Raw genomic sequence first — 65,838 nt, forward strand, 5'->3', positions numbered from 1 at the left:
CAGCCACCATCAGGGCTGGGCCGCCAGGGCCCCGTCCGGACGGCTCCCTTCATGCCATCTGCTCCAGACCTTCTCCCTGCACTGTGCTAGGACCCATGTATGAGAATGGAAGAATGAAGCTCATGGTGGTGAGGTGTTATTTTTGTTCTTACGGGGCAGGGGTACGGGAGGAGGGGCGCAGAAGGGAGGCAGGTGAACAAATGCAGGCATGGAACTCTGAAGACACTCCATGGAGAGTGAACTCTACACAGCGTGGCAGGAACAGGACGGGGAAATGGGCAAAGGAAGGAGTAAAATCTCCACCAGAGAAACAGACGCATTGCCCGAATCATAAAACACCTTGATAATAAGTACTAATACGTATGTGGAGTGCTATGTGAAGATCTCTGGCCCTCTGGGCGCCTCCCGGGGTGAGTGCTGGGCCCGCAGAAGCAGGCGGACAGCGCGGCCCTGTCCCCAGATGTGCGGGAGGGCTGGGTCCCAGGCCACACTGTGCCACCTCTGCCGGAAGCCGGTAATCCTAGCTACTCAGGAGGCTGAGATCTGAGGACTGTGGTTTGAAGCCAACCAGAGCAGGAAAGTCTGAGAGACTCTCGTCTCCAACGAACCAGCAAGTGGAGGTGAGGCTCAAGCGGCAGAGCGCCCGCGTTGAGTGAAAAAGCCAAGCAACAGCCTCAGCCCTGAGTTCAAGGCTCAAGGCCACTAGTGGGTACATGCGTGTGCGCACATGCACAGCTACACACACCAGAATTCAAAATAACCTGCTGGACACATCACGGCCCATACCCTAAGAACATGGGAGGACCTGAGAGTCAGAAGCACGTGTTTCCTACTATAAGGCTGTGTCTTGTGGCCCCTGGCCATTGGGACTGGACAGCAAGTCCCAGAGCATCCCAGGAGGACAGCGCGTGAGCCCGTGGACGTCAGTGGGAGGACAGCGCGTGAACCCGTGGACGTCCGTCAGCATCTCCCGCTGTCAGGGGCCGGGGAGGTGGCCCGGGCGCAGCCCTCGGGGCACATCTGGGGCCGGGCCACTCTGTTTGCCGGCTTCCACGGGGGCCCGGCGCACGCTCCCGGGGGGTGTCGGGGTCTGAAGAGCCTCTCGTAGCACTCAGTGAGCAGCTCGGTGAACAGGTGCAGGCTCCAGGGCGCTCAGGGAGGCGGCCCCGCGCCGGCCAGACCAAGTCCAGCCCGAACACGCAGGCCAGGTCCCAGCTGCTCATCTTGTTAAAGATGCTTTCCCGGGACACCTGCAGAGACACAGGGGCCTGGAGGTCACGCATGGGCCGCACGCGTGCAGTCAAGGGCGGTGGTGGGCCAGAGTCCGACCCCACACGGGGAGGGGAGGGCCTAAGCTCTGGGGAGAAAACTGGACTGGGGGCCTCTCCCCACGCGGGGCCTCAGTTTCCTCAGCTGTAAAAGGAAGGGACTGGCTGCGATGCTCTGGGGGAGTCCCAGGTGTGGCCCTGATTTGTCCCCTGGGGTTTCTGAGTCTCTCTCTCTCTCTCTCTCTCTCTCTCTCTCTCTCTCTCTCTCTCTCTCTCTCTCTCTCCCCCCCTCCCCCCCCCCCATCTCCCCTTCTACTTTGGCACTGAAGCAGGAGCCGGGCGGCCACGTGAGGCCTGGCTTGGCCAGCGGGGGGCGAGCGCAGGACGCACTGCCACAGGCTCCCCTCGAAGAATGGGGGAGAACAGGGCTCCTCGTTCTTCCAGCCGATGCTTCCGGAGAGCTCAGGACTCCCCACCGGCCCAGCCTCTGTCCTGCTTCCTAAGCGGGAGGGCGGGGCAGCACCAAGAGCAGAGACGGCAGGCGAGTCCCTGGATGTGACAGCCCGACTGGCGGGGGGGGGGGGGGGGAGGGGGGGGGGGGGGGGGGGGGAAGGGGGGGGGGAGGGGGGGCGGGCGGGGCAGGGCAGGCTGGGGGCGGGCGGGGCGGGCTGCGGGCGGGCTGGGGCGGGGCGGGCTGCGGGCGGGCTGGGGCGGGGCGGGCTGCGGGCGGGCTGGGGCGGGGCGGGCTGCGGGCAGGCTGCGTGCGGGCTGGGCGGCTGGGGGCGGGCTGGGCGGGCTGGGGGCGGGCGGGGCGGGCTGCGTGCGGGCTGGGCGGGCTGGGGGCGGGCGGGGCGGGCTGCGTGCGGGCTGGGCGGGCTGCGGGCGGGCGGGGCGGGCTGCGGGGTGGGCGGGGCGGGCTGCGTGCGGGGCTGGGCACTGGGGGCAGGCGGGGCAGGGCGGGCTGGGGGCAGGCTGCGTGCGGGCTGGGCGCTGGGGGCAGGTGGGGCAGGGCGGGCGGGGCGGGCTGCGGGCCGGCTGCGTGCGGGCTGGGCGGGCTGGGGGCGGGCGGGGCGGGCTGGGGGCAGGCTGCAAGCGGGCTGGGCGCTGGGGGCAGGCGGGGCAGGGCGGGCTGGGGGCAGGCTGCGTGCGGGCTGGGCGCTGGGGGCAGGTGGGGCAGGGCGGGCGGGGCGGGCTGCGGGCCGGCTGCGGGCGGGCTGGGCGCTGGGGGCGGGCGGGGCGGGCTGGGGGCGGGCGGGGCGGGCTGCGGGCCGGCTGCGGGGCGGGCGGGGCAGGCTGCGGGTGGGCGGGGCGGGCTGGGGGCGGGCGGGGCGGGCTGCGGGCAGGCTGCGTGCGGGCTGGGCGCTGGGGGCAGGCGGGGCAGGGCGGGCTGGGGGCAGGCGGGGCGGGCTGAGGGCAGGCGGGGGCGGGCGTGTGTGGGGGGGGATCCTGGACCCCCAGGCCCCTCACCTCATGCAGGAAGCCCACGAGGTAGTGGAGGATGGCATAGTTGTGCTTGGGGAGGTCCTGCAGGATCTCACGACAGCGGCTTACGCGCTGGCTGCTCTCCACGCCTGCGGGCACAGGGCCGGGCTGAGAGGAAGCGCCTGGGTCACAGCCAGGTGCTCAGACACCCCCCCTCCCCGAGGCCGCAGGACCCAGGCGCCCCAGGACCCGCCACCCCAAACGTACTGGTGATGCCCAGGATCTGCTCATAGGCCTGGAAGGTGAGCAGGCGCGGGCAGCTCGCGCAGGAACGTCTTCAGGATCCGGCTTCCCTGCAGGCGGCTCCAGCTCAGTCCGGGTAGGAGCACTGCAGTGGGGGCTCGTGGTGGGGCCGCCTGCCCTCCCTGGAAGAGGTGCTGGTTCCCAGCCTGTCCTGCCCCCTCTAGATGCGTGGGTAGTAGACTCACTGCTGCGGGGCCAGACACTGCCTGGTAAGCACGATTGTGTGTGTGTGTGTGTGTGTGTGTGTGTGTGTGTGCCAGTCCTAGGCTTTGAACTCAGGACTCAGGGCCTGGGATCTCTACCACTGGAACCACAGCCCCTCTTCCGGCTTTTTGGTGGTTAACAGGCAAGAAGGATCTTCCAGACTTTCCTGGCTGGGTGGCTTTGAACTGTGATCCTCAGATCTCAGCCTCCTGAGATTATGGGTGTGAGCCATCTGTGCCCTGGTTGGCGTGGCTTTGGGGTGTCCTTGGCGCGCTGCCATTCTCCCATGGGAGGGGCTGAGCGTGGGGGCCTGGTGAAGGCCCACAGCGTTCTGGAAAACCACACGCCTACCAGGTGTGACTGGCAAAACGGCCCTGTGCAGCTGTCTTACCCTGGAGGGCTGGAGTCTGGGCTGAGGCCCCCAGCACTTGGGGGCTCTCAGGCAGCGCCCCACCTTGAGCTTCTGGTGCTAAGGAGGGGCTGAGGGCTGCGGCAGGGAGGGGCCGTGGGCGGGGCCTGGGTGGTGGCAGGGAGGGGCCGTGGGCGGGGCCTGGGTGGTGGCAGGGTGGGCATGGGCGGGGCCTGGGTGGTGGCAGGGTAGGTGTGGGCGGGGCCTGGGTAGTGGCAGGGTAGGTGTGGGCGGGGTCTGGGTGGTGGCAGGGTGGGCGTGGGCGGGGCCTGGGTGGTGGCAGGGTGGGTGTGGGCGGGGTCTGGGTGGTGGCAGGGTGGGTGTGGGCGGGGCCTGGGTGATGGGCAAGGTGGATGGGCGGGGTTTGGGTGGTGGCAGGGTGGGTGTGGGCGGGGCCTGGGTGGTGGGCAAGGTGGATGGGCGGGGTCTGGGTGGTGGCAGGGTGGATGGGCGGGGCCTGGGTGATGGGCAAGGTGGATGGGCGGGGCCTGGGTGGTGGCAGGGTGGGTGTGGGCGGGGTCTGGGTGGTGGCAGGGCGGGTGTGGGCGGGGCCTGGGTGGGGGCAGGGTGGGTGTGGGCGGGGCCTGTGATGGCAGGGCGGGGCTGTGGGCGGGGCCTGGGCCTCACCTTGATCTTACAGCCTCTGCACTTGGCGGATGGTCTGGGCGCTGGCCGACCTCCGGAACAGGCCTTCCCTGCGCAGCCCTGTATGGGGAAGAGACATGGGCCATCCCAAAGGTTCCAGCAAGCACGCCGGGCTTCCCGAAGTTTCTGTGGCTCCTGTGCCTGAATGGATAGCTCTGAAGCCTGGCTCTGGCTCTCCCCACTTTGTTCTTCCTCCTCCACGTGCCTGGCACCTGGCGGTCCCCAAACAGGTGACTTCCCGTGAGGCCTAGGGCTGAAATACCCAGCGGGGGGGGGGGGGTGCCATGAGCTCAGCTGAGCAGGGAAACGCTTTGCAGTGGCGGCCACCCACTGCAGGAGCTCAGCCGGTCCCGGCACGGGGTGACGGGTCGGGGACCAGGAAGCCAGAGGCCCAGGAGCCCGCCTGCGCGCGCCCGGAGGACAGCAAGTGCTCGCGCCGCCCTGGACCCGCGCAGCCCGGGGCGGACAGGCGCAGGCCGAGGAGCCCGGCCGAGCCCCTCGTGGTCACGCCCAGCGGCTCCTCCACCCCGTCCTCCGGGCGCGCGGCGGAGCAGGCCCTGACCCCAGCACCGCAGGGATGAGTTCGCCGCCATTCTCTCTGAGGCTGGCGCTCCGGGCCTCCGGGAGGACGTGGGGAGGGTGAGGCTGGGCCTGGGGGCTCCGCCGTCCCCCGCGGGTGCGCCGGCACTGTGGGGCGCTGGCCTGCGCTCCAGCCCGAGGGGTGCGGGAGGGCAGAGGAAGGAAGGCGGGGGGGGGGGGGGGGGGAGGGGGGGCAGCTGTGCTCCCCTCCCCCTCCAGGCCACGCCCCACCACGTCCAGCCCCCCCCCCCCCAGCCAGGCAGCCCAGTCCGGCAGGGCAGGGCAGGGCAGGGCAGGGCAGGGCAGGGCAGGGCAGGCAGGGCAGGGCAGGGCAGGCATGCATGGCAGGGCAGGGCAGGGCAGGCATGCATGGCAGGGCAGGCATGCATGGCAGGGCAGGGCAGGGCAGGGCAGGGCAGGGCAGGGCAGGCAGGGCAGGGCAGCGCAGGGCAGAGTGGAGCAGGGCAGGGCTGGCAGATACGAGCAGGGCAGGACAGGGCAGGGCGCCTCAACCCCGCACGGGGCGCCCGCCCTCAGCTGTGCCACAGGAAAGTGCCGGGGTGCAGGGCCAGCCTCCTGCTGCCCCCCGAGCGCGGTGCCCGTCACCCGTGATCAAGGCAGATATCCGGGGCTGGGAAGGTGGCTCAGTGGTAGAGCGCTGGCCTTGCATGCATGAGGCCCTGGGTTCGATTCCTCAGCACCACATAAGCAAAAAGAAAAAAGCTGGAAGTGACGCTGTGGCTCAAGTGGTAGAGGGCTAGCCTTGAGCTGAAGAGCTGAGGGACAGCGCCCAGGCCCACGTCCGGACCCCCCAAAAAACAAATAAGTAAAAGGCAGATATGCAAGGGAACCTGAACCCGAACCCAGAGCCCCGCCTCCCCGGAGCGAGCCCCGCCTCCCCGGAGCCCCGCCTCCCCGGAGCACCGCCTCCCCAGAGCCCCGCCTCCTCGGAGCCCCGCCTCCTCGGAGCCACGCCTCCCCAGAGCCCCGTCTCCTCGGAGCCACGCCTCCCCAGAGCCCCGCCTCCCCGGAGCAAGCCCCGCCTCCTCGGAGCCCCGCCTCCCCGGAGCCCCGCCTCCCCGAGCCCCGCCTCTCCCAGAGCCCCGCCTCCCCCGGTCCTATTTGCACGCATGCGGCATTTTTCTTTCTTTTGTGCCAGTTCCAGAGCTGGAACTCAGGGCCTCACACTTGCTAGTTTTGCTCGAGGCTAGCCCTCTACCACGTGAGCCGTAGCTCACCTCTGGCTCCAGGACCCTCACAGTTCAGTGCTTTACCTACGACTCCCCACCTGCGCTCCTCCCGACCTGCGCTCCGCTGTGAGGACTGCGGCACGCATGCGTGAACGGCCGCCCGCAGCACCCCGGCCTCGGGGTTCCCCCTCCCGCCCCCATCGGCTCCAGCCCGACCGTGGCGCGTGTTCTGCTGTGTGCTTTTGAACTTAAATCAGCAAATTAACATTCGTGAATAGGATTTGGTTATGAATGTTAATGACTTTCATTCATTCGTAGTCCAAACAACGCACTCATGTGGCGCTTTATTTAACACGTTGACTGCCATCTTGTTACAGTTACTGGCAATGAGATCGCATACAATATTAATGTACGGGGCAATCGCACGCAAAGTGCCTTCGAAGCCACGGGCCAGCGTCCCCTCCGCTCCCTGGAGAGGAGGAGGCGTTCCTGTGCTCCTGTGGGTGAGGCTGGGTCTGAGGGCCGCACCACGTAGGTGCTCTGCCACTGACACCCCCAGAGCACTTTGCTGCATTCATGAGCTGATTTTGTTTAAGTGTCTCTGCTGAGTCGTGAACTTAGGTTCTTATTCTTTGGATTGGCTTTTATTGCTCAAGGTTGGCACTCTACCACTTAAGCCATGCCTCCACTTCCAACTTTTTGCTGGTTAGTTTGACATAAGAATCTCCTGGATCTGTGGCGCTGTAGCTCAAGTGGTAGAGCGCTCGCCTTGAGTTGAAGAGCTGAGGGACAACACCCAGGCCCAGAGTTCAAGCCCCACGACCGACAAAAAAAAAAAAAAAAGAATCTCCTGGATTTGTCTGCCTCCTGAGTAGCTAGGATTACAGTTGTGAACTACCAACGCCAGGCTGGTTGTTTTTTTAAAATTGTTGTTGTTGGTCATGGGGCTTGAACTTGGGGCCTAGGCACTATCCCTGAGCACCTGAGCTACAGCACCACTTCCTGTTTTCTGGTGGTTATGTGGAGGTAAGGGTCTCATGGACTTTCCTGCTTGGGCTGGCTTTGAACCATGATCCTCAGATCTCAGCCAGCTGAGTGGCTCCAGGCTGCTTTTTTTTTTTTTTGGCCAGTCCTGGGTCTTGAACTCAGTGCCTGGGCATTCTCCCTCAGCTTCTTTTGCTCAAGGCTCGCACTCTACCACTTGAGCCATGGTGCCACTTCCAGCTGTTTCTGTGTATGTGGTGCTGAGGAATCGAACCCAGGGCTTCATGCATGCAAGGCAAGCATTCTACCGCTAAGCCACCTTCCCAGCCCCCAGGCTGCATTTTTAAAATCCATTAGATGAGAATTAGGCAGAAGGCTATGGTGGACACAAGGCAGGCCGGGCTGAGCCTCCAGACCGAGGGACTGAGGTGTGGAGCCCACCTCGCCCAGGTTCCCTGAACATTACAGCCACCAGAGCAGCCCTGGCCCCGCAGAACAAACCACGGCGCCTGGCTGTGGGCACAGAGGCCTCGAGACTGCAGGAAAAACCATCCCCAGAGGCCACAGTGTCCTCAGGCCCAGCGCCCCCGGCGCCCCCTAGAGGGGCCGTGGTCACTGCAGGTGTCTGCCCTGTCAGGTGTCAATCATTCACCAGTAATGCTGGGTGATGCTTGGGAAAGGGTGGGCTGTAGCATGAAGACAGGAAAAGAATGGGGGGAAAAACAGTCGGCTTGGTAGTCAGTTTGTGCTCCTAATACATCTGGGGGCAAACTTTCTTTTTGGTCAGTTGTGGGGCCTAAACTCAGCCTGGGCACTGTCCCTGAGCTCTTCAGCTCAAGGCTAGCACTCTACCACTTGAGCCACAGCGCCACTTCCGGCTTTTTCTGCTTATGTGGTGCTGAGGAATTGAACCCAGGAACTCATGCATGCGAGGCAAGCGCTCTACCACTGAGCCACCGTCCCAGACCCCTGGGGACAACCTTTCTACTTCACATTTAATATTTTCTTCATCCCAGCTTCTAAGGTGTTGGTGGAAGTATCAGTTTAAGGCCAGCCCAAGCAAAAATGTCAGCACCCTCACATCTGAAACAAACCAGGCACACTCAGGAGGCAGAAAGTAAGTTCTCAGGCAAAAACTCAAGACTCTATCTGAAAAATACCAAAAGCAAAAAGGCCGGAGACCTGGGTCAGGTGGTAGAGTACCTGCCTTACAAATACGAGGCTCTGAGTTCAAACCCAGTATCACCATCAGAAAACAACAAACAAGATCCCAAAAGATCGAATGAAAAAAAACCAAAACAAGATTATGAGATCACGTGAGAAATGAGGCAGCACACAGAAGCAGAAGAGAGAGGGCTGAGCCCGAGGTCCCGGGGCTGCTACTAGTACGGCGGCCGGGTGGGTCGGGGAATGCTCATGCGCGTGCTGCCCAGGCCCCTGGAGAGGACCGCAGACCCCGGCATCTGGCCCTCCCTTGGTGGGTCAGCTGATGGCCTGGCCCGGCCTGGAGGCCGAGGTGCGGGCTGCTGCGCGAGCCGGGAGGCTGGGGTGCCGTGGTCTGCAGGGTCCAGGGATGGACATGGAGGTGGCCCTCAGCCCCAGGGGTGGCCGGCCGGGGCGGGAGGACGGTGCAGCGTCCTGGCTCACTTACTACCGCAGGCTGACCCCGAACTGCTGCGTGGGCAGCGGTGGCCTGGGGGGCGGCGTCCTGGCGGGCGGGGTCCGGAGGCCCCTGTGCAGGGCCTGAAGCTTCTCATCGTACCTGCAGGTGCGGCCGAGGCCGGTCAGCCCCGCACAGCCCTCGGGCAGCCGGGGCGGCCGCCTGGGCTCCCTGGGGTCCCCCGTCCTCCCTCCCTCCCAGCACTAACTAGGAGGTGTTGGGCTGTCTCTCCCGGCTAGGGAGAGGCGCCAAGCAGAGGTGGAGGGGCCTGAGAAGGAGAAGCCGCCCTCTGCCCCTCCGCCAGTCCACAGCGCAACGCTTGCTGCTCCAATCCCAACACCAAGGTTTGGCCGGATCTATTGTCCCAGGTCCCAAACCGGGATGCAGCCGGGATCGGGTCTTCAAACCTCAGAGCTACCCCTGGCCAGGGCCTCAAGACCAGCCTGGGGCCTGGGGAACATCCAGCCCTGGCCCCAGCCCAGGGGGCCCCAGGGCTGGGTCTGTGGGCCACTATGGGCAGCACCGGCCACCAGGGCCACAGTCGGGAGCTCCAGAGCCCCGAGGCACCTGCGTGCCCCATGGGCCCCAAAGACCAGAGCTGGCTGCCTACTCTCTGGAGACCTCTCTGTCCTCAGCCTCTCTGTCCTCAGTCTGCCGTGCAGCGGTCCTGGGGTCACCTGGTCCCCGGCTTCAGCCCGGATGCGACGCGCCGATTCTCTTTCAAGGGAACACGGGGCAGGAGGCACCAGAGCACCCAGAGCACGGTGCAACGCGCTCGGCTCCCTCCGTGCACGCCGGGAAACCCGCAAACCTCCTGCTCAAAAGCAGCCGCAGCAAGCAGCGGGCCGCGGGCGTGGCCAGCAGAGCCGCCGGCGCCGGCCCTGCCTCCCCCGTCCCACCTTCTAAGGAGCCCACACCTGGCGGGGCGCACATGTGCCGCTTCACCGTGAAGGGGCAGGGCTCGGGGAGGTCAGGCGGGGCGGGGCGGGACTCCCCGCAGGACTTCCGGGGGAACCGGCAGCTGGTCGCACTGGAGCTGCTCCCGGAGCTCGCTCAAGGGCTGAGATAGGCGACTTTCCCCCCAAATTTGTGACTGAGAAAGGAGAAGCAGGGTACGGCAGTTAGGCAGAATGTGGGGGGCAGGGAGGGGGGCGGGCAGCAGGTCTGCCAGAGACGCCCACTGTTCCTATTAGGAAACCGTAAACATCACAGACTTGAGGCACGAGGCACAACCCCTGCTTCCCTTCAGGATCTGTGAGGCCTCACCCCCCCAGGCTCATCTGCATAAAAACACCTGCCTCCAATAGCACCCTCCCTGACAGGCTCATCTGCATAAAAGCATCTCCATGATTTGCATAGAGGCCTCAGACTGGGGGGGGGGGGGGGCGGTCCAGCAAGCCAGAGCCCGTCCTGGCACAACTCTTCCAGAAAGTGCTGGGATCAGGAGACCAGGTGGTGGAAGCAGCCTCCGCAGGGCGGCGGCTGTGTGTGTGGGGGGGTACGTGGGGGCCCTGCATCTGCCTATCTCCAGTGGTGAAGACTAAACAGGACCCCCTGGAGACCCTGCTGCAGTCAGAGAAGCCCCGGCCACGTCCAGTTCCTGCACCCTCTCCTTGGACCACTTCCCTCAGGGCCTTGGACCCTCCAAACAGGGAGCCCCCCCCCCCCCGGCCGGGCAGGAAGACAACACAAGCCTTTGAACAAATCAGTTCCCATGCCTTCCCCATATCCCCGTTATTAGTGAGGCTCAGTTTCGTCCTTTGCAAATTCACTCCCTTTTATTTAATTTTTTTCCAACAGTATTATTTCCCTAGTGAGTATATTTAATATGTGCCGGTCTGAGCGCAGGCAAAGAACTGCACGGTTACCATAGAAGCAATGTGAGGTACTGAGCAAAAATCAAACCTATTTTGTTACTGTGACAGCAATTTGTAAGTCTGGAGGCATTTGGGTATTTGTATATTTTCAATGTTTTAGGGGGCGGGGGAGAGGGAGAGGGAGAGAATTCTGCATGCACTGGCTCCCCCTTGTGGACAAGGGAGAATCCATCAGCCCTGGGTGCCCAGCACCAGCAAAGTGGCTTTTTCCAGGATTCTGCCAGGCGCTGAAAGCTGGGGCTGCAGAAAAGCCCCCGAATCACCCCGCGCCTGAGGCCAGAGGCCAGGTCCTTCCCGGGCCCCTGCTGTGACCCCCTGGGCAACACCGTGCAGGACCCCACCCAGGGGTGCTCGAAGGCACAGCCCCACACGGGAGGAGGGCTGCAAAGGCTCAGGAGTGGCCTACCAGCAGAGGGACAGACTTGCTCCTGCTTCTTCCCCAGAACTCCTCCCCAAACAAGGTCTGAGCTCATAATCAACCAGAGCCAACCACCCTGAGCCCTACTTTTTGCCGTGTGACCTGAGGAGCTCAGATCTTCAGTTCAAGGCACGCGCTCTACCATTTGAGCCACAGCGCCCATTTCCAGTTTTCTGGTGGTTAATTGGAGATAAGGGTCTCACAGACTTTCCCTGGCTGGCTTTGAACTGTGATCCTCAGATCTCAGCTGCCCAAGTAGCTAGGATGACAGGCTTGAGCAGCCGGTGTCTGGATCTCCATGACTCTTTCTCATCCTGTAGAGGCCAGTGGGCAGACCTGGCATGAGGAGCCCTTGGAGGCTGGTCCTGGGATCACAAACCTCCACTTCCGCATGGCTGATCTCAGGGTCTCATGTGCACCTGTGTGCGCACACCTGCAAATCCAAGTCCTGGGGGCATGAACTCAGGGCCTGGGTGCCATCCTTTAGCTTTTTCTGCTCAGGGCTGATGCTCTATTACTTGAGCCACACCTGCATTTTGGCTTTTTGCTTTTTTAAAGTGGAGTCTCATGGAATTTTCCTGCTCAGGCTGGTTTCAAACCAGGCCCCCCGAGTGGGCAAGGTGGGGGACAGGCTCTCCTGATCCCCGCGACGGAAGCTGGACAGGGAGGCACGCCATGGGACCCCTATGCACCTGGGGTCCCCCTGGGCAGCACGCACCTGATGAGCGGTCTGAAGATGCCCCAGAGCACCTTGATGAAGCTGGTGGGGTGCAGCACGTACAGCGCCTTCAGGTTCTTCTTGTACCTGAGGAAGAGGCAGAGAGGCGGTCCGGCCCGCGGGGCTCAGACACCCCGGCCGGCATCCCCCACCTGCATTGCAGGAGTGGCCAGCTATGGACGCGGAATAGAAAACAGAACACAGAACGGTTCACACTCAAGAGAAAACCCTAGGATCTTCCCCAACCCCTGCCCCTGGCACCCACATAGCCCCAGGGTACCTGGCTGAGAACAACGCCCACCATAGCCTTCTAAAACCCCTACGCCAGGGACACAGAGGGCACTGTGTGGCTGCGTGGCTTGTAGCAGCAAAATGTAGTAAGACCCTAAACGCCAGGCCGGGGGTGTCAGGGTACCCCAGGGCGGGAGAGGCTTCTTCGTGCCCTTCCCTCCATCCGGTCTGACTTCCCAGCCCCCGCTCTCCTCCAGGGTTGACAGGGAAGTAGGCACCCCCTGGGGCGGGACAGGGGTCACGTGGCATGCTGAGACTCCACAGAGCCGTGTTCTGTGCAGGGGACTTGTGTCCTTCAGGGAGCCCCCACCAAGAGGGCCCCCGCATGGCCAGTATGGGCCAGCCAGCACGTGCTACGGCCAGCTTCTACCCTCCACCGGTACCCACTGTCAAATTCCAGGACCCAATTGACAAAGCTGTGGATACTGGCTGGAAGAAACAGCCATTCTTAAATAAGAAGTACTCCCAACTTATAATTATATCCTACTAAACACAAAAATTATACACATTCACACTTATCTTCTCACAGTGGCCACACCTGCCTACCATATCTATATGGTGGACATGTGTATAAAGATGGTCACGGCCAGGGCTGGCAGCTCACGCCTGTAATCCCAGCTATTCAGGAGGCTGAGATCTGAGGATCAAGGTTGGAAGCCACCCCAGGCAGAGAAAATCCATGAGACTCTTATCTTCAGTGAAGTAGAAGTGAGGTAGAAATGTGGCTCAAGTGTCAGAGTACCAGCCCTGACTGGAGAGAGCAAGGCCCTGAGTTCAAGCCCCACTTCGCCCTGGGCTGGGTCGGTGGCGTCCCCTTGGTGGCACTGCCAGCCGTCCGTCCCTGCCTGCTTGGACCAGCGCCCCCCCCCCCCCCCCCCCGCGCCGGGCAGGGGCCGAGGAGCCCGGGGCGGAGCCGGGCAGGGGCCGAGGAGCCCGGGGCGGAGCCGGGCAGGGGCCGAGGAGCCCGGGGCGGAGCCGGGCAGGGGCCGAGGAGCCCGGGGCGGAGCCGGGCAGGGGCCGAGGAGCCCGGGGCGGAGCCGGGCAGGGGCCGAGGAGCCCGGGGCGGAGCCGGGCAGGGGCCGAGGAGCCCGGGGCGGAGCCGGGCAGGGGCCGAGGAGCCCGGGGCGGAGCCGGGCAGGCGGCGGGTGAGTGGCACCGCGCGGGGCCCGGTGTGAACGCGCCCATCCTCTGCAGGAGGGGCTGAGGAGGGCGGAGGGCGGCCTGCGGCCCCCCCACAGTCCCCCAGCGCCGAGGACTCACCAGCGGGCAGCGCCCCGTCCTGGCAGGTCCCCGCGCCTCCCCCTGCCGGCTCTGCCTCAAGGCCCGGAGGACGGCAGCCGCAGCGGGGTCCGAGGCTTGCGAGCCCGCGGCGCCCCGTCCTCGACCGCGGCGTCCTCGACCGCAGCCCGCGGCGCCCTCCCGCGGGCCCGCCCCCACGAGTCGGGCCACCCACTTCCGGTCGGACTCCGGGTCGGCGCCCTCCCGCGGGCCCGCCCCCAGGAGTCGGGCCACCCACTTCCGGTCGGACTCCCGGTCGGCGCCCTGCAGCCGGCGCAGGGACGGCTTGTTCTGGCTGCTGAGGCCGTGGTGGAAGCAGACGGTCGTGTAGTCGTGCTCCACGTACCGGTCCAGCTGCTGCGAGGGTGGCGGCCGGCGGCAGCTGAAGGTGACCACGCGTCTCCCCAGCTGCTCGTCCCCTGTGCGAGGGCGGACAAGCAGACACAGGCCTGAGCCTCTGGGAGCGGCCTACGGCGCCCAATCATGATGGAGGGGCGTGGCCTACGGCAACCAATCACGACGAAAGGGCATGGCCTATGGTGCCCAGTCACAGCGGAGGGGGCGTGGACTATGGCACCCAATCACTGTGGAGAGGGCATGGCCTATAGCACCCAATCGTGGCAGACAGGTCATGGCCCACGGTGCCCAATCACAGCATAGGAACATGTCCTATGGTGCCCAATCGTGGTGGAGAGGGGCGTGGCCTATGGCACCCAATCACAGCATAGGAACATGGCACATGGCGCCCAATCCCAGTGGAGAGGGGCGTGGCCTATGCCGCCCGATTGCAGCAGGGGGGGGCAATGCCAAGGCGGTCTTTTTTGGTTTGGTCGGTTGTGGGGCTTGAACTCAGGGCCTGGGCGCTGTCCCTGTGCAAACGATTGAGCCGCGGTTTTCTGATGGTTAATGGACATAAGAGTCTCACAGGGACTTTTCTGCCCGAGCTGGTTTTGAACCACGATCCTCAGATCGCGACTCCTGAGGAGCTGGGATTACAGGTGTGCGCCACCGGCACTGGGTACGGTGAGCTTTGTTTTGCCCAGCATCTCTCTATGAGCCCAGCTCTGGCCTGGGGGAGCTGACAGTGACAGGTGGGCGCAGGGGCCTCCACACGGCCACACAGGTGACACACAGAGGACCCTGGTTCTCTTGGGGGTTGAGGGAAGGGTTTGTTGGTCTTACAAAGTCTTGAAAAACGTTCATCGTGGCCCACTGAATTACAACCATCCCTAGCCTGGGTGGGATGGGATGCCAGGGTTTGCTCTGCTTTGTCCTGGGGCCTGGTCCTGACTGCCCACGCCACCCCCATCCCCTGGGATGCCAAGGCCCCCTGCCCTGATGGGAAACCTATCTGCCACCTGCAGGATGCCATGTCTGGCCATGTCATAGAATGGGTGGCTCGGGCTCAGCGCAGGGTCCTGACCAGCCATGGGCGCCGCGAAGGGCCACCCACCGGCGTGGTGCTGCCTCGTCTCCCCGCAGCCCTACAGCAGACACAGAATTCCAGGTCAGGTGTATTCACAAGGCAGGACAGGAAAGAGAGAGGAGGAACCTTCTCAGGCCCTTCCCCAAGACTGTCTCCCAGCTGGTCCAGTGGCTCACGCCTGGAATCCTAGCTATGCAGGAGGCTGAGATCTGATGATCAAGGGTTTGAAGCCAGCTAGGTAGGAAAGTCCATGAGACTCTTATCTCCAATTAACCACTAAAAAAGCAGGAAGTGACGTTGTGGCTCAAGTGGTAGAGCACCAACCTTGAGCTAAAAAGCTCAGGGATAGCACCCAGGCCCTGAGTTCAAGTCCTAGAATAGGCACAGAAAGAGAAAAGGAGGGGGGGGGAAAGGGGAGACAGAGAAAGAAAAGGAAAGAGAGAGAAAGAAAAGAAAGAGAGAGAGGAAGGGAGGGAGGAAGGGAGGGAGGGAGGGAGGGAGGAAGAAAGAAAGGAAGGAAGGAAGGAAGGAAGGAAGGAAGGGAAAGAAGTTCATAAAGCCGTCAAAGCTGGATGGAGGGACAAAGGGTGAACAGATGCAGCTGTGGACTGTAGCCGTGGACTCGGCTGCAGAGATGTCACTTCTCCTCAAGCCTCTACGTAGACACAAACACAGAAGCCCTAGTGTGCTTTCCCAGAGAAATTAGTAAACGGACTCCAAAATGTGAAATGTATTGGGAACTAAGGAAGAACCAGAAGAGCCACGCCTGTACCACACAGACTTTCCTGCCCGGATCTCAGCCTCCTGAGCAGCGAGGATGACAGGCGTCAGGCAGGGCTGGCCGCGCCGTGCCGGCTGCGGTTGTGGCTGCGTGGGATGGGAGAGTGCACACGCCGTCCCACGGCCACGCGCTCAGTTTCCAACAAGGGTTTTGGGCAAAGATCGTGGGTGGATGCCAGGACGGGGGGCGGGTGTTGGGGCTGACCCCACCTGGGATTACACCCACACTAGTGACAGCCACGCCGGAGGCCCCTGCCTCGGTTGGACCAACTCAGCAGAGTGACCGTGGGACAGGTGGACATTCAAGTGAGAACACTGAGAGTGATCTTGCTCCAAAAGGTTAACGTGGCTCTCAGCCTCCAGTGCTAATCCTGAGTCGTTAGGAAATAAGGACAGACCATGAGTTGAGAGAACCAAAGCACTGGGAACAAGCCGCCCTGCAGGACAGTGGGCCTGGATGGAAGGCTGATGGCATTCAAAAAGAAAAAGGTAAGGGAGGCCAGGCATGGTGGCACATGCTTATAATCCTAGCTATTCAGAAGACGGAGATAAGGTAGCTCTCTGATGCTAGCCCAGACAGAACGATAAAGAGACCCCATCTCAATTGGTGAGTTGCGGGTGGTGGCCATGTCTATGGTCCCAGCTACTCAGGAAGCTTAGGTCAGAGAACTGAGGTCCATTTCCAGCCCAGGCTGGAAATTTTCAGACCCAGTCTGAAAAATAACTAAAGCAAAAAGGGCCAGGGCGTGGCTGAAGTAGTGGAGCCCCTGGGTTCAAACCCCAGTACTGCTGTAAATAAGGAAGCAAATGGAAAGTGACCCAAGAGGGGCAGGTGTGGATTGCACAGCTGTAATCCTGGCACTCGGAGGTCCAGGCAGGAGGGTCATGAATTCAGGGCCAGCTGGGACTACACAGGGACACTCTAACCCTCAAAAAATAAAAAATGAGGCTGGGCACCGGTGGCTCACGCCTGTCATCCTAGCTACTCGGGAGGCTGAGATCTGAGATCGAGGTTCAAAGCCAGCCCGGGCAGGAAAGTCTGTGAGACTCTTATCTCCAATTGACCACCAGAAAACCGCAAGTGGTGCTGTAGCTCAAGTGGTAGAGCACTCGCCTTGAGCTGAAGAGCTCGGGAACAGCACCCAGGCCCAGAGCTCAAGCCCCACGACCAACAACAACAGCAACAACAACAATACTAATACATAAAACATGAAAAGAGGGGCTGGGAAGGTGGCTCAGTGGTAGAGCGCTTGCCTTGCATGCCTGAAGTCTGGGTTCGATTCCTCAGCACCACATAAGCAAAAAGAAAAAAAGCCGGAAGTGGTGCTGTGGCTCAAGTGGTAGAGCGCTAGCCTTGAGCTGAAGAGCTGAGGGACAGCGCCCAGGCCCAGAGTTCAGGCCCCATGACCGGACCCCCCCCCCAAAAAAAAGATGAAAAGAAACCACAGGCTGGCGGGTCGAGGCTCACTGGTCTTGGCACTGAGGCCAGCCAGGACTAGCTGGCAGGCGCCCCCTGCAGGGCAGCAGCGGGAATGCCTGGGCAGTGTCCACACACACACACTCACACAGTACACACTCACACACGCACGTACACACTCACACACGCACGTACACACTCACACACACACACACATACACACTCACACATACACACACTCTCATGCACACACGTACACACACTCATACACACTCACATACACACACATATACATACACACACATGCGCAGCTCACACACCCACACACACTCTCACACACCCTCGCACACTCACACCCACACTCACCCACACTCACACGTACACTCACACACACACCTATGTACACACGTACTCACACACACTCACACATGTACACACACATGCACAGCTCACACACACACACACACTCACACTCGCACACACTCACACATTCACTCACACTCTCACACACTCGCACACACTCGCACAACACATTCACACACACTTTCTTGCACATACACACACACTCACACTCTCACACACACACTCGCACACACTCACACTCACCTCACATACACGTACACACGCACTCACACACATGTACACACATGCACCTCACACACATTCACACACACACACCTCACATACACGTACACACGTACACACACACACACATGCGCAGCTCACACTCATACACACGCACTCACACACGTACACACGCTCGCACAGCTCACACTCACTCTCACACACTCACACACATACACACACTCACACTCACGCCTACGTACACACACACATGTACACGCACACGCACAGCTTACACATTCACACACACTCACACTCTCATACTCGCACACACTCACACATTCACACTCACACGTACACACATACACACTCACACACTCACACACATACACTCACACACATACACTCACATACACACACACATGTACACGCATGCGCAGCTCACACTCACACACTCACACACACACTCGCAATACACACACTCTCACATTCACACTCACTCTCACACACACACGTATACACTCACACACTCACTCACAGCTCACACGTACACACACTCACACTCACACATGTACATTCGCACACACAGCTCACACACACGCACACACACACACACTCGCACATACACAGTCGCACAACACACACACATTCACACTCACTTTCTTGCACATACATACTCTCACACTCACACTCACACACGTATACACACACTCTCACACTCACACACACTCACACTCACACACACCTCACATACGCGTACACACACATGTACACACACACAGCTCACACATTCACACACACTCTCACACTCACACACCTCACACGTACATACGTACACACACACACTCACACACTCTTACACTCACACACACTCACACACATACACACGCACACGCAGCTCACACTCACAAACTAACACATTGTCCCACACACGTACACACATGCACAGCTCACACACTCACTCGCACACACAATCGCGTGCGCACACACACGTACACACATGCACAGCTCACACTCTCACTCGCACACACACATGTACACACACGTGCAGCTCACACTCACACACACACTCACACACGTACACATGCATGCACAGCTCACACACTGGCACACACTCTCACACATGTACACACGCATGCTCAGCTCACACACGCACACACTCACTCTCACACACGTATACATGCACGCGCAGCTCACTCACACACACACTCTCATACACACGTACACACGCACGCGCAGCTCACACAAGCCACTTGTGGAGCCACAGGCAGTCCCACCACAGCCGCCCAGCCCGCAGCCGGGTTTCCTGGGCCACCTGACACGGGCGGGGAGGGGCAGGCGCACCACCATCCTGGTGCAAATTCAGGGTCACATTCGCCCTCCCGGCAGTGTAGGCAGGTGCCAGGGCCCCGGGGCACAGGCCTGCTGCTACCCTAGCCGGCAGAGCTGTCCCTGAGCTTGTTTGCTCAAGGCTGGCACTGCGCCACTTCTGGTTTTCTGGTGGTTCTTTGAAGAAGTCACAGACTTTGCTGCCCCGGCTGGCTCTGAACCTCAATCCTCAGATCGCAGCCTCCCATGCGGCTAGGATGACAGGCGTGGGCCAGCGGCCCCTGGCTAAGATCGTACCGCGGTGCCTCGTGACAGTCCGCCCTGCACAGCCACGCTCTTGGTGCCAGCGCTCAGGGCTCTCAGCCGGCGCGACGGCTCTCTGCTCACCATCCTCGGCCTCCCTCAGCAGCTCCATGTCACAGGGACAGAAGCAGCCACCCGAGGTGAGAAGAACTCTACACATCACTCAACACTCCCCCGCATCCTCCCTCTCTCCACCACGGTATGCAAATCATCCAACTGTTCTACTTACAATTCACAGCAAAATGGTCTGTTGGCGGTTCTCCTAATGCCCCCACTACAGCGAACACGGCTCCCCCTGCATGCACATGAGCTCAGAACCGCATCTGCGGAGTGGTGGGGAGTGGGGAGGGCACACAGCGGGCCGCCGAGGCTCTGGCTCGGAGCTGGGCGCCTGGCAAAGGGCTGGGGGGGGCAGGGGGTCTGCCATGCGGCCCCTCCTTGCCAGGCCCGGGAGGAAGGGGTGCTGCCTGGCCACGCCCACCCAGGCACCAGTGCTGACCCCCGGATGTGGCATTCAGGGAGGGGCGGGACCCCAGGGCGCTGGCCTGGGCCTTCGCTGCCACCTCCATTCTGCAGGTCACCTTCCAGGTGAGGGACCAGGAGCCCCAGAGCCTGGCTGAGGATCCAGGAGAGGAAAGTGCAGATCCTGAGCAGTCCTGGGAGGACTGCGCCCCACCCCATCAGCCCCTGTCCACAAGCCCCAGGAGCCCCTGGCTCCTTGCTGACAGCATGTTGGTGTGCCTAGCTGCCTAGAGACCAGATGAAGACTGAGGACTCAGGACAGGCCCGGAGGCTCAGGCTGTGAGCCTGGCTGCACAGGAGGAGCACCATTCAGCCAGCCGGGGGCCGCAAGTCCAGGAGACTCCACCAGCAAAAGCCAGAAGTAGTGCTGCGGCTCAAGTGGTAGAGGGCCAGCCTGAGTGGAAAAGCCTGGCAAGAGCCTGCAGCCCTGAGCTCCAGCCCCAGTCCCAGTGCACACGCGCGAGTGCTCAAGCTCTCCCTCTCGCTCTCTCTCGCTCTGTCTGTCTGTCTGTTTCTCTCTCTCTCTCGCTCTGTCTGTCTGTCTCTCTGTCTGTCTGCCTCTCTCTCTCTCGCTCTGTCTGTCTCTCGCTCTGTCTCTCTTTCTCTCACTCTGTCTCTCTCGCTCTGTCTGTCTGTCTCTCTGTCTGTCTGCCTCTCTCTCTCTCTCGCTCTGTCTCTCACTCTGTCTCTGTCTCTCTCGCTCTGTCTGTCTGTCTGTCTCTCTCTCTCTTGCTCTGTCTGTCTCTCGCTCTGTCTCTCTGTCTCTCTCACTCTGTCTGTCTGTCTGCCTCTCTCTCTCACTCTGTCTCTGTCTCTCTCGCTCTGTCTGTCTCTCTCTCTCTCACTCTGTCTCTCTCGCTCTGTCTGTCTGTCTGTCTCTCTCTCTCTTGCTCTGTCTCTGTCTCTCTCGCTCTGTCTGTCTGCCTCTCTCACTCTGTCTCTGTCTCTCTCGCTCTGTCTGTCTGTCTGTCTCTCTCTCTCTCCCTCTGTCTGTCTCTCTCTGTCTCTCTCTCTTGCTCTGTCTCTCTCTCTCTCACTCTGTCTCTGTCTCTCTCGCTCTGTCTGTCTGTCTGCCTCTCTCTCTCACTCTGTCTCTGTCTCTTTCGCTCTGTCTGTCTGTCTCTCTCTCTCTCTCCCTCTGTCTGTCTGTCTCTCTCTCTTGCTCTGTCTCTCTCGCTCTGTCTCTCACTCTGTCTCTGTCTCTCTCGCTCTGTCTGTCTGTCTGTCTCTCTCTCTCTTGCTCTGTCTCTGTCTCTCTCGCTCTGTCTGTCTGCCTCTCTCACTCTGTCTCTGTCTCTCTCGCTCTGTCTGTCTGTCTGTCTCTCTCTCTCTCACTCTGTCTCTGTCTCTCTCGCTCTGTCTGTCTGTCTGTCTCTCTCTCTCTTGCTCTGTCTGTCTCTTGCTCTGTCTGTCTGTCTGTCTGTCTCTCGCTCTGTCTCTCTCTCTCGCTCTCCCGGTTGCTGCCCTGCCTCTGCCACTGGGCACACAGAGCTCTGTGACCCCCCCAGTATCCTGTGGCCCTGTCCAAGGGCTCCCAGGGACCCAGGCAGGCTGCACCTCTAAACCCTTTGCACAGAGCAAAGCCCCCACCTCCCAGGGCTGGTGCCAGGAGCGCTCCTGTAGCGCTCTCTCCCAAGGTCCTTTTTGAGATCAAGTCTGAGCCATTTCCTTGGCCACAGGACGGGGCTCATGCAGCCCACAAAACACCAGAAGTCACTCCACTTCCAAGAAACATGACCCTCTTCTCCCCTGACTCCCAAGGACTGCCCCCTCCGTGTCTGAGGACGAGGCCTACACGGCCTGTCCAGACCCTGGCCGTGCCATGCCTGCCCTCCACTCCTTCCCATGGCACGGGCCAATAGAGGAACGGGCGTTTGTTCCATTGGGAGCTACCTCCTCACCACCGGGGCTGTGCGGCCTGGCAGCTGAGCTGTGGTGACTTGGGTCTGATCTGGGCTCAGATCGCCCCTGGTGAGGGATGTGAGGAGGAGCTGGGGTTGCGGTGGTGAGTGAGAGCAGGTGGGACACAGGACAGAGCTTGGGCCCATCTGCCCCGCGGCAGGGCACCAGCCCCCCGGCTCTGGCTCTGCCCCCTGTGGGGGCCCGCGGCAGGGCACCAGCCCCCCCCGGGCTCTGGCTCTGCCCCCTGTGGGGGCCCCGCGGCAGGGCACCAGCCCCCCGGCTCTGGCTCTGCCCCCTGTGGGGGCACTGGGGGGCTGGGGGCTGGCCCTCCACACCCTGGGGACGTCAAGGCCCCATGAGGGGCCCTGCCACTCCGCAGCCGCGCCCCACACCTCTGGGACAGCTGGCCAGAGGCGGCCGGGTCCAGCCCAGGCTCCAGCCTCAGCCCACTGACTGCTTCAACGGCACCTTCATAAGCAGAGGGGAGTTGCTTTTTGTTTTGCTTTTCAGAGTCTCACTGAGGGGCGGGACAGGGGAGGGAGGAGGAGGGAGGCCAGGGACGGGCAGCTGGACGGGCGCCGGTGCTGGCCAAGCCTGACCGCAGGGACCCAAGGTCTACCCAGGCCCCCTCCCCTTGAGAATCTGGAATTCTCCATGCCTTAGAAAAACTGGAATACACAGAAGCCACCACAGCACCTTGGAGCTGGGAGGAGGGGCCTGGGGAGGGTGCTGGGCTGGACCCAGGGCTCCGGAGCCCCCAGCGAGGACAGCACCCCGCACCCTCCCGGGCCCCAGCTTCCCCAGCTGCTGTGTGCTTTATGAGCGGGTGGGGGGGCGGGAGGGGGAGGGAGGGGGGAGGGGGAGGGAGGGGGAGGGGGGAGGGGGGAGGGGGAGGGAGGGAGGGAGGGGGAGGGAGGGGGAGGGGGGAGGGGGGGGAGGGGGGAGGGAGGGAGGGAGAGAGGGGGGAGGGGGGGAGGGGGGGAGGGGGAGGGAGAGAGGGGGGAGGGAAGGAGGGAGGGGGCGCGCGGAGCAGTTCTGGAACCCCAGCCGTCACCAGGCCCGAGCAGCCCGTCCAGCCCGACCCCCTCCCTGCGGGCAGCGGAGGCCCGCCCCAGAGGACACCAGGCACGGGGTGTGCAAAGGTCCCGAGCTGCAGCCAGCGGGGCGGGGGCGGGGGCGGGGGCGGGGGCGGGGCGCGGAAGGCAGGGCGGGCGGGGCGGGGGCGGGGCGGGGCGGGGCGCGGAAGGCAGGGCGGGGCGGGGCGGGGCGGGCGGGGCGGGGCGGGGCGCGGAAGGCAGGGCGGGGCGGGGCGGGGCGGGCGGGGCGGGGCGGGGCAGTCAGGGCTGGGAGGAGCAGGGCGGGCGGGGCGGGGCGGGCGGGGCGGGGCGGGCGGGGCGGGGCGGGCGGGGCGGGGCAGTCAGGGCTGGGAGGAGCAGGGCGGGCGGGGCGGGGCGGGCGGGGCGGGGCGGGCGGGGCGGGGCGGGCGGGGCGGGGCGGGCGGGGCGGGGCAGTCAGGGCTGGGAGGAGCAGGGCGGGCGGGGCCGGGCGGGCGGGGCGGGGCAGTCAGGGCTGGGAGGAGCAGGGCGGGCGGGGCGGGGCGGGGCGGGGCGGGCGGGGCGGGGCGGGGCGGGGCGGGGCGGGCGGGGCGGGGCGGGGCGGGGCGGGGCGGGGCGGGCGGGGCGCGGAAGGCAGGGCGGGCGGGGCGGGGCCGGGCGGGCGGGGCGGGGCAGTCAGGGCTGGGAGGAGCAGGGCGGGCGGGGCGGGGCCGGGCGGGCGGGGCCGGGCGGGCGGGGCGGGGCCGGGCGGGGCGGGGCGGTCAGGGCTGGGAGGAGCAGGGCGGGCGGGGCGGGGCAGTCAGGGCTGGGAGGAGCAGGGCGGGGCGGGGCCGGGCGGGCGGGGCGGGGCCGGGCGGGCGGGGCCGGGCGGGCGGGGCGGGGCCGGGCGGGGCGGGGCAGTCAGGGCTGGGAGGAGCAGGGCGGGCGGGGCGGGGCAGTCAGGGCTGGGAGGAGCAGGGCGGGGCGGGGCCGGGCGGGCGGGGCGGGGCCGGGCGGGCGGGGCCGGGCGGGCGGGGCGGGGCGGTCAGGGCTGGGAGGAGCAGGGCGGGCGGGCGGGGCGGGGCGGGGCGCCGAGCGCCCGGGCCGGCGGGCTCGGGTCCCCGGGACTCGGCGCCCTGCGCTGGCCACCCCCAGCCCGGCCCGTGCTGCCCGGTCGGCCTCGGTTATCCCGTCTGCGAAGCGGGTGCGACGCCACCGCGACCCGCGCGGGCTCGGGGTGTGTAGCCTGGGGGCGCTGCGCACGCCGCCGACCGGCCGGCCCCGCACCCCGGGGCGCGGCGGGGAGACGCGGGGACGCACCCGGGCGTACTCACCTGGCCCCGCCCTGGAGGACCACGCGCACCGCACAAGCCACGCCCCTCGCGATGCCCGCCCGCGACCGAGGCCACGCCCCTCGCGGTGCCCGCCCGCGACCGAGGCCACGCCCCTCGCGGTGCCCGCCCGCGACCGAGGCCACGCCCCTCGCGGTGCCCGCCCGCGACCGAGGCCACGCCCCTCGCGGTGCCCGCCCGCGACCGAGGCCACGCCCCTCGCGGTGCCCGCCCGCGACCGAGGCCACGCCCCGCGCGGTGCCCGCCCGCGACCGAGGCCACGCCCCGCGCGGTGCCCGCCCGCGACCGAGGCCACGCCCCTCGCAGGCGCGGCCCTGCGGCGCGCGTTCCCTCCTGGACAGCGGGTCCGGGTCGCGGCCTCCGGGGCCGGCGTCGCTGGGCGGGAAGCGCGCGGCGTGCGAGCTCGCGCCCTGTCCACTCCCGGGTCCCCCACTCTCCTAGACGACCGGTTTCCCATTCTAGGGGCGCGATTGCGCTCAGCGGGCAAGACCCTTAGGAGAGTCGCGTGCCCTGCGCGCCCCCGGGCCGGGCCGCGGGTCCCCGCGGATCCCCGTAGGCAGCGACACCCCGACCCGGGCCCAGGGCCCCGCGCACCCGCGCCGCCTCTCCCTGGCCCCAGACCGGCCGGGCCTGTGACCCGCGGCCCGGATCCCTCCGGTCCCCATTCGGATCCACTTCCGCCGATCACCTTCGCGATGGGGCCCGCGCCGGACACCTCCCCCTCCCCCGCCGCCTCCCCCTCCCCCGCCCCCCTCCCCCCGCCCCCTCCCCCCCTCCGCACCTGGGGCTGGAGGCCTCGGGGCGCCCGGTGTGGCCCCTCCCAAAGACGCCGGCCTCTCTTTCTTGGCTTTCTCACTCGAAGTCAGCGTCGAGCCGCGGCTCCACTTTGGGCTTTTTGGTGGTTAACTGGCGTTAAGAGTCGCACAGCCTCTCCTGCCCGGGCTGGCTTTGAACCGAGATCCTCCGATCTCAGCCTCCTGAGTAGCTGGGCTGACAGCTGTGAGCTGTGAGCTGTGAGCACCTGGCTTGATTTGTGTTTTAAAGGTTGACTTTGCACACAAGAAAATCAGCTCCCAGCCCATCTACAGCTGGCAACGTATTTTCATGGAATTACAAAATGGGGGTGGTGGTGGAGGTTTGGCTCAGGTGATAGGGGCCAGTCAGTGAGCGAAGGTGTCCCAGTTTCAGAGAAAAAAGAAGAAATAGGAGGGGAGCTGGGAGTGTAGCCCAGTGCTACAACAAGCACTCGTCCTGGCCCAGGCTGGCTCTGGGGTCAGCCGTCAGCAGTATCACCAAACAACAACAACAACAAAGAACCTTGTCAGTGTTACTTTCTTTTTGTGTTTTGTCAAAATCTCATGCGAATTTTCCAGCCCTAACTCGGTGAGATGAAATGCGTAGAATAAAGCAATGCTACTGTGTTTGCCACTCACAATAAAAGGAAAAAGCCAGTGAAAGAGAAGGCCGACCAAGCCGGCCTCTCGCAGTTCCTTCTTCGAGTCTCCTCGGAGTTAATCACTCCTCCAGCCCTGAGTCACTTCCTTTTATTGTGTAAGGAAGCTCCGGAGCTGGGGGGGGGGGGAAGGGAGGGAGGGAGGGGTCCTGAGTCTGGGACTCCGGAGCAGCCAGTGCACCCAGGCGGGCTGAGCCCCGGGCGGGGCCCGGCAGGGGCCCGAGCCAGCTGGTCATCCCGCACCCCCCGGGGGCCCGGCAGGGGGCCTGAGCCAGCTGGTCATCCCGCACCCCCAGCCAGCTGGTCATCCCACACCCCCCGGGGGCCCGAGCCAGCTGGTCATCCCGCACCCCCCGGGGGCCCGAGCCAGCTGGTCATCCCGCACCCCCCGGGGGCCCGAGCCAGCTGGTCATCCCGCACCCCCCGGGGGCCCGGCAGGGGGCCTGAGCCAGCTGGTCATCCCGCACCCCCGGGGCCGGGGCCCGCATTGCCGCTGTGCAGCCCGCACAAGGGTGCTGGGCAGCTCACCGCATGCCGCCTATGGGGGAAACCTGCGCCCCCCACCGTGTTCCGGGGTCCTTAGGCCCCATTTGATTGTAGCCGAGCAGGGGGCTCGCCCGCCTGCCGATCTCGAAGGCCTCAAGGGTTGGTCCGGGTCCCCCGACAAGCCCTGGTGCCTTGTTAAGGCCGCCCATCAATCAGTTTACCCAGCCTCCTTTGGTGCCCAGCATGGGACAGCGACAGCCCCCACCGTGATGGACCAGGGCGGGAGGCGTGCGGAGGCCAGGCAGGATTTGGGAGCTGCGGTGAGCCCGGCCCGGTGAGACCCAAGGCCCCAGGGATGGAGCCTCATGTGAGGGCGGAGCTTCCTGTGGGGTGTGGGGCCTCCTGTGGGGCGGAGCCTCCTGTTGGGTGGAGCTTCCTGTGGGGTGTGGGGCCTCCTGTGGGGCGGAGCTTCCTGTGGGGTGGAGCTTCTTGCGGGGCGGAGCTTCCCTGTGGGGCGGAGCCTCCTGTGGGGGCGGAGCTTCGTGTGGGGCGGAGCCTCCCTGTGGGGTGGAGCTTCTTGTGGGGCGGAACCTCCTGTGGGGCGGAGCTTCCCGGTGGGGCAGAGCCTCCCTGTGGGGCGGAGCCTCCTGTGGGGTGGAGCTTCTTGTGGGGCGGAGCCTCCTGTGGGGTGGAGCTTCTTGTGGGGCGGAGCCTCCTGTGGGGTGGAGCTTCTTGTGGGGCGGAGCTTCGTGTGGGGCGGAGCCTCCTGTGGCGCGGAGCTTCCCTGTGGGGCGGAGCCTTCATGTGGTGGTGCACCTTTGCGGGCTGGGCCCTCCTGCGGGTGGCCGTGCTGTGAGGCCTCCCTGTGTGCGGGGGCTGCAGTAGCTGCTTTCCCCTGTGAAGGGTGCTCTAGGCCATCGTCCCTGTTGGAGCAGGAACGCCCTTCCCAGCAACTCCAGCCCCCCCAGGGGTGTGTGGCTGGCAAGTACGTGTCCCCTGGCCCTCCACCTTCTGCCTTAGGGACCCCGCCCACACAGGCTGAGCCCCACAGGGGACACTGACACGCCAGCACCAGCAGTTCTTGGACACCCTCTTCGCGGCTGGGGGGGGGTGCCGTTCCCAGCCCTGCGATCACGTCGTCAACCGGGAGCCAAGGCGCCGTCCCTCAGGGCGCTGTCCCCTCGGGGCAGAGCTGACCGCCCGTCTATCTGTGCGGAGACGACCCCAGGTGCCACAGCCACACAGCCCTGTGCCACACGGCCGCAGGGCACCATGCCGGGTCCCCAGAGGGTGACAAAGCACACTGGCGGTCCTGGCCGTGCCCGTGAGGGGCAGGTGCGAGGTAGATATCCCAGGCCAATCTTCTCCTGCCTCTGGACCTGGGAAGGCGTGTGTGTGTGTGTGGGGCCAGGCCGAGGGCTGCTGCTGCAGTAACACACATCTTCCTCCAGGACAGGTCTCTGTGCGCTGTCTGCCCTCCACCTGGACTGTGGGTCAGTCCCTACATGGAGGAACAGGTGGCCCACAAGAGTCTCCTGGAACTCAGTGCTCCAGCCGGCCCCTGCTGCTCACTAGAGAAGAGTGAGTACCTCCCTGCCTCCCCTCCGGCCTGGACCACAGGGCACAGCACCTGGAACTTGGGCCCCTCCGGAGGAGCTGGCCCGGCCCTGGCAGACTTAATCTGCCAATGTCTCCACTTGACCGTGGTCACTCTTGGAACTCAGGGGCTAGGGTCTCCTGCCAGATTGCTGTCCCTTTCACAGAAGAGCCCCCATGGGGGTTGGGAATGGCTCACCCCCTCCCCTGGGATGCAGTCAAGGAGAATGGCGTCCACTGCGTGCACATGCATACACACTCAGGATATCATTACCAGGTTTTCCAAATCCCTCCCCTCCCCAGAGAGAATGCCCGGGCGGGGGGGTGGGGGGCGGGGGCTCGTGAGGCCCATGACCACGCTCCTCTGCATTTGGGATGATCTCGCTGCCTGGGGCAGGAGTGGGTCCTCCACCTGTGAGCCCCCGACTCCACGTGCTGCACCTGGAGACGAAGCCTGGTGGAATAAATTAGGGAAAGATGGGGCCAGGTGGGGGGCTGTGTCACAGGATTGGGGTCTTAGACCCCTTTCCTCTTCACCGTGTGGCTGACTACAGGACCTGACAGGGGGGCACCTCCAGCCTCCAGGTCACAGAAGGCGGGCCTGTTGTCCCCTCTAGTCCACGCCGCACCCCAGGGCCACCGCACTCACAGGCCCAGGCTGGGTGCTGAGACCCGAGGACCTGCTCTGCAGCCCCCCTCCAGGACCGTGTGGGCAGGAGTGTGCACACAGGGCTGTCTGAATGTACAATTGTGTGTGTGAGAGAGAGCGAGCAGTGTAGCTGAGCCGCCCAGACCTCACCCTGTGGCCTGTCATAGCTGAGCCAGGACAGGACCTCGAACCTCCCAGCAACGGGACAGGGCGTACAGTAAGGCTGCCAGGGTCCAGAAACCTTGCAGGAGTCAAGAGCAGGCCTGGCAGTGCCCGAGCCCCAGCGGGGGTGGGCTTCCGCTGTCTGCCAGGCGACAGGGCAGCGGCGGGTCAGGCAGGAGATAATGGAGGGAGGCGCGCTGTGTGTGTGCCGTGTCCACTGCCTGCGGGAACGCAGCCTGCCACACCAGGCCACCAGCCAGGCTGGCCTCTGTCCCAGGGCAGGGGGCTCGTGAGGCCCATGACCATGCCGGGCAGCAGTGTGGACCAGGGCACAAAGGCAGCCTTGCTGTCCTCCACGTCAGTCTCTTGGCCCGGCCAGCACTTGCCTGGCAGCCGGAGGCTGGGTGTGGAGCCTCTACAGTGCCCGGCCAGCCAAGACCAGGAGGCCATGGGCCCGGGAGGAGGGGCTGCAGGAAAGCTGGCGGTCACACGTGTGGCAGGTGGGAGGGAGGGAGCAGAGGCTGGGTGCTGGGACTCCCCCTCCCCCACCGGGCCCAGGCTCAGCTCAGCCAGTGTGGCTCCCAGGGGACTCGGGGCCCTCCTACTCAGAGCATTCTCCTGGCCGATGGAGAGGAGGTGGGCATCTGAGACCTGGTGGCTCATGTACCTTGTGCTTCTGGCTTCCATTGATCCACCTCCCCCTACCTCCCCCAGCTTCGGTCTGTCCCAGTACTTGGATTGTAATCCACACCCCCCTCATCCTCAGACTTTCCCTGGATGCTTTCCGGGCCTTTCTATCAGGATGGGACAGAGAAACCGGGCCAGAAAGCAAGCGGTGCTGCGATAATGGGCAGGTGGTGCTGGGGGTGTGCCCCACCAAGAGGGGGGCCTCAGATAAGTTTTGTGAGGGCCAAGATGTCAAGGATCCAGGGGCAGATGAGTTTTATTCTACCTTCCCTGCCCCCAAGTCCAGGCTGCCCAGGCCTGGCTGTGGCGAGAACCCTGTCCCTTTGGGTGGAGCCCAGCCGGTGCGGTGGAACCCACCAGATTCACATTTCCCGGGGTGGGTGTGGACGCTGAGGGCTGGGGCAGGTGGGTGAAGGGCAGGATCCCTGTCCAATCCCACAGCCCAAATGCAGGCAAGTGGGCGGGTCTTCCAGCAGCCTAGAGAATATAGTGATGGAGGAGTGACCGGGGTTGGGGCTGGCAAGGGTCCACTGGAGTAAAAAAGTCTTGCACACTCACATGCACACCACACGCGCGTACACACACACACGGTGGGTAAAAACGCCCGGGCAGCCTCACACCACGCTCTGCCGGTCACCAGCCCCCTCCAAATCAGAAGTCCCAGAGCTTCCTCCCCGGCCAAAGTCAATGAAAATCCCTTCGGAATCCGAGTCTACCGACTCTAGGATCCTGTCCACCAGAGTCTCGGGGCTGGAGGTGGGTGGGGAGCCGCGGGCCAGGGCCAGCTCGGGCGGCTGGGCGGGGGGGGTAGAGTCTGCTGGGGCAGGGCCCCTTGTGGGGCGTCGGGGAGGACCGGAAGGGCCCCGTGGGGCCCAGGCCGGGCGCGTCGCCGAAGCCCTGGGGCTCGGGGCAGGACGTCATCTCGGAGACGGAGTGCCTGCGGATGCTGCTGCCGCTGCCGCCCGCTGCCGCCGGGCCCTCCACCTCGTGCTCAGCCACGGGGTTCAGCAGCGGGGTGTTGTAGCTCTTGGAGCGCACGACCGGGTTCTTGGCCAGCGCGTCCCCGGAGCGGGAGCGGCGCACCAGGCGCTTCTCTGCAGGGAGAGCTGTGGTCACGCAGGAGCCACGCGGCCGGCCACTGGCTCCCGGGATGGGCCGCTGCTGGGCTCCAGGCCGCATTGTGCGTTACACAACGCCACGCGCCTCCATCGCCCCCCCCAGCTCTAAGCTCAGGACCAGGCCGCTGCAGGAGGCCCGCTGCCCGCTGCCCCCGCCTGGGGAGTAGCCGGCCCCACCTCCCATCCTGTTTCAGGCTCCCACCGGGGACCTTGCAGTTGCCAGCGGTGACCACTAGGTGTCAGGGCCGGGTCCCACGGCCCAGCTGAGGCAGTCCGTGGGGCTGCAGGATGGGGCCTCCCCACAGCTCTGGCAGGACGGGTGTGCTGCACGGCCCCCCATCCCACGCGGGACCACCCCTACCCAGAACGCAGGAGTGGGCGAAGGCGTCCCCGCTGCAGTAGAGGCCGTAGGTGCCCAGGTAGGGTGACACCACCTTCTGAATGAGCGTCTCCAGCCGCAGGTAGTCCTCGGTCACGCCCCGGGACTCGTGCACCCCCTGCAAGGCAGGCCGGGGGAGGGTCACAGCCTTGTCCAGCCAGGCTGTCTGGTCCCTTCCCCCCACACCCACAGTGACCTCCCGGCCCTCCACCGACCCTCCCGGGTCAGGATGCTCCAACGGGATCCCGTGGCCAGAGAAGGAGGGCCTCCACCCTGGAGTGTGGTGCCCCGGGCTCTCGGGTAGTCCCTGGGGAGATGCCCCCTGATCTCACCCAGGGGGGTCTGCACCCCAGAGAGGTGCAGACAGGGAGGCTGAGCGGGCCAGCCATCGACCCTCACTCCGGCTCTCCTTCCCACAGGCTGCCTTCTGGGCTGGGGGCCGCCCCACGCCTCCCTCCAGGAGGTGTAAACTCCTGGTTTATTTGAGCCCGGGCCTGAGGGTGAGGCTGCCAGGATCACCCGCGTTTGCTGTCCTGGCAGAGAGCTGGTCTGCTTTGTGTGCCGCCCCTGGCAGGGCTTGGAGTTAAGCCTCAGCATGTGGTTTTTTTTTTTCTGTTGTTGTCGGTCGTGGGGCTTGAACTCTGGGCCTGGGTGCTGTCCCTGAGCTCTTCAGCTCAAGGCAAGCACTCTACCACTTGAGCCACAGTGCCACTTCCGGTTTCTGGTGGTTCACTGGAGATAACAGTGTCACGGACTTTCCTGCCTGGCTGGCTCTGAACTGTGATCCTCAGATCTCAGCCTCCTGAGTAGTTAGGATGACAGGTGTGAGCCACTGGTGCGGGCCAGCATGTTTTCTGAGCATCTGTGTGGGGTGCAGATGTGGGCTGGGCTAACTCACCTCCAGGGCGGGGCAGTGGCCAGGCCTCTCAGGAAAGGAGACCCACCCCCAAGCGGGCACGGGAAGGGCCAGGGCAGGGAGGCTGCGTGTCTCCCCAGGGATGAGCAGCCGCGTGACTCAGGAGATGCTGCTGAGCCCGGCCTGGGCACAGGGCTGCGGGGCTCCACACGGCCCTCCAGGAGTCCCATGCAGGCCCCCTGGTGGGTGGTCCGGGCCCTGACAAGGCAGCCTGCTGCCTCGGCCCCACTGTCTTAGGAGACTGCAGGAACAGCGTGGCTTCCATTGGCACTCCCCAGCTCCTGGCCTGGTCTGCCCTGCCCTGTCTGTCCTCTGCGGTCCCCTAACCCTGGCCCCGGGCCTTGCTGCGGGGCCTGGGCCTCGTCCCACCTGCGCACCTGCAGCACGAGCAGCATCTGCACGATGGCGGGCGGCACGCGGGCGCGGGCGCGGGCCAAGGCATCCTCCAGCCGCACGCTGAGGGCGATGGCGTCCCGGAAGTGCAGCAGGGCCAGCTGACGCACTGCAGGCTCCTTGCCCTGCAGACACAGGAGCCGGCGTGGCTCATCGCCTCCTGCCCCAGTCCTGCTCACAAGGCCCCCAGAGCTCCCCAGACGACCTGTCCAAGCAGAGCCCCCCATTTCCTGTGCAGGGAAAGGCCTCCTGCCCCTTGGGGGGGCTTTGCCGGGTCTCACAGGTGGGGGCCAGGCTCAGGGGGCCTTGAAGGCCGCGCGGGTCGGGCAGGGCGGCCTCACAGCTCCCAGCCCTGGGCTCCAGCCCCTCCCCGGCACGCACCTGCACAGGGTAGAAGATGGCCTGCAGAGTGGGCAGCACGTCGCTGAAGAAGAAGTCCCAGGTCTCTGCCAGTGAGTCCAGCAGCTTCTGTCCTGTGGGCACAAAGTGGCCATGGCCCACCCGGGACAGACACCCGCAGAGCTCACCCCGGGACAGGACAGACACCCGCAGAGCTCACCCCGGGACAGACACCCGCAGAGCTCACCCCGGGACAGACACCTGCAGAGCTCACCCCGGGACAGGACAGACACCCGCAGAGCTCACCCGGGGACAGGACAGACACCCGCAGAGCTCACCCCGGGACAGACACCCGCAGTGCTCACCCTGGGACAGACACCCGCAGAGCTCACCCTGGGACAGGACAGACACCCGCAGAGCTCACCCGGGACAGACACCCGCAGAGCTCACCCTGGGACAGGACAGACACCCGCAGAGCTCACCCCGGGACAGACACCCGCAGAGCTCACCCTGGGACAGGACAGACACCCACAGAGCTCACCCCGGGACAGACACCCGCAGAGCTCACCCTGGGACAGGACAGACACCCGCAGAGCTCACCCGGGGACAGGACAGACACCCGCAGAGCTCACCTCGGGACAGGACAGACACCTGCAGAGCTCACCCTGGGCCAGGACAGACACCCGCAGAGCTCACCAGGGACAGACACCCGCAGAGCTCACCCCGGGACAGACACCCGCCGAGCTCACCCCGGGACAGACACCCGCAGAGCTCACCCCGGGACAGACACCCGCCGAGCTCACCCCGGGACAGACACCCGCAGAGCTCACCCCGGGACAGACACCCGCAGAGCTCACCCTGGGACAGACACCCGCAGAGCTCACCCTGGGACAGGACAGGCACCCGCAGAGCTCACCCTGGGACAGGACAGACACCCGCAGAGCTGACCCTGGGACAGGACAGACACCCGCAGAGCTCACCCGGGATAGGAGTCGAGCGCGCTGCCTCCAGCACCGGCAGCTCTGCCGCCAGGCTCCCCACTGCCACATGGGGGGGGGGTGGCGACAGGCCCTGGCTGGCTGCGTGAGACCAGCAGTACAGGGTATCTTTTGGTGCCAGTCCTGAGGCTTGAACTCAGGGCCTCAAGGTCTCAGTGACCCCGTTCCCTAAGGCTAGCACTTTACCACTTCTGGCTTTTTTGCGAGTTAACTGGGGCTGTCTTGTGGACTTTCCTGTCTAGGCTGGCTTTGAACCTCAATCCTTAGGTCTCAGCCTGCTAAGAGGTTGGGGTGACAGCCAGCCGCCAGGTCCTGTTCCACGCAAGAGCTCAGCTGGGGGGTGGTCAGACCCTCCCAGCCTCCCTGCCCAGTAAACACACCTTGTACGTCTGTCCAATGCTTGCAAAGGAACTACTTTATGCCAGCCCGACGCTGGGCACGGGAGGACGGGGGAGGGGGAGTTCGGAGGCCGGGACCACCCCTCCACGCTCCCTGCAGGAGGCTGGGAGCCCTCACCACAGCCGTGCCCGAGCCCGGGTGTGCATGGGATCAGCAGAAGGGCTTCCCGGAGGAGGGGGTGGCTGGGCTGGGGTGGCAGCGCGGGGCCCATGGCTGCGCGGAAATCCCCAAAGCAGCCCCGTGGAAAGTGGCGCGGGATGAGCCGTGGACCTGGCGCATGAGGGCCTGTGTGTGTCCTGGCCTCTGCTGCTGTGGCCTGGATCTGAAGGAGAAGAGGCCGCGGCTGGCCAACCTGACAGCACGCGCAGCCTCCAGGTTCCCATGGAAACCGTGAGGGCCCTGGCTCAGCCTTCCCCCAGAGGGGCCGGCCTGGGAGGTCGTCCGTGTGGGCGTCCGGCAGGGCCGGCTCCAGCCTCCCGGGTGGCCCACGCCCGGCTCTGGGCCTGGGAGGTTGTCTGTGTGGCTGTCCGGCAGGGCTGGCTCCAGCCTCCTGAGTGGCCCACGCCCGGCTCTGGGCCTGGGAGGTCGTCCTTGTGGCCGTCCAGCAGGGCCGGCTCCAGCCTCCTGGGTGGCCCACACCCGGCTCTGGGCCGCACACACAGCCCCTTCAGCTCCTGGGCGCTGGCCAGGTGGGGCTCCGCGGGCGCGGGCCTCTCTAGCCCTCAGGGCGGAGGGGCTGTGGGAAGCAGACGTGGTCACACAGAGCCAGGCCTTGGCCAGGGCCACGTGCCCAGAGGCCCGAAGAGCAGCCCAGCCGGCCGGGCTCTGCTCCGGGGGACATGCGGTCCTCCTGGCTGGGGGCCTCGGGCTCCGGCTGGGCAAGGAGGCCTGTGGCAGACGGCAGCACCACGCTGGCCCTTCCTGGGGCGCAGTGGTCCAGTCCCAGGGCACCGGCAAAGGCCGCGCGGGGAGGTGGTGGCAGAGCCCGGAGTGTCCAGCAGGGGAACGGGGTGGGGGTTGTGGTCACGTGGCCCACACCAGGTTCAGGCTCCCGGGTCCAGCCAAGGCAGAGCAGGGCCCGAGTGCAGACCACGCCGCCCTGTGAGCTGGGGCTGTTGCCGAGAGCCTCACCAGGGAGGGTGGGCGCCCTGCACCTGAGCGGCTTTGACAGCCAGCCAGCGCCAATGCAGGCACGGGCCCAGACGGCCTCCACCTTGCTGCCCTGGCCCCTGGCGACCCCGGGACCGGGCAGGGCGGCCAACGCTGCAAGCACACACCCTGCTGTCCCCTGCCAGGGGACACCGCAGCTGCCCACCCGCCCGCCCGTCCCGCCAGACTGCCGCTGTCCCCTGGGGCTGAGCCTGCCCTCCCCCTTCCTGGACCAAGCCCCCTGCCCTGAGGCGAGCACCCACGTGGAGTCTGCCCAACCTCCAGAGCCAGGACGGCTGCGGCCAGCCGGGAAGGCCAGGGCTGTCCAGGGCGGGCCCAGTGCTGTGGGCAGGCCTTCGCCTGGCCACACAAAGCCCCTGTTCTCCGGCCTGGCTCCCGTGGGCCCCACAGGAATGTGCCAGCCCAGCATGAGGAGGCTCCTCAGGTGCGGGGTGTACCGCCGGCTCCGGGGTCACCTTCCCCAGATCCGGGCCCCTGCCCGCTGTCCGGTCCCCTCGCACCCCTCACGCTCCCGCCGGGGCCGGCCCCATCTGACGGGCTCAGCCTCCCCAGGCGGGGAGGCCTGGGAGAGGGTCGGCAGTGCCGGGGAGCAGAGCACCCACCATTCCTCGCCAGCCTCACGGAGCCGGGCCAGGCGAGCAGAGGGAGAAGACACAGGCACACCCGGTGCCCAGAGACCAAGGTCACTCAGCCCACGCCCAGGCCGGCCCACGGGGCGGCTGCGCCGAGGAGGACCGGTGTCCAGAGTCATCATGTCCCTCACGAGGAGCGGCTGGCACTAGGGGTCTGCGGGCGCAGGGACCTGGCAGGCCAAGGCCGTCTGTCTACCTGTGGGGCCTCGGAGCCTGGGGCAGGCCAGGCTGTGAGCCCCGGATCAGACGCGGTTTGCGCCCTGCTGCTGCCCCAGGAGACAGGGACCCCCCAGGCCTGGCGTGCAGATAATTCTGTCCTGGGACCCTTCCCAGGCTTGCTGGACCACGCAGGGCCCACCGCCGTGTCCAGCCTCACCTCAGGCCCAGAGCCACAGCCAGTGCCAAGACCACGCACAAAACCTCTCAAACTGTGGCCAGAAGGAATTGTTTTTTTTGGTGTGCCAGCACTGGGCTTGCACTCCGGACCTGGGCGCTGCTCTTTCCCTTTTCGTTCAAGGCTGGCCTCTACCACTTTAGCCACTGCTCACTTTCAGATTTTTGGTGGTTAATTGAAAAGAGTTTCATAGGTTTTTCTTCTCTGGCTGCCTTTGAACCACAATCTTTAGATCTCAGCTTCCTGAGTAGCCAGGTTTACAGGTGTAAACCGGCACCTGGCAAAGTTGTTTTTATCAGATGTTGGTGATCAAAAGCTAACACAGGGCTGGGAAGGTGGCTTATTGGGAGAGTGCTTGCCTAGCGCGCAGGAAGCTCTGGGTTCGATTTCTCAGTACCACATACACAGAAAAAGCTGGAAACGGCACTGTGGCTCAAGTGGTAGAGTGCTACCCTTGAGCAAAAGAAGCTCAGGGACAGTGCCCAGGATCTAAGTTCAAGCCCCAGGACCAGGAAAAAAGAAAAAAGTAAAAGCTAACACACGGGAACGGTGGCGAGGTGAGGCAGAGCACTGCTGGGCTCCGGGCCGGTCACTGTCCCCCCATCCCCAAGTAGAGCGGCCAGGCTCGGCCCCCACGCAGCCCCAGCCCACACTCACCCTCGTAGAAGCGGATCTTGTCTCGTAGGATCACCATGCCTTTCGTCAGCAGCTGGTTCTGGAAAGATCAAGAGGTGTCACCCCTGTCCTGAAGACACTACAGTGTCCCCTGGCCCACAAGAACTCAAGAGCCCACCAGCAATGCTGAGTGTCCGGGCTCACGCCTGTCATCCCAGCTACTCAGGAGGCTGAGATCTGAGGATCCTGGTTTGACGCCAGCCCCGGCAGAAACGTCTGTGAGACTCTTCTCCATTAACCAGGAAGAGCCAAAAGTAGAACTGTGAAAAGGCTGAGGAACAGTGCCAGGCCCTGAGTTCAAGCCCAGCCCCAGCACAAAGAGGGAAGTCCACAAGCAAGCAGCTGAGATCCGGAGGGGCCAGCGACTCGCAGAGGAGCGAGCCACGCTGGACACGCCGGGCCCGGCTCAGCCCACAGCGACTTGCAGAGGAGCGAGCCACGCAGGAGACGCCGGGCCCACAGCGACTCGCAGAGGAGCGAGCCACGCAGGAGACGCCGGGCCCACAGCGACTCGCAGAGGAGCGAGCCACGCAGGACACGCCGGGCCCACAGCGACTCGCAGAGGAGCGAGCCATGCAGGAGACGCCGGGCCCACAGCGACTCGCAGAGGAGCGAGCCACGCTGGACACGCCGGGCCCGGCTCAGCCCACAGCCCACACCCGGCCCCGCTCACGTCCCGTCAGGAGGCAGAGGGGGCCGCCGAGTCCTTCGAGGGCCGGGCAGGGCAGGCAGTGCCACGTACACCGCGGCCCAGAAAGGACCCGGGCCAGAGGCGCTGTCCTGTCACGCCAGCACGCGGGACTGAGGGCGGCAGCTTGACAGATGAGACCACACGACCTCGCGTCCTCCCATGGAGGCGGAGGAGAAGCGCGGCACGAGGGCCACACCTGGCTGAACCCAGTGACAGGAGAGGTGCAGGGCGGGCAGGTGATCCTGAGCCAGCGAGAGGCCCAAGGAGGCGGGGAACGAGGGGAGGGGAGGAGAGGGGAGGGCTGAGCCGGGAACGAGGGGAGGGGAGGGGAGGGGAGGGGAGGGCTGAGTCAGGAACAGGGGAGGGGAGGGGAGGGCTGAGCTGGGAACGAGGGGAGGGGAGGGGAGGGGAGGGCTGAGGCGGGGAACGAGGGGAGGGGAGGGGAGGGGAGGGCTGAGGCGGGAACAGGGGAGGGGAGGGGAGGGCTGAGCCGGGAACGAGGGGAGGGGAGGGCTGAGGCGGGAACAGGGGAGGGGAGGGGAGGGCTGAGGCGGGAACGAGGGGAGGGGAGGGGAGGGGAGGGCTGAGCCAGGAACAGGGGAGGGGAGGGGAGGGCTGAGCTGGGAACGAGGGGAGGGGAGGGCTGAGGCGGGAACAGGGGAGGGGAGGGGAGGGCTGAGGCGGGAACGAGGGGAGGGGAGGGGAGGGGAGGGCTGAGCCGGGAACGAGGGGAGGGGAGGGGAGGGGAGGGCTGAGCCGGGAACGAGGGGAGGGGAGGGCTGAGGCGGGAACAGGGGAGGGGAGGGGAGGGCTGAGCCGGGGAACGAGGGGAGGGGAGGGGAGGGGAGGGCTGAGCCGGGAACGAGGGGGAGGGGAGGGGAGGGCTGAGCCGGGAACGAGGGGAGGGGAGGGGAGGGCTGAGCCGGGAACGAGGGGAGGGGAGGGGAGGGGAGGGCTGAGCCGGGGAACGAGGGGAGGGGAGGGGAGGGGAGGGCTGAGCCGGGAACAAGGGGAGGGGAGGGGAGGGCTGAGCCAGGAACAGGGGAGGGGAGGGGAGGGCTGAGCCGGGAACGAGGGGAGGGGAGGGGAGGGCTGAGCTGGGAACGAGGGGAGGGGAGGGCTGAGCCGGGAACGAGGGGAGGGGAGGGGAGGGCTGAGGCGGGAACAGGGGAGGGGAGGGGAGGGCTGAGGCGGGAACAGGGGAGGGGAGGGGAGGGCTGAGCCAGGAACAGGGGAGGGGAGGGGAGGGGAGGGCTGAGCCAGGAACGAGGGGAGGGGAGGGGAGGGGAGGGCTGAGCTGGGAACGAGGGGAGGGGAGGGGAGGGGAGGGGAGGGCTGAGCCGGGAACGAGGGGAGGGAAGGGGAGGGGAAGGGAGGGGAGGGGTGCTAAGGGCACACGGTTTGTCTGAAATGGAAAATACTGGCGAAACTCTGCACCCACACCCTAACCACCACTCATACGTCTGAGAGGGTTCCTGATGCAGTCTCACCAGCCAGGCTGTTACGCATCCCAAGCTCGCCAGCGCCGTGGCTCACGCCTGTCATCCCAGCTACTCAGGAGGCTGAGACATGAGGATGGCGGTTCAAAGCCAGCCTGGGCAGGAACGTCCATGAGACTCTTATCTCTAATAAACTACTCAGAAAAAGCTGGAAGTGGCGATGTGGCTCAAGTGGCAGAGTGCTAGCCTTGAGCACAAGAGGCTCAGGGACAGCACCCGGGGCCTGAGTTCAAGCCCAGGACTGGCAAAAAAAAATCCCAAGCTGGGTGTAATGTATCTGTAGATATCTGTAGCTACTTGTATGCAGGCATCTGCAGTCCCAGCACTCGGGAGGGAGGCTGAGGCAAGCAGATCATGATTTCAAGGCCAGCATGACCTTCCTGAAGAGACGCTACCTGAAAAGCTCAACTCTTGCCAGGCACTGGTGACTCCCGTCCATAATCCCAGTTACTCAGAAGGCGACAGCTGAGGATCACGGTCCAAAGCCAGTCTGGGCAGAAAAGTCTGAGACTCCATTTCCAAAAACCGACCAGCAAAAACCATGACTGGAGGGATGGAGTCAGCCAAGCAAGCAGGCGGCAAGCTGGCGGCGCTCTGCGCTCCAACCCCAGTGTCCAACCCCCCCAACCCAAGACAGACCAACAGTAATCCTGTGATGAGGGAGCTCAGGCTGGCCCTCACCGCTCTCGGGGGGGGGGGGGCGTCTGGGGCGGGGTGGGCACCCGCCGGGGCCTGTGTGCCCGGCCGTGTGCCCGGCCGTGTGTCCGGCTGTGTCTGGCTGTGTGGCCACAGGAAGTAGCATCACTCCTCTGGCTGGAGACTTGGATCTGTTTTGACATTTGACCTTCACAACAAGTGCTGGCTGGGGAAACTGAGGCGGCCAGGCCTGCCCGTGGCGGGGGGTGAGGTGGGATGGGAAGGAGGGGAGGGGTACCTGCACCCACCTGCAAGTACTCGGTGAAGAAGGACCCCAGCTCCGTCTTCAGCAGCTGCCTGTGGGGGGAGACGGCGGTGAGCGGGGGCCTCGTGCTGGGGGCCTGGCGGGCAAGCCCACGGGCACAGGACGGTGAAGCACGGGACCCCTGGCGGGCTGTGTCAACCCGATGCCTGCCCCAGTGCCCCCGTCCCCCCTCCCCAGGGCAGCTCCGTCTCTTCACACACACGCAGACAGGCTCAGAGAGGTCAAGTGACTGGCCAAGGGCACACAGCACACAGTGGGGTGGAGTACTAGTTCCAACCCAACCCTCTCCGTCCAACAGTGGACTCAGTGGGGGCAGCGGAGCAGGGGCGCGGCATCCGGGAAGTGGTGCCCGTCCTCCCCGCCCTCCCCGGGGAGGACACTGGCTGTCCATGGACAGCTGGCCCAGCGGAGTCCCCTGCAGGTCAGCACGGCATCTGGGCGGGGTGGGGCAGCTGGGCGCCCTCCACACGGCCCTGCCCACTGAGCCCGGGGGGGCAGGACCGTGGGTGCGGGGCTCCAGGTGGCCGGCCAAGCCCCAGCCCCCGCTCAGGCTGTGTGGGGAAGGCTCAGGGCCAGGCGGTAAGCCGGGGAGAGGGCGAGCCCCCACCCAGCCAGGAAGGTGACCCCAGCCCGTGCGGTCAGCTAGGCCGAGGCTGGACTCCACCTCCAGTGCCAGACTGCCACTCCGACCGCTGCCGTGAGACAGCCCCCAGCCCGGGACGGTCTCGGGGGGAAACTGAGGCTCTGGGAGGGCCTCTGAGGAGGCCTAAGGCTGGACCAGGGAGCCCAGGGGTAGCTCCATTGTCCTGCCAGGCGCCGTGGCTCACGCCTGCAATCCCCGTACTCAGGAGCTGAGATCTGAGGATGGCGGTCTGATGGCGGGAATGTCCGTGACCCTCTCCCTTATCACCAGTGAACTGCTCCAAAGCCAGAGGTGGAGCTGTGGTCCACGTGGTAGAGCGCCAGGCTTTAGTTAAAAGCTACGGGTGCCCAGGACCTGAGCTCAAGATGCACTAGCACAACAAAACAAGCATGAGCGGCGTCCTGCGGGCCGGGGGCCGCCTCGGGCCTGGGTGCTCGAGGTCAGCCTGGCCACCAAGTGGGAGCGGGGCTCAGACAAGCCTGGAAGCCCCCCTGGAAGGGAGTGGCAGACAGACAAGAGGAACCGAGCAGGTGAGCCGGCCCCGCGTGGCGGAGAGGGACGATGAAGCCCCCTCCCTGCACGCCACGTTCACCGCTGCGCGGGACCCAGCCCCAAACCAGCACCCTTCCTAGGGCCACTGCAAACTGTCCTTGCCTCTGACACCTGGGGCGCCCCAAGCCAGCCTGTGCGCTGGGGGGTGAAGGGGCCTCAGAGCGCAGCCTGTGCGCTGGGGGGTGAAGGGGCCTCAGAGCGCAGCCTGTGCGCGCTGTGCCTGCAGGGGAAGGGGTTTCCTGCTTATTTTTCTGGCTATGTCTATGACCCCAGGACAGGATGCTGTGGGTCAGGGCTGGAAGGAAACTGGTTACACCTCCTTGTACCTGCTGTGTGACCTGGGGCAAGAAGCTCCACCACCCTGAACTCCAGCCTTCTCTGTTACAAATGATCGCGGGTAGCCATCCTCCCGACTGCTGCAGCCTGGCTGCCAGCGGCGGCCCCAAAGGCTGCCTAGTGTGCCGGGTCCTCCACCGCTGCCCAGCCCTCGGTTCCGAGGGCGCTGGGCGCTGGGATGGCCCGGCTGGACAGTGCCGCCACGCGGCAGAGGGTCCTTCCTCTCTGACGGCCGCCGGCTGCGATGCCAGTCAGGGGTGGGGGAGTCTGCGCCCGCTGCCCCCCACGGCCGGCACTCACCGCACACCCTCGTTGAGGCTGAAGAGCTCCTGGTCGCGCAGCCCCTTGCGCTGGAAGACGGCGATCACACCGCTGTGGATGCTGTGGGGGGGGAGAGAGGCATGAGGCCCCCCCACGGCCACCCCTCCCCAGCCAGCCCAAGCCTACCGCCACACCCGCCCCTCCCCACCCCTCCCCAGCCAGCCCGGGCCTACCACCGCCACACCCGCCCCTCCCCACCCCTCCCCAGCCAGCCCAAGCCTACCGCCACACCCGCCCCTCCTCACCCCTCCCCAGCCAGCCCGGGCCTACCACCGCCACACCCGCCCCTCCTCACCCCTCCCCAGCCAGCCCGGGGCCTACCACCGCCACACCCGCCCCTCCCCACCCCTCCCCAGCCAGCCCAAGCCTACCGCCACACCCGCCCCTCCTCACCCCTCCCCAGCCAGCCCGGGCCTACCACCGCCACACCCGCCCCTCCTCACCCCTCCCCAGCCAGCCCGGGGCCTACCACCACCACAACCACCCCTCCCCAGCCCTCCTCCGGCCAGCCTGGGCCTACCACCGCCACGCCCACCCCTCCCCACCCCTCCCCACGCCAGCCTGGGCCTACCGCCACCACGCCCGCCCCTCCCCACCCCAGCCCAGGCCTACCACCACCACAACCACCCCTCCCCAGCCCTCCTCTGGCCAGCCCGGGCCTACCACCAGCACAACCACACCTCCCCACCCCTCCCCATGCCAGCCTGGGCCTACCACCACCACGCCCGCCCCTCCCCACCCCTCCCCAGCCAGCCCAGGCCTACCACCACCACAACCACCCCTCCCCAGCCCTCCTCCAGCCAGCCTGGGCCTACCGCCGCCACGCCCGCCCCTCCTCACCCCTCCCCAGCCAGCCGGGGCCTACCGCCACGCCCACCCCTCCCCAGCCAGCCCGGGCCTACCACCGCCTCTGCCTGCCCTGCCCTCGGCTGCCCCCTCCCCTCCCTCCGCCCGTCTGCCTGTCACAGCTCCCAACACCAGGCGTCCCAGCGCCAGCAGCCTCCGGTACCGGCGCTCACGCCCGGAATCAATCCTAGCTACTGAGGAGGCGAAATGTGAGGATCCTGGTTTGAAGCCAGCCAGGGCAGAAAAGTCCATGAGATTCTTAGATCCAATTAGGAAAAGATGCCCAAGTGGAAGGTGGTTCAAGTGATAGAACAGTAGACTTGAGTGGAAAAGCTCAGGCCCTGAGTTCAAGCCCCATTCCCAGTACACAGGCGCACGCGCGCACACACCCACACCCACCCACGCACACCCACCACACATGCACACACACACATACCCCTCGGAACACACACACACCCTTCGGAACGCGCATGCGTGCACACATACCCCTCGGAATGCACACGCACACGCGCACCCCCCCTCAGAACACACACCCCTCGGAACACACGCACGCGCGCACACACGCACACCCCTCGGAACACACACGCACGCGTGCACCCCCCCTTGGAACACACACACACACCGCGGAACACACACACACGCGCACACACCCCCCCTCAGAACACACGCACGTGCACACACACCCCCCCCGGAACACACACACATACCCACGCACACCCCTCAGAACACACACTCCTCGGAACACACATGCACGCGCACCCCCCCCTCGGAACACACACGCACGCGCACCCCCCCTCGGAACACACACGCACGCGCACACCCCTCGGAACACACACGCACGTGCGCACCCCCCCCTTGGAACACACACACACACCCCGGAACACACACACATACCCACGCACACCCCTCAGAACACACACTCCTCGGAACACACGCACGCGCACCCCCCCCTCGGAACACACACGCACGCGCACCCCCCCCTCGGAACACACACGCACGCGCGCACACCCACGCACACCCCCCACACACCTGGAAGCGGGCACCCACCCCTTTCTGTGAAGCCGCGGTGTCTCTTGGGCGCTGAGGGACGCGGCCCCGCCAGCCGCTCTCCGCGGTGCGGCTACGGAGGTCCCGTGTGGCCGTGCTCCAATTCCGACACGGTGCACACCGTGGGGCCGGGCCCCGCGCTGAAGCCTTGCCTGGGAGCTGAGCCCTGCGAAGCCCGGCTCGCTGAGCACTGCGCATCCTGCAGTGCATCCGCTGCACGTGGTCGCCCCCGAGACGCTGCCGCCCCGGGACCTCTGCACATGCCTCCCCGCTCCAGGCCTCGCCTTCCTCTGGGTCACAGGCCACGGTGGCCGTCCAGTCTGGGTGCCTGGGTGCCAGTGGGGTCCCAGGCCCTGCAGTGCTGGGACGTGCGCCCACCTCACGCGGCCTGGTACGGCTGGAGGTGAGGCAGGAGGAGGAGGAGGAAGGTCAGATGCCAGGGTGGGAGTCGGCCCGTGCTGACCAGCCTGTCTCTCCTTCCTCTCCCCCGTGATCCCCGCCAACGCGTCCCTGACCCACTCAAAGTCCCTGGTCTGAGCAAGCGGTATGGCTGTGGCCTCCACCGGAGGCCAGGAGGCCGCCTGCCCCCTCGGTGCGGCCGGGGAGGGGGGCAAAGACTCTCCCCGCGGCGGCCCCGTGCGGCTCCGCTGGCCGGGCTCCAGCCCTCGCTGGTCTGGGGCATGCGGCCCCGTGCGGCTCGGCTAGCCGGGCTCCAGCCCTCGCTGGTCTGGGGCATGCGGCCCCGTGCGGCTCCGCTAGCCGGGCTCCAGCCCTCGCTGGTCTGGGGCTGGCCCAGGCCGCGTGTCTGGGGCATGCGGCCCCGTGCGGCTCCGCTAGCTGGGCTCCAGCCCTCGCTGGTCTGGGGCATGCGGCCCCGTGCGGCTCCGCTAGCCGGGCTCCAGCCCTCGCTGGTCTGGGGCTGGCCCAGGCCGGGTGTCTGGGGCGTGGCCGCGGTGGCTGGGTCTGGACCGCCCCAGGCCTCCCGGGTGACACTGAGGCCCAGGAACTCGCCCAAATCACTCAGCTCCGCACCTGGCAGGGCCATCAAGTCGGAACCTTGGCCTGAGCTCTTCCCCAACCCTCCCTGGCCCCTTAGGGGTGCACACGGTAGACCCCCACTTCCCCTCTTCTCCCCTGCTCCATGAGACTACACATTCTTTTCAAAGTGCAAACAAAAAACCTCCTCTGCCACCTGGAGAGGAAGGGGAGGGCACCCCCAAAGTAGAAGTGAAACCCTAGTGGCCAGCCAGGGGTTGGGTACTTCCGGGACAGGCCCCTCCTCCAGCGGAGGGCTGCTCCCTCCCAGGCCCCTCCCCTCCCCAGGAGCCCCTCCTCTTCCCCAGGAAGCCCCTCCCCTCCCCTCCCCAGAAGGCGCCTCCAGTCCAGAGCCCCCCTCGGCTGGGTTGGGGTGCAGGGAGAAGCCGGGAAGTCAGTGGCTCAGGCCGCAGTCAGAAGGGCCGGGACCGTGGTCCCGAGGCTGGCAGGAAGGGGCGGGGCCGGGTCTCGGTGTCACTCACCTGCCCACGCAGGAAGCCAGGCTGCTGCTGAGGGGCGCCCAGCCAGGGACTTGTGAGACCTAGGGGGATTTCACCCCAAGGGGATTACATCTTTCCTGGGCGCTGGGCAGGGCTGGAGACGCGGCTGTGTCTCTAGAAGGGTCTCTCTCCACCCCCGGCCTCTGATGGGAGACAGAGGCCAAGGAGTGGGTGGCCTGTGGCAGCCAGAACAAGAGACCTCAGGGCCCTGCAGCCCACGGCTGGCCTCAGCTGGCTCAGCTGGAAGCTTCGACTTCAGTCTCCCAGGCTCGGGCCCTGGGGTCAGGAGGCTGTTCCTTCTGGGGGCTCCTGAGGTGAAGCCCACTCCCTGCCTCCAGCACCCTGGCTGCCAGCTCCTCCTCCATCTCCAGGCCCCTGATCACGCGGCCACCTGGACTGTCTCGCCAAGAGCCCCTCCCAGGCACGTGGGCGCCCTCCTCCCAGCGTGAGGCCCCTCCGAGGCTAGCACCAGGGCCAGTCTCCACGGGCCCTTTAAGACACCCTCCTCTGCCTCCACAGGCCACTGTGGGTCCTGCCTGGGTCCTGCGCTGGGTCCTCTGAGCCTGTTTTCTCTATAAGCAGGGACGCTGAAGTCTGCGTCGAGGCTTACGGGACAGAAGGACCTGCTCAGGCCTGGGACTTGGGCCCCCCTGCCTGAGCAGTGAGGTGCCCAGCGATGCCGGGAGGGGAGCGGCTGGGGTGGGGCCACAGCCACTGGCACCGACGCTGGCTCATGGTCAGTCTGCACTCAGAGCCCTGGCCCCGACCTCCACGGGGTTGAGGGCGAGATTGCCCCTTCCCCTCCACCCCCCGCCCCCCGTGGATGCTGCCAGAGGGGGGTCCAGTGCCTTGGGACAAACTTTCTCCTAGTCCTGCCTGCCCAGGACCTCTCCACGCTGGGCCCCCGGGGTGTGGTGTGGTCTTAGCTAGGCACTGGCTCAGGATGTTGGGATACCCATGGGTCCCCTGAGGGCTGCTGTGGCTCTTGACACCTTCTGGAAGCTTCCCAGGGGATGGGGGGGGGGAGCCTGGGGGTGGGAAAGCAGGTGGAATGTGTCCCTTCCAGGAGGCAGAGGCCAGGGCCCCACCCACCGAAGGCCTGAGAAAAGGCTTTATTCCAGCCTAACAGCAAAAGAAGGATGCCAGCCCGTGCACACGCCCCACACCCTACAGGTCAGATGCCAGCCCGTGCGCACGCCCCACACCCTACAGGCCAGATGCCAGCCCGTGCACACGCCCCACACCCTACAGGTCAGATGCCAGCCCGTGCGCACGCCCCATACATACCCTACAGGCCAGATGCCAGCCCGTGCACACACCCCACACCCTACAGGCCAGATGCCAGCCCGTGCACACGCCCCACACCCTACAGGTCAGATGCCAGCCCGTGCGCACGCCCCATACATACCCTACAGGCCAGATGCCAGCCCGTGCACACACCCCACACCCTACAGGCCAGATGCCAGCCCGTGCACACGCCCCACACCCTACAGGCCAGATGCCAGCCCGTGCACACGCCCCACATCCTACAGGCCAGATGCCAGCCTGTGCACACGCCCCATACATACCCTACAGGCCAGATGCCAGCCCGTGCACACGCCCCACACCCTACAGGCCAGATGCCAGCCCGTGCACACGCCCCACACCCTACAGGTCAGATGCCAGCCCGTGCACACGCCCCATACCCTACAGGCCAGATGCCAGCCCGTGCACACGCCCCACACCCTACAGGCCAGATGCCAGCCCGTGCATATGCCTCATACATACCCTACAGGCCAGATGCCAGCCCGTGCACACGCCCCATATCCTACAGGCCAGATGCCAACCCGTGCACACGCCCCACACCCTACAGGCCAGATGCCAGCCCGTGCACACGCCCCACACCCTACAGGTCAGATGCCAGCCCATGCACACGCCCCACACCCTACAGGTCAGATGCCAGCCTGTGTACACACCCCATATCCTACAGGCCAGATGCCAGCCTGTGCGCATGCCCCATACATACCCTACAGGCCAGATGCCAGCCCGTGCACACGCCCCACACCCTACAGGTCAGATGCCAGCCCGTGCACACGCCCCATACCCTACAGGCCAGATGCCAGCCCGTGCACACGCACCATACCCTAGAGGCCAGATGCCAGCCCGTGCACACGCCCTATACTCTAGAAACCAGGGGAACGCCACGTCATTTCTATGCTGGGATTCTGTAAACCTCCCCCAGCCTCGGGGCACAGCTGCTCATCTGACCTGGGGCTAGGAAATTCTCAAGGCCCAACTCAACAAGGTTAAAGCTGTGGTTGTGTGTCTGTGTGTGCCCATCCGTTGTGCGTGTGCGTGTGTGCCATGCACGCAGGTCTAAGGCTTGAACTGGGTCTGGGCAGTTTCTTAGTTTCACTCTAGGCTAGGCTAGCACTCTATACCACTTGAACCACAACTCCACTTCGAATTTTGCTGGTCAGCTGGAAATAAGTGTCATGGATTTTCCTGCCTGGGGTAGCTTCAAACTTCAATCCTCAGATCTCAGCCTCCTGGGTACTTAGGATTACAGATGTGAGCTGCTGGTGTGTGGCTGAAAGTATCCTTTCCCTGATAAACGCTGCTTTCACACACCTTGCCTGCATCTCTCTTTCTGGCCACCAGCATGGGAGCGTGATGCTGCTCAACCTCTAACACGGAGAGCCTGGAGCGCCACAGGCCCACGCAGGTAAAGCCCCCTGGGAGGAGGTGCTGGGGACCCACTGTCCTGGGACAGCCCCACAGCAGGCGGCTCTGCCCCAGGCCTGGCAAGCCTGGGCTGCCGAACGCAGTGGAGCTCGGGAAGACTCCAGCAGGAACTAGGACCCAGCCTCGATTGTGCGCATGCCGAGCCTGCCTACAGACGCTGCTGTCCCAGGCAGGGCATGCAGCTTGTAGACGCTGCTGTCCCAGGCAGGGCATGCAGCTTGTGCAATGCGGTCAGCGGGTCTGCACCGCCGTGCCCGCTCCCTGGACAGTCTCCTGCCTTACTTCCTGGCTCCCCTGGGCTGTTCTCGGGGGGGCACCTATGCCCAGCCTAGCGCAGCGCAGCACAGCACGGGTTTGACAACAATGAGCACTGGATGAGGCTCAGCTCTCAGGACAGGGTGGGCAGGGCCAGATGAGGAGACCGAGGTTCAGGACAGGGCGGGCAGGGCCAGATGAGGAGACCGAAGTTCAGGACAGGGCGGGCAGGGCCAGATGAGGAGACCGAGGTTCGGGACAGGGCGGGCAGGGCCAGGTGAGGAGACCGAGGTTCGGGACAGGGCGGGCAGGGCCAGGTGAGGAGACCGAAGTTCAGGACAGGGCGGGCAGGGCCAGATGAGGAGACCGAGGTTCGGGACAGGGCGGGCAGGGCCAGGTGAGGAGACCGAGGTTCGGGACAGGGCGGGCAGGGCCAGGTGAGGAGACCGAGGTTCGGGACAGGGCGGGCAGGGCCAGGTGAGGAGACCGAGGTTCGGGACAGGGCGGGCAGGGCCAGGTGAGGAGACTGAGGTTCTGGGAGCCTAGGGGTGAGCCCCGGGTCGCTGTAGTCCCTAGATGTTCATATGCACTTGAGACCTTTCATCTGACTTGGAGACGGGGTCTGGGCGGGTAAAACGGAGGAAGGGGTCTTGAGATGCCGTTGCCCCGCATCTGTGGTGGGCCAGAATGCAGCAGCTGCTGTCTTCATGAGAAAGACAGAGAGCTGGGCAGCTAAGGCCCTGTGAGGACGCAGGCAGGACTGGCGGAAGCCGCCGCAGGCCAAGGGTGCAGGAGGCCCCACAGCCGTCAGAGGCACAGCCAGGCCCATCCTCACGTCCCCCTCTTCCGGAACCTCGAGGACACAGCGCTATTGTCTGAAGCTGCCCAGTGCTGCCCTGGGACGCTGACTCGGTTGCACGGTAAAGGGATGTGCCTTGGACAGGCGGCCTGTCCTGGCGTGGGCTGTGGTGCCCTGTGTGGGCCGAGGGGGCAGTCAGAGCCTCAGGGCAGAGGGCACCCGGGATGCCGGTTCCACCACAGGCTGGGGAAGACCCTTGGCCTCTCTGTGCCTCGGGGGAGAGCGGGGTGGCCCCGATGCTGGGGCGCCCTGCGTCTCAGCTCAGAGGGGAGGGCAGACCTCCCTGACTGGGTCAGGCCAGAGGTGAAGGGAACCAAAGCCACGAGCAGGGCTCGGGCACACCGCAGGGCCTCGGGGACCCAGAGGCCGCCCTGAGACGGCGTGGCGGGGCAGGCACGCGCTGCCGTCTGCCGGGCACTGAGGAGGGCTTTGTGCAGGACGGGTGACCTCTCCCGCAAGAGCCACACAGGAAGGGAGAGAGGGGACCTCCCTGCCAGCCCCCCCCCTCGGCCAGGAGACCCCAGCTGGGGGTGGGAGACAGTTTACAAGCTCGCTGGAGGCTCTTTGGGTGTCCTGTGGACAGCCCAGGAGCCAGAGTTGCCAATTCTGAGGTCCTACATGTGCCAGACACCGCTGGGGGCTTTTACGGTGCATTTCCACATTTCACGCCTCAGTGGTCTGCTGGAGCCCACAGCCACCTGCCCACGTTACGGACAAAGAGACTGAGGACCAGAGATGTAAAGTAATATGCCTAAGGCAGGGAAGAGAAGGCAGGATCTGAACTAAGAGTCTGTGGCGCCGTTCTCGGGGTATGAGAAGCCCCTAACAGGAGTCTTTTCCTCTCTGATGTGGTGAGGCCTGGTCAGATCCACTAGACAGGGGGAAACTGAGGCAGCCCTCAAGCCGTTTGAAACTTAGTGGAGAGCAGAACAGAAGCCTCTCAGAGAACCTGTCCTGGCACAGGGCCAACGGGGTCCCTGTGGCCCCCGGATATGCAACACTCAGGCTCCCCGTGGCCTAGACAGTGGGCGGAGCCAGGCTTCATGGCCAGGGTGGGAGTGGGGAGTCATCTGCAGCGCCCCTGAACAGCAGCCTCCCCCTCCCGCTAGGGCTCAGGGGCAGACCCCTGGGAAATCCCTCAATAAGCCGTCTCCCTTCCCACTCTCCAGCAGCTCAGGGGGAGGCTGCTGCATCCACCTGCTAGAGACGGTCCTCCCTGGGATTCAGGACAGCTGCCCCACCCATGGACAGCTGCAAGGCCAAGGCCACCATCCACCCCGGACTGCCCTTGCCCAGGCCAGACCCCGGGCCAGCGCCCACCCCTGACCCCCGGCCAGTGCACACCCCGGGCCCCCACCCAGCGCCCACCCCGGACCCCCGCCCAACGCCCACCCCGGGCCCCCGCCCACCCCGGGCCCCCGGCCAGCGCCCACCCCGGGCCCCCGCCCACCCCGGGCCCCCGGCCAGCGCCCACCCCGGGCCCCCGGCCAGCGCCCACCCCGGGCCCCCGGCCAGCGCCCACCCCGGGCCCCCGGCCAGCGCCCACCCCGGGCCGCCGGCCAGCGTCCACCCCGGACCCCCGTCCAGCGTCCACCCCGGACCCCCGTCCAGCGTCCACCCCGGACCCCCGGCCAGCGCCCACCCCGGGCCGCCCAGCGCCCACCCCGGGCCCCCGGCCAGCGCCCACCCCGGGCCCCCGGCCAGCGCCCACCCCGGGCCCCCGGCCAGCGCCCACCCCGGGCTGCCCAGTGCCCACCCCGGGCCCCCGGCCAGCGCCCACCCCGGGCCGCCCAGCGCCCACCCCGGACCCCTGGCCACCCCGGGCCCCCGGCCAGTGCCCACCCCGGGCCCCCGGCCAGCGCCCACCCCGGACCCCCGGCCAGCGCCCACCCCGGGCCGCCCAGCGCCCACCCCGGGCCCCCGGCCAGCGCCCACCCCGGGCCCCCGGCCAGCGCCCACCCCGGGCCGCCCAGCGCCCACCCGGTCCGAGGGGCCGCCCAGCGCCCACCCCGGGCCCCCGCCCAGCGCCCACCCCGGGCCCCCGCCCAGCGCCCACCCTGGGCCCCCGGCCAGCGCCCACCCCGGGCCCCCGGCCAGCGCCCACCCCGGGCCCCCGGCCAGCGCCCACCCCGGGCCCCCGGCCAGCGCCCACCCCGGGCTGCCCAGCGCCCACCCCGGGCCCCCGGCCAGCGCCCACCCCGGGCCCCCGGCCAGCGCCCACCCCGGGCTGCCCAGCGCCCACCCCGGGCCCCCGGCCAGCGCCCACCCCGGGCCCCCGGCCAGCGCCCACCCCGGGCCCCCGGCCAGCGCCCACCCCGGACCCCCGGCCAGCGCCCACCCCGGGCCCCCGGCCAGCGCCCACCCCGGGCCCCCGGCCAGCGCCCACGCCGGGCCCCCGGCCAGCGCCCACCCCGGGCCCCCGGCCAGCGCCCACCCCGGACCCCCGGCCAGCGCCCACCCCGGGCCCCCGGCCAGCGCCCACCCCGGGCCACCCAGCGCCCACCCCGGGCCCCCGGCCAGCGCCCACCCCGGGCCCCCGGCCAGCGCCCACCCCGGGCCACCCAGCGCCCACCCCGGGCCCCCGGCCAGCGCCCACCCCGGGCCACCCAGCGCCCACCCCGGGCCCCCGGCCAGCGCCCACCCCGGGCCCCCGGCCAGCGCCCACCCCGGGCCCCCGGCCAGCGCCCACCCCGGGCTGCCCAGCGCCCACCCCGGACCCCCGGCCAGCGCCCACCCCGGACCCCCGGCCAGCGCCCACCCCGGGCCCCCGGCCAGCGCCCACCCCGGGCCCCCGGCCAGCGCCCACCCCGGGCCCCCGGCCAGCGCCCACCCCGGGCCCCCGGCCAGCGCCCACCCCGGACCCCCGGCCAGCGCCCACCCCGGGCCCCCGGCCAGCGCCCACCCCGGGCCCCCGGCCAGCGCCCACCCCGGACCCCCGGCCAGCGCCCACCCCGGGCCCCCGGCCAGCGCCCACCCCGGGCCCCCGGCCAGCGCCCACCCCGGACCCCCGGCCAGCGCCCACCCCGGGCCCCCGGCCAGCGCCCACCCCGGGCCACCCAGCGCCCACCCCGGGCTGCCCAGCGCCCACCCCGGGCCCCCGGCCAGCGCCCACCCCGGGCCCCCGGCCAGCGCCCACCCCGGGCTGCCCAGCGCCCACCCCGGGCCCCCGGCCAGCGCCCACCCCGGGCCCCCGGCCAGCGCCCACCCCGGGCCCCCGGCCAGCGCCCACCCCGGACCCCCGGCCAGCGCCCACCCCGGGCCCCCGGCCAGCGCCCACCCCGGGCCCCCGGCCAGCGCCCACGCCGGGCCCCCGGCCAGCGCCCACCCCGGGCCCCCGGCCAGCGCCCACCCCGGACCCCCGGCCAGCGCCCACCCCGGGCCCCCGGCCAGCGCCCACCCCGGGCCACCCAGCGCCCACCCCGGGCCCCCGGCCAGCGCCCACCCCGGGCCCCCGGCCAGCGCCCACCCCGGGCCCCCGGCCAGCGCCCACCCCGGGCCACCCAGCGCCCACCCCGGGCCCCCGGCCAGCGCCCACCCCGGGCCACCCAGCGCCCACCCCGGGCCCCCGGCCAGCGCCCACCCCGGGCCCCCGGCCAGCGCCCACCCCGGGCTGCCCAGCGCCCACCCCGGACCCCCGGCCAGCGCCCACCCCGGACCCCCGGCCAGCGCCCACCCCGGGCCACCCAGCGCCCACCCCGGGCCCCCGGCCAGCGCCCACCCCGGGCCCCCGGCCAGCGCCCACCCCGGGCCCCCGGCCAGCGCCCACCCCGGGCTGCCCAGCGCCCACCCCGGACCCCCGGCCAGCGCCCACCCCGGGCCGCCCAGCGCCCACCCGGTCCGAGGGGCCGCCCAGCGCCCACCCCGGGCCGCCCAACGCCCACCCCGGGCCGCCCAGCGCCCACCCCGGGCCGCCCAGCGCCCACCCCGGGCCCCCGGCCAGCGCCCACCCCGGGCCCCCGGCCAGCGCCCACCCCGGACCCCCGGCCAGCGCCCACCCCGGGCCCCCGGCCAGCGTCCACCCCGGGCCGCCCAGCGCCCACCCGGTCCGAGGGGCCGCTCGGCGAACACAGGAAGTCTCGGCGGCCGCCATCTGCGGGCGAGCAGGGCTTCCTGCCGTCCCCGCCCCCGGCGGCCCCCAGCGCGGCCGGCCGGGCTGTGCGAGCGCGCCGCCGAGCTTCCTCCCACCGCGGGCCGGCCGGGAAAGTTGTCCGGCCCCGCCGAGCGCGGCGCCCTACCTGTTCCAGGCGGCGTTGGCGCAGGCGCGGCGCTGCTGCGGGCCCCGCTCGTCCGCCGCCGGCTCCCTCTTGCCCAGGTCACTGAGGCTGGGCGAACTCATGAACTTCAACCTGCGGAGCGTCCTCATGCTGACCCGGCGCCCGCGCGGCCTCCCGCGCCGCGCCCGCTACCAGGAAACCTGCGCCGCGGCAGGAAGCCCCGGGGCCGCGTGGGGTCCCGCCCCGGCCCCGCGCCTCCACCCCGGGCCGCGCGCCGGCCGCCCGGCGCGGCTAGTCATCGCTCGGCGCAGCGCAGCGCGGCCGGCGCTAACGCGGCTGGGGGCGGGGCCCCGGCGGGGCGGGGCCACGAGGGGACGGGCGGGGCCCCGGCTGGGGGCGGGGCCACGAGGGGACGGGCAGGGCCCCGGCTGGGGGCGGGGCCACGAGGGGAAGGGCGGGGCCCGGCGGGGCGGGGCCACGAGGGGATGGGCGGGGCCCGGCGGGGCGGGGCCACGAGGGGATGGGCGGGGCCCGGCGGGGCGGGGCCACGAGGGGGCGGGCGGGGCCACATCCGGGGGGCGGGGCCGACGCTTCGGGGCCTCGACCCGTGCCCAGTGCCCAGCCCCCTCCTACCTTCCGAGGGATGCGGGGCCCACCCACGTCGTGACCCGCCGAGCCTCTCCCGCGACCTCTCATGGAGTCACACCCTTCTCCTCGCCGGTGCCCGCGATCGCTCCGCAGGCCTGGCCAGGCTGGCCGGGAGGGAGGCGGGGGGCCGTGGGGGGCTCCCGGGGTTTCCCGGAGCTCCGTCCTCCACAGGTCAGGGCCGGGCCCCCGGTCACGCACGGCGCCCCGGCCCCGGCCCGGGCCAGCCTCGGCCCTGGCTGGTGGACGGCCGCAGGCGCACCTGCCCCTCTCAGGACAGGGTGACAAGCGCAGCCCTGGGCAGACCAGGGAGCTGCTGCCCAGCCAGAACCGGGCGGCTTCCGGTCAGTGAGCGGCAGCCCGTAGCCCTGCCCCCGGAACCTCCCGCAGAGCCTGGGACACATGACCCGCCGCAGTGACAGGCCCGCAGGGTTGGTCAACAGGCTGGGCTGGGGCAGCGCAGGCTGTGCTGGACGGATGACAGGGGGTCCAGGTGTGGCCAGGTGAGGCCCGTGGGGCTGGGGTGTGGGCAGGGCCTCCTTCCCTCATGGGCGCAGTGGAGGTGGAGGCGCTCGTTCATGGGGCAGGTGTGGCGAGGGGTGAGAATGAGTACAGGACACAGAGCAGCAGGCTTCAAACCCCCAGCCCCGCTCCCCCATTGGACAAGATTTCCTGCCTTATTGTAAAAAAAAAAACTCCTAGCAGGGTGTGGAGTGAGCTCTGGGGTCTCCCGGGAAGACCAGTGGTCTGTGCTGGTGAGGGCGGTGGTCGTTGTAGCTCAGGATGGGCTCACAGGGGCCCCACCCAGGGCCATGTCCCCAGCCCTGAACTTCGGGGAGCTGGGAGGGGCTCCCCTAGCCCCTCCAAGGCTAGCCCTGGGTTAGAGAGGCTCCTCCGCTCTCAGCTGCAGGGGTCTCTGGAGAGCAGAGATCTGGGGACCACCCTCCCTCGGTTGTGGACAGATGCTCCCCTTGGCTTCCACTGTGCTAGAACCAAGTCCAGAGCGTCTTGTCCTTCAGAGGTCTTGAAGACCTGCCTGCTGCCCAGCTTCCGGCTCCTCCAGAATGACCTGCAGTGAGGGTCAAAGGTGGAAGGTCATCGCCCCCTCATTCTTGCTTAGGTCTGAGAGTGGCCCTTTTGTGACTTGATGACCATTTTCTATTTCTGTCTTCTGCCACAAGCCAGGAAGGTGGGGACTGGAACTTGCTCCGGCGCGTTCCTGGCGCCTGGCACACAGCAGGTGTGTACCAATGCTTGGAGGGATGGCTGGGTGCACGTGGGCCTCCGAGGAGGGATGAACCACATTAAGGATGCTCTTATTCCACGCTGCACACGAGGGACAGTCACACAAGCGTCAGGGCCGACGGGCTCTGCGTGGTGCCCGACCAGCTCTGGGGGCCCTGAACTGCCCCTGGCGGCAGAGCCCCGCACTGCCCCTGTCACCCCCGCTCCACGGCTGGGGAGACTGAGCTAGGTGGGCTATCAGCCAGGAAGCAAAGGAGCCAAGGAATGCTACTTTTGGTGAGAAAAGGGCGGCCAGCCTTCCTTGCATGTTAAGAACGCCACAGATGCGTTTAATGAGCACTTCGTGTAGGTGGCACAGTTTTGGAATACAGTGGGGCTCCAGAAGAGCAGGGGCCCTGCGGCTGCACGGAGCGCTGGCTGCCCTGCGGCTGCACGGAGCGCTGGCTGCCCTGCGGCTGCACGGAGCGCTGGCTGCCCTGCGGCTGCACGGAGGGCTGGCTGCCCTGCGGCTGCACGGAGCGCTGGCTGCCCTGCGGCTGCACGGAGCGCTGGCTGCCCTGCGGCTGCACGGAGCGCTGGCTGCCCTGCGGCTGCACGGAGCGCTGGCTGCCCTGCGGCTGCACGGAGCGCTGGCTGCCCTGCGGGTCTGTCCCTGCTCCCCCATCCTCCCCAAGCCTCCTTCCCGGGGGACAGCAGACACCTGCGGGGAAGGTCTCTGATTATGGGTGCGAGGCCCTCTCCCCGCTCTTTTCGTTCTGGCTCCTGGGCTGGACAGGGTCGTGGGAAGCACAGGCCCCTGGTCACCTGTGCCCTCAGCCCATCAAGGTGCCACGCCCAACTCCACCTCCAAACAAGGTCTTCAGAGGTTCTTCAGGCGGGCATTTTAGAGCCCTTGTTCTGGGTTGTCACTAGCTGGGGACAGCAAGGCTTCCGTGAGTCCGGGCCGGGAGTCCCCAGACCAGACCTGCTGGGTCTCCACCCCCACCCCACACACCTTCCTGGCCTGTCCAGAAGCCGCTGGGTCTCAGTCTCCTCCTTCTAAGGACCTGGGGTAAGCCAGCCGCAGCCCTGGGGGAGCACTCCATGCCCTGCAGGCCACAGTCGGGGCCTCTACCTTCCTGCCACCCAGGCAGCCCCCTGTAGCTCTGTCCCCAGTGAGCCGGCTGACACCGGAGCTGGCTGAGGGACTGGTCCAAGGTCACATGGCTGGGGACAGCTACAAGTCAAACCCAGGTGAAGAAGCTGCACTTGCTGAGCGCCGGTGGCTCACGCCTGTCATCCTGGCTACTCAGGAGGCTGAGATCTGAGGATCCCAGTTCAAAGCCAGACTGGACAGGAAAGTCCCTGAGACTTTTATCTCCAAACAGCCACAAAAAGCCAGAAGTAAAAGTGTGGCACCAGGGGTAGACAGGATAACACCCAAGCCCTGAGTTCAAGCCCCAGGACTGGCACAAAACAAAACGGAACAAAACCAAACCGCACTCAACTCCCTCCCCTGCTAAGCTATGTGTTACCAGGGATCCAGCAGGAAGAGCAGGGCTGCTGGCCCAGGGGGCCGGTGGAGGAGGACGGGGCCAGCCCCCTACCGGAGCTGTCCCCAGCAGCCTGCTGTCCCCTGTGATCCCCTGTCCCCTGTGCCCTGCTGTCCCAAGAATGACCCCCAGCAGGGGGACTGGAGAAGACTGCTGCCGCCTGGTGCAGTCCTGTCCACAGACAGCCCACCTGCCGGGGACAGTGTGTCCCTGCACTGGAGGAGTCCTGTCCACAGACAGCCCACCTGCCGGGGGACAGTGTGTCCCTGCACTGGAGGAGTCCTGTCCACAGACAGCCCACCTGCCGGGGGACAGTGTGTCCCTGCACTGGAGGAGTCCTGTCCTCAGACAGCCCACCTGCCGGGGGACAGTGTGTCCCTGCACTGGAGAAGTCCTGTCCACAGACAGCCCACCTGCTGGGGACAGTGTGTCCCTGCACTGGAGGAGTCCTGTCCTCAGCCCACCTGCCGGGGGACAGTGTGTCCCTGCACTGGAGAAGTCCTGTCCTCAGCCCACCTGCCGGGGGACAGTGTGTCCATGCACTGGAGGAGTCCTGTCCTCAGCCCACCTGCTGGGGGACAGTGTGACCCTGCACTGGAGGAGTCCTGTCCTCAGACAGCCCACCTGCTGGGGGACAGTGTGTCCCTGCACTGGAGAAGTCCTGTCCTCAGACAGCCCACCTGCTGGGGGACAGTGTGACCCTGCACTGGAGGAGTCCTGTCCTCAGCCCACCTGCTGGGGGACAGTGTGTCCCTGCACTGGAGGAGTCCTGTCCTCAGACAGCCCACCTGCCGGGGGACAGTGTGTCCCTGCACTGGAGGAGTCCTGTCCACAGACAGCCCACCTGCCGGGGGACAGTGTGTCCCTGCACTGGAGGAGTCCTGTCCTCAGACAGCCCACCTGCCGGGGGACAGTGTGTCCCTGCACTGGAGAAGTCCTGTCCACAGACAGCCCACCTGCTGGGGACAGTGTGTCCCTGCACTGGAGGAGTCCTGTCCTCAGCCCACCTGCCGGGGGACAGTGTGTCCATGCACTGGAGGAGTCCTGTCCTCAGCCCACCTGCCGGGGGACAGTGTGACCCTGCACTGGAGGAGTCCTGTCCTCAGACAGCCCACCTGCTGGGGGACAGTGTGTCCCTGCACTGGAGAAGTCCTGTCCTCAGACAGCCCACCTGCTGGGGGACAGTGTGACCCTGCACTGGAGGAGTCCTGTCCTCAGACAGCCCACCTGCCGGGGGACAGTGTGTCCCTGCACTGGGGGAGTCCTGTCCTCAGACAGCCCACCTGCCGGGGGACAGTGTGTCCCTGCACTGGAGGAATCCTGTCCTCAGCCCACCTGCTGGGGACAGTGTGTCCCTGCACTGGAGGAGTCCTATCCTCAGCCCACCTGCTGGGGGACAGTGTGTCCCTGCACTGGAGGAGTCCTGTCCTCAGCCCACCTGCCGGGGGACAGTGTGTCCCTGCACAGGAGGAGTCCCATCCTCAGACAGCCCACCTGCTGGGGGACAGCGTGTCCCTGCACTGGAGGAGTCCTGTCCTCAGACAGCCCACCTGCCGGGGGACAGTGTGTCCCTGCACTGGAGAAGTCCTGTCCTCAGCCCACCTGCTGGGGGACAGCGTGACCCTGCACTGGAGGAGTCCTGTCCTCAGCCCACCTGCTGGGGACAGTGTGACCCTGCACTGGAGGAATCCTGTCCTCAGCCCACCTGCTGGGGACAGTGTGTCCCTGCACTGGAGGAGTCCTGTCCTCAGCCCACCTGCTGGGGACAGTGTGTCCCTGCACTGGAGGAGTCCTGTCCTCAGCCCACCTGCTGGGGACAGTGTGTCCCTGCACTGGAGGAGTCCTGTCCTCAGCCCACCTGCTGGGGACAGCGTGTCCCTGCACTGGAGGAGCCCTGTCCTCAGCCCACCTGCTGGGGGACAGTGTGTCCCTGCACTGGAGGAGTCCTGTCCTCAGACAGCCCACCTGCTTCACTCCCAGCCTGTGTTCCAGCCCCAGCAGAACCTCCCAGAGGCAGCGAGACCTTACCCACCTGATGCTGGGCAGGAGTAGCTGAGGCTCTGGGGCTCTGAGCAGCCAGCCAGGCAGGCAGCTCACACCGCCGCCTCCTCCTCTATTTGCGTCCAGTGGGCTTGGGACACCGGCTGGGGCTCAAGTGGTAGAGTGACAGCCTTGAAGGAAAAGCTCAGGGTCAGCACCCAGGCGGAGTTCTAGCCCAGGACTGGTGTGCAAGCACATCACACACAGGACTGGTGTGCATGCACATGAGTGTGTGTGCGCGCGCACACACACACACGCACACACACACACATACACACACATACACACACACATACACACATACACACACAGACACACACACGCGCGCGCGCACACAACACACGCGCGCACACACACATGCACACACACATACACACACGCGCACACACATACACGCACACACACACGCACACACACGCACACACACATACGCGCGCACACACACGCACGCACACACACACATACACACACGCGCGCGCACACACACACACGCGCGCACACACACACACATACACACAGACACACACGCACACACACACACACACACACACACACACACGAGTGTTGTGAACCTTTCTTCAGCTTCCCCTGCTCTTGGTTAAGAATAAACTTCATTGACCAATCAGAACTAGAGTCAGACTGGTTCTGACCAATCAGAAGCCATCCTCTGGCTCCTGCATTTCAAGAGGAGAAAGGACTCAAATGGGCTCCAAACTGGGATCACAGACGCCCGCCCTGTGGGGTGGGTGTGGGCTGCCCAGGCCTAGAACTGCAGTGCAGATCTTTAGTCCTCAGGGTCGCGGGCCTGCCCACTCCACAGGCGCCGGCTGCCCTGGGCCCAGTCCTCAGGCTGCCCTGGGCCCAGTCCTCAGGCTGCCCTGGGCCCAGTCCTCAGGCTGCCCTGGACCCAGTCCTCAGGCTGCCCTGGGCCCAGTCCTCAGGCTGCCCTGGGCCCAGTCCTCAGGCTGCCCTGGGCCCAGTCCTCAGGCTGCCCTGGGCCCAGTCCTCAGGCTGCCCTGGGCCTCCCTGCTGGTGTCAGCTCTTCCTCCTTGGCCCCACTTGGCCATTACTCCTGGGCCCCTCTTCCTCGCTGTTCAGACGGTGCCGGCCTCCTCCATCAGACTGGAGCTGCACAGCTGGCTCCGAGTGCAGATCAGGGAGATGCCCAAGAGCCAGGCCTCCTCCGAGCCCTCTCCCTGGGCCTCCCCTGCCCACCCCGCTTCCCTCTGCCCTCCTGGCCCACTGCTTACCCGGCTTCTCCGGCCCAAGCCCTGCAGCCTGGTCCTCTTCTCTGTCCTGTTTTTCTCTGCCTGCACCCTCACCCCTCCTGGACTTGGACTTGGGCTTGGACACGCTCCACTGCCGGCCACATGTCAGCCCCCCTCCTACTGCTCAGTTCTGCCCACCAACGCGGAGCCCCGCCCACCCCGTGCTCCGTCCTGGGAGGGGGGTACTGAGTCTCCCTGCACGTGTGGCTGGAGTCTGCCGGGCGCGGGCGCCCGCTGCACACGGCCATGTCTGGGACACACTCACACCCAGCACGCCTTCCCACTGTGTGTCAGGGCCTGATGAGGTGCGAACCCTGCCAGGGGGAGTCACTGGGCGCCAGGGAAGCTGTACGGGACCTGTGGTGCCGTAGGCAGGCCTGCACAGCTCCTGAAAAAGCTAATAAGCCTCATAACCCCAGGAGGCTGAGATCTGAGGACCTCAGCCCTGGTAGGAAAGTCTGTGAGGTCCTTATTCTAATTAACCAGTAGAAAGCCAGAAATGCAGGGGTGGCTCACGTGGTAGAACGCCAGTCATGAGCAAAAAAGCTAAGGGAAAGAGGCCCCAAGTTCAAGCCCAGCATGGGCATGCATGCACACGCATGCGCACACACACAGAGCAAGCTTGAGACTCCAATAATCCAAAAACACTCTTCCTACCCATGCCAGGTGAGGGGGTCCATACATCTCCCAGTCACTGGCTGAGCTTGCATGACTGTGAACCTCACCAGGACCAGCGTCATCACAAGATTAAGCCAATAGACCCGGCCGCGCGTGGCAGCGCCGTCCAGCAATCCCAGCTGCTCAAGAGGCAAGCACAATTGCAAGACCCTATTTGAAAAGCAAACCAAAAGCAAGAGGGCTGGGAGGTGGCTCAAGTAGCAAGCACCTGCCTGGCAGGTGCCGGGCCCGAGTTCAACCCAGCTGCTGCACAGAGCGAGCCCTCAGGGCATCCTTCCGCATGCGTCCATGCTCACTCAGGAGCTGCGGGGAAAGCAAGCTGAGACTCAGTCACACTGTGCACCGAGGCCCAGGGCCTGGACGATGGCCCCAGCCGGGGACGCTGACACGGGGGACGGTGTCCGCTCTGGTCCAGATCGGGGGCAGCCGGGCATCTGTCTGGAGACGGGCTGGGCCAGCACTCCACACAGAGACCCCCTGAGTCTACCGATGCATTTCTGTTGTACTCCACCAGGTGTGGCGGTCATGTCACAGATGTAGCCCCAGGGGGCCAGGGGCTCAGGCTACCCCCCTCCCCCCAGGTGGACGGAGCCTCAGAATAACCCATCCAGCCACGGAGATGACCGAGGCAGCTGACCCCTCCCGAGCCTGAGGCTCCTTTGGCCTCCAGGACCACTGACCTGGACCATCGGCCTTCCTGGGCCAGCACCACTGACCTGGACCATCGGCCTTCCTGGGCCAGGGCCACTGACCTGGACCATCGCCCTTCCTGGGCCAGGGCCACTGACCTGGACCATCGGCCTTCCTGGGCCAGGACCACTGACCTGGACCATCGGCCTTCCTGGGCCAGGACCACTGACCTGGACCATCGGCCTGGGCGTGTCCCATCTCCAGGTAAAGCAGATGACACTGTGGCTGACCGCCCACCCCGCCACACTTCCGCCCAAACAGGCCATGGTCAGGACCTCCCAGCTCTTTCTGGCTGTAGGACGCCAGGCCTTTATAAGAAGCCAGAACCCATTCACAGATCTGCCCAGGCCCGTCAGGCCTCGGTGGCTGAGGCAAGGGGTGGATTCTCCATCACAAATCTGAGGCTCAGAGCTGCCAGTGACCTGCCCGCGGTCACACAGCATGGGCGCAGCTCCGTGGCCTGGCGTACCCCTCTGCTTGTATGGGTTCCTGCACAAGAACCCCAACTGTTCCCTGGAGCCTGGACTGCGGGCCGGGGCCCCCAGAATGTGTTTTATGAATGGATGAACAAAAGGCTGGAGCCACGGCTGCTCTGGCACTCCGTGTGGCCGTGGGAAGAGGCCATCTGCCACTGTGGTGCTGTTGCCGAGACTGAAAATCAAAGGCACAAGTGAGTGAGAAATCACAGTGCTGGCTCAAGCTGGCCCCGCTGCCGCTGGAGCTCCGTGTGGGGCTCCGTGTGGGGCTCTGTGGGGCTCCGTGTGGGGCTCCGTGTGGGGCTCCGTGGGGCTCTGTGTGGGGCTCCGTGGGGCTCCGTGTGGGGCTCCGTGTGGGGCTCCGTGTGGGGCTCCGTGGGGCTCCGTGTGGGGCTCCGTGTGGGGCTCTGTGGGGCTCCGTGTGGGGCTCCGTGTGGAGATCCACGTGGGGCTCCGTGTGGAGCTTTGTGTGGGGCTCCGTGTGGGGCTCCATGGGGCTCCGTGTGGGGCTCCGTGTGGGGCTCTGTGTGGGGCTCCGTGTGGGGCTCTGTGGGGACAGGACCTTGGCTACCAAATCTCCACTGGCCATAGCAGCTGAGGCTGACGAGCCCCCCCGGGAGCCTTGGGGTCCCACCTCAGCGGAGAGGACAGGGGCCTGCAGGAGGCTGAGGGGAGCCCGCTCTGGCTGCCGTACCCGACTGTAGCCGGCCTGCACGCAGCACTGCAGGTGTGAAGGCCGCTCGGGCCGCGGCGAGCTGGGCCGCGGGCGCTGATGGCTTACGTATTAGGAAGCACTGTGTGGCCAAAGGGCAGAGGGCCTGGGCTGGCAGCACAGAGAGGCTGCCGGTGGAGGCTGCCCACGGCCTCCAGGCTCCCGATAAACCTTCCACTGCCTGGGCGGGTGTCTGCAGTGCCCCTCCCCCTTTAGCCCTTTAACCGGAGGATAAAGTGGTGGCTAGTGCATGCACCCTGACCTCAGAGCCCAGAGCAGCACACTCCCTGCAGCCCTGCCCCCTCTCCCCCTCCCCCTCCCCTCTGCTCTGCCCCCTCCCCCTCCCCTCTCCTCTGCCCCTCCCCCTCCCCTCTCCTCTGCTCTGCCCCCTCCCCTCCCCTCTCCTCTGCTCTGCCCCTCCCCCTCCCCTCTGCCCCTCCCCCTCCCCCTCCCCTCTGCTCTGCCCCCCTCCCCCTCCCTTCTGCTCTGCCCCTCCCCCTGCACTTCCCCATCCCCCCTCCTCTGCCCCTCCCCCTTCCCCTCTGCTCTGCCCCCTCCCCCTGCGCTTCCCCATCCCCCTCCTCTGCCCCACCCTGTGCCATTCTGCTCTGCCCCCTCCCCCTCCCCTCTGCTCTGCCCCCCTCCCCCTCCCCCCCTCTGCTCTTCCCCATCCCCCCTCCTCTGCCCCCTCCCCCTCCCCTCTGCTCTGCCCCCTCCCCCTCCCCCCTCTGCTCTTCCCCATCCCCCCTCCTCTGCCCCACCCCGTGCCATTCTGCTCTGCCCCATCCTGTCCTGGTCACGCTTGGCTGTGCCCCAGGGATGGCCGTTCTCTTCTTCATCCCACTAGAACGTTCTCCAGCTCTCTGTCGAGATCAAACGCCCCTGCTGCTGGACAGCTGCCTCCTCCACCTCCTCCAGGAGGCCTTCCTGGCCGTCTGCAGCCTGCTGTGTGCAGGGCCAGCTGGCCACCGGCTCGGGACCTGGCTCTGCGGGGGGGGGGAACCCCTACTTATGGGGAGAGGACGGCATGGTGCCCAGTGCCCTCCGCCTCGCCTGGTGGGGGCCGGACCCCAGTGTCAGTCAACACGTCCTGTGTGGACTCGGGCTGTGAGCCTGCTCCTGCTCCAATGGAAGAGCCAGCCTGCCCACCACCGCAGGACCGGCCGCGCCCCTGCCCACCCCCGCCCGCCCCCCAGTCCTGCCAGGCCCCGGCCGTGGCTGGAGAGATGCACAGGGCGCCTGCCCAAGGCCACGCTTCTCCTACCATGGTGCCCTGGGGCCTTGAGGGTAGGGGTGTCGGGGTCAGTGGCTGGACGCGCGGGGGGGGGGGGGTGGGAGGGTGCAGCAGGAGGAAAGCAGGCTGCTCACGTGTGCTGGGGGGAGGGGAGTCACGGAGCCAACAGCGAGGCCACAAGCCACACAAGGGTGCTGGGGGCGGAGTCCACTCCAGACGGCACACGACCCAGCCATGCGAGTCTCACCGTTTACACCCTTCCCACAAACAGGACGGAAGCTGCGGAGGCTGAGAGGGGAGGACTGCAGGTGGAGGCCAGCCCCCGGGAGACGTTCCCCAGACCCCAGCCCAGCCAATACAAGCTGGCCCGGTGGCCCCCCTGTGGCCGCACCCACACGGGGAGTGTGAGCAGGACTGCGTCCAGGGCCGCGGCAGAAGGGGGGCTGCGGGGGAGGGGGGTGGGGGGCTGGGACTACGCTTCAGCTCTGCACATCCCGGCCTACTCGGCAGCTACTCGTGGAAAGCAGAATGGAGAAACTGAGGCACAGAGTAGTCCGTGGAGAGGCAGGACCCGCGCTGGGCGGGGCTGGCCTGCACACTGACTGCTCCCTGGCCCTCAGGGGCGGGTGAACCAGGCTTGCTGCCTGAAGCCCCTCTGCGGCCAGGGACACCAGCCCAGCCCAGCTGCTACAGCACGGGCCAACGTTGGGGCCTTCCATCCACAGTGGCCCTCAGTAAGGCGCCCTTCCTTCCAAAGGTCCTGGGGCAGCCTGAGCCCTGCTGCCTGAGAGCCAGGTCTGAGCCGGCCCTGCCTGGCTCTCCTGCCCAGCTTGCGAGACCAGAGCCGGCCCCGCCACAGCCCAGCCATGGGCAGCGCACACCACACAGGCAGCTGCGGGAGCGGGCACCGCTCCGCCTCACCTGTCTACTCTCCATCGCCCCGAAGAGCTACCAACACTGGTGCCAGCCCGGTGAGGCCGCCGCTGAGCCAGGATGGCCTTCCCATGGTACACAGTGCCACAAAAACGTGAGATCATACCACTGCCAGACCACGCCATGAGAGCCCGAGACCACGCCACACAGCACCACGAGAGCGCGAGCCACGCCACACAGCGCCACGAGAGCGCAAGACCACACCACACAGCGCCACGAGAGCCCGAGACCACACCACACAGCGCCACGAGAGCGTGAGACCACGCCACACAGCGCCACGAGAGCATGAGACCACGCCACACAGCGCCACGAGAGCCCGAGACCACGCCACACAGCGCCACGAGAGCGTGAGACCACGCCACACAGCGCCACGAGAGCCCGAGACCACACCACACAGCGCCACGAGAGCGTGAGACCACGCCACACAGCGCCACGAGAGCATGAGACCACACCACACAGCGCCACGAGAGCCCGAGACCACGCCACACAGCGCCACGAGAGCGTGAGACCACGCCACACAGCGCCACGAGAGCATGAGACCACGCCACACAGCGCCACGAGAGCGTGAGACCACGCCACACAGCGCCACGAGAGCGCGAGACCACGCCACACAGCGCCACGAGAGCATGAGACCACGCCACACAGTGCCACGAGAGCATGAGACCACGCCACACAGCACCACGAGAGCCTGAGGCCACGCCACACAGCGCCACGAGAGCATGAGACCATGCCACACAGTGCCACGAGAGCGTGAGACCACGCCACACAGCGCCACGAGAGCACGAGCCACGCCACACAGCGCCACGAGAGCCTGAGACCACGCCACACAGTGCCACGAGAGCATGAGACCACGCCACACAGCGCCACGAGAGCATGAGACCACGCCACACAGTGCCACGAGAGCCCGAGACCACGTCACACAGCGCCACGAGAGCCCGAGGCCACGCCACACAGCGCCACGAGAGCACGAGACCATGCCACACAGTGCCACGAGAGCGCGAGACCACGCCACACAGCGCCACGAGAGTGCGAGACCACGCCACACAGTGCCATGAGAGCGCGAGACCACGCCGCACAGCGCCACGAGAGTGCGAGACCACGCCACACAGTGCCATGAGAGCGCGAGACCACGCCGCACAGCGCCACGAGAGCACGAGACCATGCCACACAGCGCCACGAGAGCATGAGAACACGCCACACAGCGCCACGAGAGCACGAGACCACACCACACAGCGCCACGAGAGCCCGAGCCACGCCACACAGTGCCACGAGAGCACGAGACCACGCCACACAGCGCCACGAGAGCACGAGACCACGCCACACAGCGCAACGAGAGCACGAGACCACGCCACAGTGCCACGAGAGCACGTGGCCACGCCACACAGTGCCACGAGAGCGTGAGACCACGCCACACAGTGCCACGAGAGCACGAGACCACGCCACACAGCACCACGAGAGCACGAGACCACGCCACACAGCGCCACGAGAGCACGAGACCACGCCACACAGCGCCACGAGAGCACGTGGCCACGCCACACAGCGCCACGAGATCAGTGGCCACCGCCAAATCAGCGCCACGAG

General features: G+C 66.5%; 2 protein-coding genes and 1 long non-coding RNA gene across 3 annotated transcripts; all 3 read right to left on the reverse strand.

Annotated features, from left to right (window-relative positions):
* Positions 1–960: 960 nt before the first annotated feature.
* Arhgap8 (Rho GTPase activating protein 8) lies at positions 961–14,685 on the reverse strand. The gene is given in 14 exon segments (XM_042672714.1): positions 961–1,138; positions 1,140–1,172; positions 1,174–1,250; positions 2,736–2,839; positions 2,958–2,998; positions 3,000–3,043; positions 4,234–4,311; positions 4,822–4,855; positions 8,656–8,766; positions 9,651–9,723; positions 9,726–9,757; positions 11,678–11,764; positions 13,485–13,668; positions 14,601–14,685. Coding segments are annotated over 14 exon segments (1,152 nt in total). The 5' UTR covers positions 14,677–14,685.
* A 14,454-nt stretch (positions 14,686–29,139) lies between these two features.
* Prr5 (proline rich 5) lies at positions 29,140–53,044 on the reverse strand. Its single transcript, XM_042672719.1, is given in 9 exon segments — positions 29,140–29,714; positions 29,716–30,002; positions 30,388–30,523; positions 31,699–31,839; positions 32,096–32,187; positions 36,304–36,361; positions 39,456–39,504; positions 41,304–41,384; positions 52,826–53,044. Coding segments are annotated over 9 exon segments (1,164 nt in total). The 5' UTR covers positions 52,954–53,044; the 3' UTR covers positions 29,140–29,522.
* A 1,131-nt stretch (positions 53,045–54,175) lies between these two features.
* On the reverse strand, positions 54,176–59,588 carry LOC122102164. The gene is made up of 3 exons (XR_006146471.1): positions 59,517–59,588; positions 58,259–58,397; positions 54,176–54,518 (listed from the first exon to the last, which is right to left on the reverse strand). It is a non-coding gene; the product is annotated as an uncharacterized LOC122102164 (long non-coding RNA).
* Between the last annotated feature and the right edge of the window lie 6,250 nt (positions 59,589–65,838).

This window comes from Dipodomys spectabilis, unplaced genomic scaffold (assembly GCF_019054845.1).
Source record: "Dipodomys spectabilis isolate Male_0828 unplaced genomic scaffold, ASM1905484v1 ptg000763l, whole genome shotgun sequence".
Lineage (NCBI taxonomy): Eukaryota > Metazoa > Chordata > Mammalia > Rodentia > Heteromyidae > Dipodomys > Dipodomys spectabilis.